The sequence below is a fragment of the Homarus americanus genome, unplaced genomic scaffold (assembly GCF_018991925.1).
Source record: "Homarus americanus isolate GMGI-L3 unplaced genomic scaffold, GMGI_Hamer_2.0 scaffold41027, whole genome shotgun sequence".
NCBI lineage: Eukaryota > Metazoa > Arthropoda > Malacostraca > Decapoda > Nephropidae > Homarus > Homarus americanus.
This window is the reverse complement of record NW_024745073.1, coordinates 7,612,188-7,684,276: the sequence shown is the minus strand read 5'-3', so window position 1 is coordinate 7,684,276 and position 72,089 is coordinate 7,612,188. Positions and strand designations below refer to the sequence as shown.

Sequence of the window (72,089 nt, the reverse complement as noted above, 5' to 3'; positions counted from 1 at the left end):
GAAAAGACCAGATTCGTCCATGTTAAACACCTGGTCGTCGGTGTACTGTCCTTCCTCCATAATCTCACGTAAAAACGGAGGAAATTTCCTAGCCGCAGCACGGTCAGCACTGGCTTCTTCACCACCAATGCTTATATTGGTGATCTTGTTCCGCATCTTAAACCTCTGTAACCACCCAGAGGAAGCATTAAAGGGTTTGGGCTCTGTAATTCCCATCTTTCATGACACTGCAGCATACAGTTCACGTGCGTACTCCTTAATAGAGCGCGTGTCGACCGCCGTGTTCCGTCGCGCCTGACGCACCAGGTAGCTCACAAGTAATTTTTCTGTCTTGAGAAGCACCTGGTTGTGAAAATACTTGATCATAGAAGCACCTGTAGACTTTGTGATCTTCATGTGCTCCTTTATCTTGGCTGCATCCTTCTTTATCGTCCGGATCTTAGATTCGTTCACACCATGCTGGCGCGCCAAATCAACCTGTCTTGTTCCTTTCTCTAACTCTTGGATGATCTTGTACTTCACCTTGTAGCTTAAGGAACGTTGTGTCTTCTTGGGCTTAGGGCGGCTGGGTCCAGGCAAGGAAAGGTTTCTCTCTGGGGGTGGTGGTCCGGCGGAAGCCATTTTACAGAACAATGGATGCACGATTACACGGTGTGGCCTGGAGGGATGAAACTGCCGCGGCTAGGTTAAGCGTCGTCTTCCCTCCCTCCCCCGGGTGGACACGTCATATTACTTAAAACCAATTACAGCTAGCAGCGGAGGGAGGTAAGGATGCATGGCCAATCACAGTCCGATACGTCATATGACGTCAGTGATAACGCAACAGAGACATGCACTGCACAACCTTACCGCGCGGCTTGGCCAGGCGGAGGTAGAGGAGGGAGGAGGCGGGAGCAAGCTGGTGGGGTGAATCTAAAAATAGCGTCGAGCCGGACACTCTCCGCGTAAAGGGGTACACTCACCGCGGAATGTGAGCATCCTGGGTTCCGGCAGGGCACCGCGTAAACGTGGAAACGCGGAATGTGGGACCGCGTAAAGTGAGGGTTGACTGTACATTTAAACCCCCTTGATTTATGAGAAAAGAAGAAATAGAATGACAAAATACAGTAGATGAAAGTAAAAACTACTGTAAATTTCAAGTTCAACCCTGTTTGTCTCAGCGGGCATTGGTAAGTCGGACGTTCGTAAATCGGGGACCCCTGTATATCATTTGTCTAAACATAACATTTCAAATTATTTTGTGAATCATCATATTGTACTGCATTTCTTATTTATCAATCATAACTCTGGACATTATACTGTTGTCTGCCAGTTTCTTAAACTTGCACCTATTAATGAGTTGTATTACAATGCAGGTAACCTATGTTCCTCACGAAGTGGGCATTTTTGATGTCCGTGTCCAGTGGAACAAGCGAGATGTTGCTGGCAGTCCATTCCATCCTAAGATTGTGGACCCAGCTCGTGTGAGGCTTATTGGTGGCTGGTCTAGTCTACAAGACGGTGAGGGTCGTCTGGAATTGATACCTCGTGAAGAGAAGCGGCTGGCCTTTGACGTGAGTGAGGCTGGACCTGGACGACTCCGAGGTGAGGTAACCCACGAAGATCAACTAATAGAATTAGGCATGGATCAGAATGGTTCACGGGCACGCCTACTCTTCACACCACCAGAAGAAGGTTCATATGAACTCCGCCTGTGGTATGCAGATATACCACTGCCAGACATGCCTGTACATGGTTGGGCTGAGCCTATATCTACAGGTGACCACACAAGAGTTACTCTTCGTGGCCATGGTCTCACTACTGCTCGCTGTGGTGACCAATCAGATTTTGTCATTGATGGCTCAGCAGCTGGCCCAGGAGCACCTGATGTGACCATGACTGGCACTAAAACCGATATATCTGTTTCATTGACACACCAAGAGGGTGGTCTCTGGCAAGCAGTCTACACACCCATGGTGCCTGGTGCTTACCTGCTTAATGTGATGTGGTCAGATCGCCAGGTGCGTGGTTGCCCTCTCAAGATCAATGTGGAAAGTGTGGCAGATGCCTCACGGGTAGTGTGCTCGGGTGAGGGCCTAAGGCATGGGATGGTTGGCCACGAAATTAAGTCTTTCATCGACACTCGACGAGCAGGGCCTGGTGAATTGACAGTTACCTGCACAGGACCCCAAAAGGTGGCATTATGTGACCTTGAAGATCATGGTGATGGTACTTTCACTCTCAACATCAGACCACAGGTACAGTATATATTCATGTTTTGTCCCACCAGTACAGTACTGTATATGAAATGAAACAAAATCTGAATTAAAAATTAAATTATCAGCAGCAAAAGAAATAGTCATATTCAGTAAACTTCCTCTAATCCAGACTAATTGGGCGGGGGGGGGGGGGGCTATCCGGGTTGGGCAGGAGTCTGTATTGTCCACGTTGCGAGGTGGGGGATTTCCGACTCAAGCTTCCTAAGAACACCAAACCTATTGTAATTTTTTACCCGACTTAACACCCTTTGGTTGTTTATATGCCACAAGATTTTTTTGCCACTTAAGGTTTTGACACCGGTGGAAAAAAGTTAATTTTTCTTCAGTCTTTCATACGCTCGGCAGCTTGGTGCTGGGTCTCTGTACACAGTGAGTCATCGAGCAGCTAGTGTTACCAGAAGCTCTCATATGTATGGCAGTAGTGTGTGTGCTGTCTCAGCAACATTTAGACCATGTGCTCCCAAAATACCTCTATTAGAGGGCCTTTATCATATACGTAGACTATTTTGTTTTTATATACATTTATTTAGATAAACTATTCAGGATTATTTTGTTATAAAATGGTGTTTCTTACTTATTTAAATTGATTTTATAGACTAATCTAATTTTTTTTACACATGTACAGTATTTTGTTTTAGGATATTTATTGAAACAACCTTGTTGAGAATTTATACAGGATCATTATGGTACCAAATTAGTCTTCGAACACATATAGAACAGATACTGTTGATAAAAGTTTATACACTTTTTCACTAGCCATAAATATTTTTGCTTGTGGCTGCAGCCTAATATAAAAGGAGTGATAGAGAATCGTACAAAGTAAGAGTGTTTCATATAGTATACATTATTACTGCACTATAATATGTCTGTTTATTAAAAAAAGCACTTATTACATATTAATAATAAAGTACTATACTTATTAATTAACTTATCATGAGATGGTTGAGGTAGGAAGTGATTGTACAGTCTCGTTCAAGATTCTTTGAACACTGCTGGAGACAGTTGGCAATTCAAGGCCGTTTTTTTTTTACGATAGTACGTAGTATAATATAATACGAAATAACAAAACCTAACCATTAATTAAGCAACGGGGAACTAAGTCACCAATTACCAATAACCTTTTACATTCATTAATAATTTTTACTACGTACTATAGTAAACAAATGGCCTTGAGTTGCCAGCTGTCTCCAGCAGTGTTTGAAGAATCTCAAACGAGACTGTTCAACACACACAAGGTACATCTCTAAAGGTGGAGAGGAGGTTATGTTTTCTCTGCAGCTGTAATTTCATTGACTATATGGACTGTACACTATTTTTATTTCTTAGACACTTCACTATAGTGCTCCCCATGCTAACCAGATTTTAGTTGCATTTCTCTGGGTTGGGGATATATGTGTCCAGTGCTAGACCCCAGTCTGGTTTGCAAGGGAATCTAGATTAAACGAGTCTGAGTTAGAGGGAATTTACTGTACAGAAAGTACTCTTTTAGAACACCAATGGGGATAAGCCAGTCAATTACCATCTTTTATGCTAGTTCATGTGTTGAATAACCTGTCTTAACAAATAGATCTTATTATTTAGCTCTGATACTTTCGTTTTTGGCTGATACTGAAGCCAAGTTAATTATTACATAATTATGAATTAAAGAAGCCCAATTTATGATCCGATGTTTTTGATCGAATAAATGCTACTGAGAGTAACACTATTATGTGTTGGGTACAGGAACCTGGGCGACACGCACTGAATGTGAAATATGAGGGTGAGCATGTACCAGGGTCGCCCTACACCCTCAAGGTTGCAGGTGCCCCCGATCCCTCCAAGGTAAACCCCACTATCCAATACCAACCCTTTTCTCTTTCTTGTGTGTTCTTGTATCATCTTAATTTGCTTGTCCTCACTATAATTTAGTAACTTTCCTGTGAAATTGAATAAAATACATGTACCAGTAAAGTGTAGTTTGATACTGAAGATTGTGTTTACAGTTAACAGAATATTTAAAACTGACATTTGTTTTGTGGTGTTCAGTGGCTTTTGTTTGCACTTTACCAATGTAACCTGTTTTTTTTATCCCAAACTTTCACTGTAAGTCATCATTTCATTATGAGGTATTTGCAGATGTGTATACTGTGCTACACCAGCAATCACTTATTGTTTCATCAGATGAAATTTCTTTTCTTACCAGACAAGAAATTTATCATAACATTTCAAAAAATTTATTCATCATTGTTTTTCTGTCAATGTTATATTTCTGCATTTAATGTGATCTCCACAAGTTGTTCTCATTTCTGTATTAGCATTAAAATTCTCCCGTTATTTAAAGGTACGTGTTTATGGTCCCGGTATTGAACATGGAGTGTTAGCTGCCTATCAGAGCCGCTTCATCTGTGACACACGTGGTGCGGGTGCAGGACAGCTCACTGTTAGAATCAGAGGACCCAAAGGTATGTTGTACGATAGCAGCAAACATTGACATAATCATGAACTAAAATAATACATTGGCCGTTGTGTCACAGCCTATACAGTATTTTACTGCTCCAATTTCTCATTAACAAGAATATAATCTTCATATAATTTGTGATATGTTTAACAGGTGCCTTCCGTGTGGAAATGCAGAGGGAGTCTCAGAAGGACCGGACTATCTTGTGTAAGTATGACCCAACGGAGCCTGGGGACTACCGCATGGAGGTTAAATGGTCTGGTGAGCACGTACCCGGCAGTCCCTTCATCGTCATGATTTTTGACACTCAGGACGAACTCAACAAATACATGGCGGTCAGTTCAAAGTTTCAAAGTATTATTTTTTTAGTAGGGAGTTTGAATTATTTTTAAAGTAATGCTGTGGCACTTTTGATTATATTGATATATAGTACATTATATGCCCTTTCTTCATAAAGAATGTACAGTATTATTTTAAAGAATAAACTTATCATATAGGGGTTTAAATACAAAATAACTTCCCACAGGGTGGATATTCTCCGTCTGGGCCTGGTGGAGCTCCTAGTGACTACTATGGTAGTATTGGTTATGGCACTTATGGAGCAGTCAGCTTTGGACAAATGTCATGGCGTGGCTCTCAAGCACAACTGTGAGGGGGGCCAGGGTCCCCACCGAGCGTCGCCCCTCCCCCTAATGCCCCATCCAATAATGGCCTCAGTCCTGGCTCCTCGCCCTCACCCCCCCGTGCCACGCTGGTCACCAATGGCAGAGTGCTCACAACCCCTCGACAGGTGAAGGCTCTGGCTAATACCCGTCGCAGGAAAAAACACCCACCCCTTGACCCAGTTGGTCATAGCTCCATGCCACGACCACCTCCTTCTATTTCTCAAAGACCATTGCCTGTGTATATGTCAACATGGGTTTGGTCCCCACACCACAATCACTTTACAACCCTGCCATCCCCATCACAGAAAGGTCGTACGACCCCCCGACGTTCGATGCCCATGAACGACCCTGCATACGCCGGCATCAACCCGCACCAATTCCGCCGGTATCGTCTCCTCACCAGCAACTTGTAGGGTGGTGGACCCTGGTCCCTCCCAGCAGGGCTCTTGTACATATAGAGGTGTGAGCTTGCTCAGGTTCTCAATGTGGACCTTATTTTGGCTCAGTGTCCTTCATCCACAGTTCTCAACCCATTTCTCACAACAAGCTTCATAAAAATGACAATACCTCTGCCTCCTTACACATTGCACCCTCCCATCAATAAACCATATTTCATCCCTTTCCTCTTACTCTTCATTATTGAAATAAATATATGATTGAAAGTACATAAAATCAATCACATTTCATACTCTCATGTCAGCACCAACTTCATGTTGAAGCAGTGAGCGAGGATAGCATGAGAGGCAACTACTGGGATCAGGTGTGCGAGTGAAGCTCCTGCCTGCCGTCATGATGGGTGACGCCAGTCCAGGCCAGGCCAGGCCAGGCATTTGCCTCGCCCCACCCTCTCACCATGTGCCCCAATATCTGGTGCCATCCCAGGAATTTTTTACATGATCATCACCCATGCATTTTACTCATCTAAAAATCATTCTAAAGTGTAGTTGTTATTGTTTCTATTTTCCCTACTCTTAGTTATTACATAAGAATAGAACACATCACAGGTGTCATAACATCATGGTGATCCTTCCATAGGTTAGGAATATACCTTAAGTCATCAGAGAATGTGATGTTATATTATTAATATATTTAATAGTGCTACTTAATTTTTTTAACTATTTGTAAATGTTGAATTAATAAAGAATACTAATGACATACAGTATATGCCTATTCCCTTTCCAAGGGACTTGTTTTGAGTTATCTCAGAAATTGGATCATGATGACTATTGATTTAGGTCAAGTTCTTGCAATGAAATTTGGTAAACGTATTAGATGTCAAACCTTGGAACATTATTTGATGTACAAGGGTTATTGTACAGTGTTTTATTTTACCTTATTTAACTAATGACCACCCAGTAAAGGTGGCCATGCCAAGGGAAGGAGGCCAGTGTAGGATCTCTCCATTGTCACTTTTACTTTTATCCCCTTTGCCACTGATCAGCTTGTTAGCCTCTTGGGCAGTCAGTCACATCTCTGTTTTGCATGGTTGGTAAGTACTGGCTCCAGGATGGTACCTGCACCAGTGTTAGTCAAGTCTGATCTTGGAAGAGATCTCTGGTGCTGCCATAACATTAGCAGAGTGTTCCAAGAGTTTCACAATTCTCACTGAAAAGTTTGACCTAACAATTTTTTGAATTTGTGGCTTCTTCAACCTTGAGCTATGATCCTTAGTGGGGCCTGGCATCTGACAGCTCCAGGTATGAACACTCGGTTGAGTAATGAATACCCTCCGAGATGTTTATTAACTCCAATTTGGTCAACCTTCACATGCCCATCTATAGTATAAATGTCCCTTGGATGTTTTCAATCGACTGACAGTCTTGAAGCTGGCGGAGATTTTTCTGTAGCTCGTCATAGTCCACTTGGTTTTAATTTCCCTGAATAGCTTAGAATTGTCCACAAACACTTTAATGGACAAGTGTACAGTTGTACCCCACTTAACGCGGTCAATTGAACCCAGAGGGTCCCGCGTTAAGTGAAAACCGCGTTAAGTGAATAACAGAACATATGGAATTAATTCCAATAGAACCCAGCCCGACCCCCAAACTCCACTTTTTGACGACAAATAACTATGTTGTAGTAAAAATTCTATCTTAACTTTATGGTGGCATGAAAAACAAGTAATATAGAAGAGGTTAGGTTAGGAAAGATAAAGGTTAACATAGGAAAAATAAAGAATAGGTTAAAAAACGAAAATTTTTGAGGAACACTCACGGTAGTAGAAGAGATGGGTCGGCATACGGGGATGGAGGCTGGTTCCGAGGCAGAGGGCAGATTACTGCCCCTCAGGTGAATCACCATTACTAGGTGAATCAATATCACTGTCACTTACAGTTGTTATGGCTTCCCTGACAAATCCCTCAAAATCAACTTCACTATCACTGGCTTGGGCTGGCTGTGGTGGGTTGCGGGCGAAGAACTCGGTTATGCTTTGCTGACGGCTGGCTTTGATGTTGTCATGATACACCGTGATGTACGGCTCCATAGCCTGCACCAGTCGGGTATGGAAGACGTCATGGCGTTCATCGTCAGTGTCGCGGGAAACGATGGACTTAATTTTTTCTGTTAACTCTATGACACACTTAATATCACTATGACTTAAACTAGGTTCTTCGGAGAATGACGCACCTTCTTCCTCCTCTTCACTGGCGGGTTCTTCTTCCAACATCTCGTCGGCAGTCACTTCAGGATCTCTGATCACCTCCATGATGTCTTCGTTGGTGGTCTCGGAGAAGCCTTCAGCTGTAATACTGAGCGCAGCTTCTCTGGCAAGGTCCACTGCTACTGCAACAGTCTGAACCTGACCAGTCACAGGTTCACTCCTCCTCTCACCTGGTATGCCATGCAACACATGTCTCCATGCGTGACGAATCGTAGCAATAGACAGCAGATTCCATGCCTCCACCAAGAAGTCTACAGCTTGTTTGACGTTAAACTTCTTCCAAAATTGTTTGACGAGAAGTTCTTGAGTCGCCGCCTCTTGTTCCTTGTCCTCGTCGCTTTTACTCTCGCTGTCGGTGTCACCCAGCTTACGCAACTCATCCTTGGTGTTGGTAGAGTCGTTCAGGAGCTTGAATTTCTTTGCCGAGTATGCAGCTTTAACATTGCAGATTAACTCCTGGTCCATGGGCTGGATTAATGACGTAGTGTTGGGAGGAAGGAAGACCACTTTTACGTTGGGGTGACGATCCATAAGTAGGGGCGAGTGTCCAGGTGCGTTGTCAAGGAGCAACAAAATATTGAAAGGAACATTCTGTTGCTCGCAGAATTTCTGCACGTCAGGAACAAAACAGTTGTCAAACCAGAAGAGGGACAGAGAAGAGGACATCCACGCCTTACGTGCGGTTAGCCAGTGGACATTAAGCTTGTTCATGTCCATATTCTTGTAGGCGTGCGGCTTGCGGGCTTTGTGAATCACCGATAACTTTGGTTTACAGGTACCGGAGGCATTGGTGGTAAACAGGACGGTGATGCGTTCCTTCTGCATCTTCCGGCCCCTTACCTTGCTCGCAGACTGGACAACGAAGGTCTTGGAAGGTAACTTTTTCCAGAAAAGACCAGATTCGTCCATGTTAAACACCTGGTCGTCACTGTACTGTCCTTCCTCCATAATCTCACGTAAAAACGGAGGAAAATCTCTAGCCGCCGCACGGTCAGCACTCGCTTCCTCACCAACAATGCTGATGTTGGTGACCTTGTTCCTCCTCTTAAACCTATGCAGCCAACCATGGGAAGCATTGAAGGGTTTGGGCTCTGCAATTCCCAGTTTACGTGTCACTGCTGCGTATAGCTCACGTGCGTACTCCTGCACTGAGCGCGTGTCCACCGCCATGTTGCGTCGCGCCTGACGCACCAAATAACTCACCAGCAAAGTTTCCACTTTTGCCAGCACCCTGTTCTGGCAATACCTGATAGATGAAGCACCTGCAGACTTTGTGATCTTCATGTGCTCCTTTATCTTGGCTGCATCCTTCTTTATTGTACGAATCGTAGATTCGTTGACGCCATGCTGGCGCGCGAGATCAACTTGGCGTCTTCCTTTCTCCAAATCTTGAACAATTTGGTACTTCAGCTCGTAGCTTAATGAACGTCGTGTCTTCTTTGGTTTAGTGCCGCTGGGTCCAGGTAAGGAAAGGTTTCTCTCTGGGGGTGGTGGTCCGGCGGAAGCCATTTTACGGAACAATGGATGCGCGTTAACCCGGCGTGGCCTTGAGGGATGAAACTGCCGCGGCTAGGTCAAGCGTCGTCTCTCCTCCCTCCCTCCCTCCCCGGGGTAGTCACGTCATAATACTTTAAGCCAATTACAGCTAGCAGCAGAGGGGGGTAGGGCTGCATGGCCAATCACAGTCCGAGACGTCATATGACGTCAGTGATAACGCAACAAAGACACACACTGCGCAACCTTACCGCGCCGCTTACCCAAGCGGAGGGAGGAGGAGGGAGAGGCAGGCAGGCAGGAGGGCGGGTGGGTGGCGCGTGGTCAAAATCTAAAAATAGCATCCGAGCCGGACACTCACCGCGTAGCTGTGGAAAAACCCGCGTTAAGTGAAAGTTCAGCTTTGGCAAGGCACCGCGTATATGATAAAACGGGTTAAGTGAAAGCGCGTTAAGCGGGGTAAAACTGTATAGCTTCTGGCATATAATTTATTAAATAAAAAAAAAATGGGCCTCTTACACTGACCTACAGTAAGGTTCCCAGCTTTTCACGGGTACTCATGACGATTTCATCCCATTAATTACCATACACTGCTTGCAGTCATGAAGAAAGTCTTCGATCCATGCTAGGACACTTCTCCAAATCCCATACCTTTCCAGTTTAATTCTCAGCCTTTCATGGGGTATGCTGTCAAAAGCCTCGACAAAGTCCAGATATATATTGTTGATATATGCGTAAAGGTGCCATCTCTTGTACATAACTTTGTGGACTGTACTGTTGCTCATGGTAGCTGCAGTTCACCTGAAGCATGATGAGTAGACTTTCTAGGGCTGCATTGTATTGTCTCTTGGACAATAGCAACGGTTTTCTCAGAAACACCTAGACGTCCACTTAAAGGCAAGTCAAACACACTTCCTGTTCTCCTACACTTGTGAAACCATCTCCTATTATACTGGGCTTGAAAGAGGGATCCTTTCCGTATTGTCAGCATTAATTCTATTGAACAATTGTCACTGATCTTGACACTGCAAACTAGATAACACACAGAGGTTTCTTCTGCATAGTTAACCATCTTCAAGCTTTTATCATAAACAACTGGACACTCGGATTACAAACTGTAAAATCAAGAAAAATAAATATATTAGTTAAGCAACAAGATATACAAAAACTGCTTAATTCTTTTTTCTTTTTTTTAATAAAATTTTAAAACTGGAAGAGGTATTTGTGGACACCCTGTATAATTATACCCAATCAGTCTGATTAGTCAGTCTGACCACCAGGTTTAGGGTTTCCCCAGGACTATACAGTACAGTGACTGAATACGTTGGGCAAGACATTACATGAGCTGTTTGGTAGAAGGAATCCAACTACGTACAGTATAGTAAGTCCTTGCTTAATGTTGTGGTTACGTTCTTGACACAAAATTAATGGAATCAATTTTCCCTGTAAGAAATAGATAAAATACGCTAGTTACGTTTCCCAGCCTCCCTTTGCCCCCATAAAATACATTACATATACATAAATTCAATGGAATTTTTTTTTTAAATATATATTATACATCCAAAAAAGATAAATAAACTAAATCATTTTGTATTGTACTCACTGATGGGCAGAGGTGGAGCGAGTGTGTGGTGGGTAGTGGAGAGGAGGAGGGTGGCGAGTCACCGAGACCCGGAGGTGAGGGGGTTCCCCCTTGGCTGCTGTTTGCTCTTCCTCACTAGCATCGCTAACACTTGATGGGTGCTTGGAAGCCATTTTGAATGGTTACAGTACAGTATTTATAGCAAAAACACTTAAACACGCACGTACGCTGTGGAAGCCTAACAAAGAATGGGGACGCTGTGACGTTCTGCGAGAGCGTAGCGCGTCAAGGATGATGCGCAGTACAAAGTAGTCCGTTATAACGAATCGGTCGGGATGTTGTCGGAATCATGGGTATCTAAATAGTAGTGACGTTATAATGAAACAACATTGTCTGGGACAACATTAAACGAGAATTTACGGTACTGTATTAGGATTAAGTTTTAAATTTCTGAAGTTATTTTTCTTTGTTTTATTGAAAAAAAGTTTGGAACTGAAACGGAATTTATATACAAAATCTCACAAAAAATTACAACAATAAAGACACAACAACAGATTTATTATGTATGCAATATTAATGTTTCAATAACTGAATTTCTCATACAGTAAATAATGAACTCTGTAGAAAGTGGTAAAAAGAGATAAACTTTTATTTGGGATCATCTGTTGCAATCACAATCTAAGAACAAAATTATGTGTGTAGCTGAAGATCTAGTTACACCTTAGTATTGATAACAGCATAACACTGCTACAAGTTAGGAATATCATTTGCCATAAGTACAATGTACAAAACCCCAAGTTCATTAACAATCTCGGCTAAAGTTGTTGTACATTCACAACATTGGTAAGAACAATAGTTCCACCTGATGTCTCCTGGTTATAAGCTGTCTTCTAAACATAAATACAGACAGTCCTACATTTCGCTTTTTGTACCAAAAATCCAAAGTTATTATTATTATTTTTTCTTAATTTTTTCATAGTATGGGAAGATAGTGAGGCATCTCAGGGCTTCCTATACCAGACCTGTCAGTTCAAGTTAATTAAACTAAAGGCAAGAGTGGCTAAGCTAAAAATAAAATACATGTGTTTTAGTTATCATGACTCACAGGATCACTATGTGGGATTGATGATGTGTTTAGTATCCCAGAATTTGATGTTATGGTGATGGAAAAAATAAAATGTTAAATGGTTAAGTTTAGTGTTTCTTCTTCAGATAAACATCATCAATAATCAAATCCAATGAAAACAAAATGTACATATGTACTGCACAGTGCAGTAGACTTACTGTTTGTGCATCACTATAAAATTGAAGCCATGAATGTCCCACTGCATCACAACCAGTGCTGCAGTTTTCAGTAACTTCTCTGTCCTCCACTGCATGTAATTTACTTATTATTTATATTGTTGGTTTACAGTACAATCATTGTGTAGCTACACTAAATCTTTTAATAAAAAACATGTTTTGTATCATTTTAAGACTTTTTTTTAACATATCTCAACTTTTGTAACAGGAGTCTATGGGAAAGTGATCCAATTTACGAGAAGCCAGTTTATTTACCAGTAAGTTTTTTTCCAGGAATGGAACCATTTCATAAATCAGGGATGTCTGTAAGTGTATCTCTGACTTTATTGGTAGTACTGTACAGTAAATGATATTGTTGCTATACATATTATGGGTAATGATGACATTTTGATTGCATTTTTGGGGATACTTAATGAACTCAGTGGTGTAATGTTACTTTTACTTAGCTCAGGAATGGTCGAGTCTTACTACTACAACATGCAAGTGACGGATGTCTGTTCTTTAATATGGATTAGCAATTCTAATTACTGTACTGGGAATATTAAATATATACTAACATTACATATATAAATCTTGGGTATGTTACTAGCATCGGCTGCAACCTAAGGTAGCAAGAATTATGAGTCATGTTAACTATACTCTAGCAGTCCCTGGAACACAGACAGTTGCAGCAACTAGTCCATAGCGTCGTAGCTGCATAGACTGGACACAATGCCACATGTTGGTGCGAGGGTTGTATTTTTCAGCTGTGTTGAGGAGGGACTCCCCACTAAAACCACCTAGACAGAAGATCCTTCCATGACTGACAGTCACACCAAAGCTGCTACGAGTGCTGATCATTGGTGAGACTGCAAACCACCACAAGATCTTCATTAGCCAATAATTTTTTTTAAATTACAGGTACAGTGTACTTTAAAAAGTAATTATATCTTTACATGCACAAAATGATTTTTTTTTCTTTTCAATACTTTAATACAGTATCTATTTCAGTCATATCTTCTTTTTTTCATAGGTATATATTTGGAAGTCTCTATCTGTCTGTTTGCCTTTGTGTGTGTGTGTGTTTGTCCATGCATCATTCCCCTCCCAGACAAACGATCTCTTCATATTTGGTATTGTTGTAATTGTCTTGACCTACAGATGGTTCTTAACTGGGTTTCATTTCAAAACTTTGAGTTTTGGGGTCTTGGGGCTTATTCTCCCATCTCCAAGAATCTGTAATTTTTAATTTTTCCTTTTTTGGCCTTTTGAAATTCATTTGTTAATTTTTGGGCTCCTTTTGCATTGTTTTTTTGTTTTTATTGGGCCCCAATTAGTAAAACACAATACCCAATATTGACCTCATTAGTAAACCTCAATCACACTCGACACTATACTAAAGCTGGCATGAATTGCAAGAATTACACCAGTTTGGGCAAGAGTTGCCATTTGGCTTTTTGGTTTTGGACCATAATATAGTTTTTTAAATTTGTCAAAATTAACCAAAAAATACTTAAAGGTTTCAAATGTTATGAGCTGTTTTGATTGATTTCAGAAATAAACAAATGCTGCCAATAAAGCAGTTATCACTTGGCCGTAAGACCTGCTCTGCCAATCTTCCTGGGCAACACAGGGTAACTCTGCTAGTACAGTAATATAAGGTTTAGTCTCAACAAATTTGTTTCAAAATTTATTGGCGACAGAATTTTTTCATATTTATTGGCTACAGTGTAATAGCAGGGACAATTTCTTAGCCCAATGCAACAAGGGATCCATCTTCTTTTACAGAACACCTTGGACTCAATTTATTTATAATTTTTCATGATGTTTGCTCATAAATGAAGTGACTGATGTTATACACTTTGCTAAATAAAAAAATTAACAATACGTATTAAGTAATGTATCTAAGGAAGTGAGTGAGACTTGAGGAGATATTGTGATAGGTGAATTTTGGTCGCAGGAGACAGGAAAAGTAACGAAATGATATGAAGTGAATTACAATACATGCCCAGTGTTTGCCAACAATGCGTAACAGAGATATGACCGACTGCCCAAGTGGCAAATAGGATAAAATAATAAAGTATGTATCATTGCCTATTGTGAAAAGAGGGTTAATAATATGAAAATAGGTTATCTGTTGCCTATTAAACATTGTCTCTATTAACCCCATAAAAAATTTAATAAAAAATGACAATATCCTACTACATACAGTATCCTCTTTGTATGGGGCTTCATACAACTCTCTCACGTTTCCCAAAATGAACAAGGTTTATCCTGTCAAACATGTGAGTATGGTCCCCATGACAGTATTAAATGGAAAGTGTTTACTCAAGTTTTAGACTTTATGTCACTCACCTGAGGTCCACTGGTCACGCAGAGGATCGTATCTCTCAACACAGCTCAGCCATCTTGAGCCATTATAGCCGCCAATGGCATACAGCTGGTCATGAATCACAGTCACACCCAAATATGCACGAGCTTGGCCTAAGGGTGCTGATATGAGGGAATGATAAAATGTGTTACAATAAGAGAATGAATATTCTTTACTGGTAATATCATGATTATTCTCAATTCTAACGCAATAATCTGAGAGAATAAGGTTACCTCAAAGGATGCACAAAGTAATACAGGTACTGTATTGTAAATGATATGTACAGGACAATACAGTATATTGAAATATTTTACAAAAAAGATTCTCAGTAAATTACTTTATTACCATAAACAGCATTTCCGGTATACTACAGTATACATAAAACACAAAATACAGTACTTAATCTTATTATGACAACTCAATACAGATGATAGATCAAGCACTAACAGAACTATATTGTCTTGCTTACCAATTGGTACCCATGTATCTGACCCTGGATCATACTTTTCACATAATGTTACAGCTTGACTTCTGATTCCATTGTAACACATACCACCAACCACATAGAGTGAACCATGAAGGGCAACCATTCCACCGTGGCCTCGGGCAACAGTGAGAGATTTGCGTGTGACCCAAGTGTCATGGTGCTCATCATAAACCTTAAAAAGTAAATCAAATGTGTTAACTGTCGAGAAAAGATTGGAATAACAATGGGTTGATAAAAATGCTCTTGAGTATTACAGTACAGTATCTACTCAAGTACCCCTGTGTGCTTACCCAGAGTTCATTATGGTATCTCTGTTCAGACTTCCCACCAGTGAAGTATAGAGTGCCATCCAGAAAAGCAGCAGTCGCTCCATGGACAGGCACTGGTAAGTCACAAAGTTGGCGCCAGGTGTTTGTTAGTACACTGTAACACTCGCAGGAAGCAAGAAAATTTTTATTCGTTTGACCACCTGCAATGAAATGGACAGCCAATGAATAAAAGCAGTAAAAAATTGATACCTCAAGGTGAAAATCACACTACAGTATAGTCTGCATTTACGCGGATTTTGTTTACGAGTTTGGTCATTTACGCGGCACCTTGCCAAAATGAAAATTTTAAGTTACGCGGTTCATTTCATCATTTACGCGGGAAGCGGCGTGGGCAGGGTGCGCATTAGATCGCTCTTACGTATCGGACTGTGATTGGGCCACGCATCCTCACCACCCATGCATTCCCTCCGCCGCTAGCTGTGATTGGTCTCATGTAACATGACGTGCCCTGCCACCAGAGGGAAGAAGTCGCTGACCTAGCCGGGCCAGTCTCATTGTTCTCAGTCTCTGCGTTTACAGTTCTCTCTTGTGCCCGCTATTCCCCTCACAATGGCTTCCGCTGGACCCCCACCACCCGAGAAAAACCTTGAATTACCTGGACCAAGCCATGGTTATATGAAGGAAATCATCGTGTTGGGAGAGAAATTTAAGCTCATCCTTGACAAAGACACAGTCAAGCATCGGTATGAAGTGTCTAATAACCTTCTGTCGAAAGTTATGGAGCCGTATGTCCAGATGTATCACAACAACATCAATGCTAGTCTCGCCCGCAACCCACCACAACCACAGCCAGCCCAAGTCAGTGATAGTGACAGTGAGGATATGAACTTTGAGGGGTTTGTCAGGGAGGCCCTACAAACCTCTGCGAGTATTGATAGTGATTCACCGGAGGGCCACTAATCTGCCCTCTGCCTCGGAACCAGCCGCCATCCACGTGTGCCGACCCATCTCTTCTACTAACGTAAGTGTTAAACACCTTTAGATTTGTAGTTTTTTATTTAGATATTATGTGTGTGTCAATACCATCATAAAATTATGATGTTATTTTTACTACAAGGTACATATTGTGTCGGAAAAAGTTTTACGCGGACCTCCACGAGTTCAATTGACCGCCTAAATCCAGACTATACTGTACAAGGAAAAATTTAATTGGCTCAATAATTGTGACACATTACATTTCTTTTCTGATAAATTAATTATACCTACCAAGAACATATACCAAATTGTTGTGAGTAGCAACAGCACAGTAGGCCCTGGGAGACTCCATAACTGGGAGGACTTGGTATTCATTGTGACTGTGTGGGTGAGCAGCCACATCGGGTAGGCTGCACCGCCATGATGAGAAGCCAAGAGCAAAGCACTCAATATTGCCAAGTATACGACCATTTGAATCTCCACCCATCACGAGTAACACCTTGATGCACAGAAATAGTGTATGTACAGTACATGGGTTTATTTTTAACATGTTCATGTCATTGAAAATAATTTTCCTCTAACAGTCTCGGGGCTGCTACCCACTACTTCACTTGACCCAATATACAAGTGAGGCTGTATAAATGGCAGGACAAACACACACAAATCAAAATATTTCTTACATTATTGACAGTGGCTACATGAAAAAATTAATTCAAAAGGCCACACAACAATTCTAGCACCAGAAGGCATGTGGAAAATCTATTCTAATCATCTTCAGTCATTATCCCTGAGATTAAACTGCCTTATCCTTAACATATATGAAAATCAAGGATTCTACTTTCACTTCCTATTAATATTACTTCCAATCTTAACTGTGAGTGGAACCCACCTCCTCCTGAGAATTATGCCGTGTTTTTCTAGTGGATTCCTTTTGGTTGTCAGAACCATCCTCTAATCCATATGAGTTGATCTCCAAAGGAATTAGAATGTGCTTTAGATCTTCTGACAAAAGATGATTTTCCTCAAAGGAAGCTACCCACTTTATTCTTGTCTGGGTGTTGAGAAATCCCAGATCAATTTTCTGAATGAGAGCAGGTAGCCATTTCTGTCTCTCAGCAGGGTCTTGTGATGCCCATCGAGTCACACCCTGTAAAGTTACATCACAGTAAGACATACAGTACTGTAATACAGTATGCTTAGAATGCATTCATAACACAATTAAAAAGAAAATACCTGTACAGTGCAAGAAAACCTACAGTATGGATGCCAATTCTCAACATTAAATCATCCAACTCATTAATGTAGAAAACCGCTAAGCTTTGACTGGCTTATGACATTAGCTTTTATATTAAAAATTAAATAATTTATTGGCTTGAAAGCCATTTTTACATACAGTACTTGATGCCAAAGAAACCAAAACAGTTGTTAAGAAGAACTTGCCATACAGCACATCCTTGTCAAATATGGTATACAGTAAGTCTACTCTTAATGTCGCCCCAATTAACGTTGTTTCGGTACTACATCGCTGAATTTTAAGAGACCAAAAATTCGTTTAACGTCCCGGTGAGTGCCAATACAAACTTAGTACTGTAGTTCTATATACTATTTTCTATAGAAATGGCAATGATTTTCTGTATATGTAACTTTTTTCATGGGGCAAAGGTGAGGCTGGGAACGTAACTCACGTATTTTATCTATTTCTTATGGGGAAAATAGATCCGCTTAACGTTGATTCGCATAACGTCGCATTTTCAGGAATATAACCCCGACGTTAAGCGAGAATGTCCTGTACTATACTGTAGCTAAATCTGCATATGATTCAGAGTCCTACATTTTAAAAAACACATTTTTAAACCTGGTTGCAATACTTTACTTTATTGTAAACTTCTTTGCCAATGATCGGCTCATTCGCAGCTTGGGCAGTCGGTTCACGCACAGTATTGGTTCCAGAATGGGAGAGTAAATAGTTACGGTATTTGAAAGCAAAACCCAGAAAATAATTAACCTCTTGTGTATGAGGTCCTCTTTGAGCTGAATAAAAGTGTCTGGTGTTAGCCAAATAAAATATATAAAATGGCATCCCTATAGCAAAGGGGATAACAGAACCTAAATTAAGACATGTTCATTCTGTTTATTAAAATCATCTTGAAGTTCAAAAGATATCAAAGGGTAAGAGATGGGTGATGGATAATTAACAATAGACAAAAAAATCATCTCATATGTTTATCCTGGCCTTCAATCACAAGATAAATACTGTACATAAGAACATAAGAACACATAAGAGTGAAGGAAACTGCAGCGGGCCTAATGGCCCATACTGAGCAGTCCCATTTACACCCAACCCCTATTGCTAATATATCCATCCTACCTATGTTTGAAGCTATCCAGTTAATGATGATGTTTGGTAACTTGTTCCATTCAACCACTACTCTACGGTATTTCTAAACCAATGTTTACCTATTTCATGCCTAAATCTAAATTTCTCTAATTTAAAGCCATTGTTACGAGTTCGCTCCTGGTTGGATAGTTTGAGTACCTTTGTAATGTCACCTTTGTTTAGCCCTGACTTCCATTTATACACCTCTACCATATTGCCCCTCACTCTACGTCTCTCGAGGGAGTGCAAATTAAGATGCTTTAACCTGTCTGCGTATTCGAGGTTCCAAATGCCCGGAATTAGGCATGGGCAACCTTTCCACAGTCATGGGCCGCATTACGAGCCAACCCACCAAAATTTTTATCCTATCTAATCCAAAAGTAATTTTAATATTGTATTAACACGGACAGTGAAACACTTTATCATCACGTCCAACTTACTTTATTTTCAGTTTGCAGTTACAGTCTTTTTCCCATTTATGAAACGAATCCATCATAATAATTTTTTTAGGTAAAATGTTAATGCTTCTTGGCATTTAACAGAAGATGAGTGAAGCAGTCTGTGAATACATTGATTTTTCCTGCAGTTACAGCATTTTCCTTACTTATGAGAGACACCCACCAAAATAATGTCAAGGTTAATCTTGGTACATGAGGAACTACAATGAAACAGCCTATTTATTTTACAGGCATGAAGGATAAGATGCTATGGAGAGAGACAGTCTGTAACCAGAAAGAGACCTTTACCTTTGACTCATGTCAGGGGTGTATTCAGGAATATAAAATAGGGGGGTTATAAGATTTTTTGAAATCTGACCAATATCATGGGTATTTTGAAGCCATGAGCACTTGATAATAGGAGATAATCTGTGGTCAATAGTAATTACTCTTTACTATACAAAAAATCCTTGAGTACAATACTGCATTAAAGAAAAAGTATTGGAATTTTCACATGAAAATGGGGAGTCTGGACCCTCAAGACCTCCTTTGTGTGTAACCACTGCCCATGACCCCACTTAGACCTACCCAACCTTAGTTAATGCCCAAGTGACCCACTGCCACATAGCAGCTAATCTATCAAACAGACCATGCCAAACTTGGCCCAAACCTCACACAAGTTAAAATATTTATATTGTTGACTATATAGTTATTTCACTTACATTTTTGTAGTTTCTTACTCTTAGGTGATGAAACAGTAATGAAATGTGTGTGAAGATTATTCTTTTAAAGAATATTGCTTTACTCACCATAAACTAGCTACCTCTACCTGAACCGCGAGCCATATTAAAGAATTTCTCAATCACTCTGCGGGCCACATAAAGACATGGTTCGGTTCGGGCCGCGGGTTGCCCATGTGCTGTATTTTACATAATGAAAAAAATAAATAAAGGCAAAACTGGTACAAGTGCAGTAAAACACCCATAACTTGGCATTCAATAAGTCAGAATTTGCGATAAGTGGGTACACTACAGTACAGCATCGGAAAACCATTACATTTTTTTAGTTGCCAGCAAATTGGCACTAAGCCAACAGGAGCCAAGTCACAAGTGAGAACTCAGCAAGCCAGCTTACACAGAGTTTCAGTTGACAGCCCGTGAGCATCAGTTTACGTGTGCTTCTTGTCACAGGCAGATCTGACACTGATTTAGTGCCTGTGAAATGTTACTGCATAGATACAGGTGTTATGTGTTATGTATATATAGTGTAGTATTAAGTTTGTCAGAACATTTATTTACTGTGTTTGTGAAATGTTACTGTTATGTATAAAGTGTAGAGTACATACTATACAGTAGTGTTAAGTTTGTTAGAATAATTTACTGTACTGTACAGTGTGTACAATACAATATACAGTACAGTTCGTCAGAGGCAAGCTCATCAAGAAATTGTCCCTTTCTGTTGGCTAGTACAGGTACCTTATATGCAGTACAGTACATATATATATATTCATTACCAATAAGGTGGCAAATTCATTAGTACTTGGCAAGGCCTCAGCCCCATATATGCCAAGTTATACTGGTTTTATTGTAAATGCAATAAACAAAGCATATTCAGCAAGCCAGATGCACTGAATTAAACAAACCTCTAATATCTCCTCTTCTGACTCAATGCTGAGGTATAGTTGTTTGAGAAGTGCTAATATTGTTTCTGGCTGAAGTGTAGAGAACACTGGCTGCACCAAGACTTCTGAGAACTGGGAGCAAGCCAACGCCAGAGCATCAGCAGCTAGATCATAACATCGATGGAGAGTTGCAACCTCATAGACATTGAGGCACGTTTGCATCACTAAATGGTTCTTTGGGGTATGGAGAGAAAATTTATTTAAACTTCTTTTCAAGACTACCTTAAAACATAAATAAATAAATTCAACTACTGTACTGGTATATGGTTGAAGAAAAAAAAAAAAAATTTGAAGCCTTTATAATTTCATCAGAAACCCAATAGTAATGTTAAGTACACTTATCTCTTGATAAGGTTATAAATATTGGCATATGTGCAGTACCTTTAACACTACGGCATACAGTATAGGTACAATGCTGTACAATATTTAATTTACTTGTCTAGTGACCACCAGAATTAAATTTCTCAATAATGTGAAAGATACAGTATACAGTACTGTATACTGTATTGTTACAGGAAAAGGTGTAACTAGGGATTACGTGAAATCCTCAGTTTATAATTCAAGGGATTATGGGAAATCCTTAATTACAGAGATTTCCTGTAACATATGCAGGTAAAGTACAGTACAGGTACTGTACAATATATACATTACCTTTAAGTAGTAACAGCAAAGTTTTTTAAGAGCGTGTATTTGAAAATAGTCAGCAAGAGTTAGAACATCTTGTACATTGTGCTCTGTCAGTGTGGCCTGGCCAGTGTAGATATAAGTGAGTACTGTATTCAAAATAGCTCCAGTAACATCTTCCAGAACTAGTGTCTGTGTTCTTCCTTCCAGCAGGCCACCAGATAGCATTGCCCTAAAATTCAAAACAAAAGGACTTTGTATTCAAGAGTAAATAAAACTTCTTTCTAAAATATTTTCCTTTACTGAAGACTATTTTTTCTTGGAAAACAGGCTTAAAAGAATTACAGTACCAGTTTCAAAAGCGTTTCAACAAAATGCTCTAATTTATGGGTCTGATTTTCAAGTTTAATCTGCATAATTAACCTAAAATTTTAACCCGTGGTTAAGTCTTTTACTGTACCAGGCTTTGAATAAGATAATTACTGATTTTAAAGTTTATTGATTATTGTTCAGTATTTAAAACATCCTTAAGGCCTGTACCAAATATATCCAAGCATTAAGTACAGTACAGTATGTATGTTATTGTTAAAAAATTGTAGTTTGTTGGTGTGCTACTGACCTGAAGTAAGGAGATGCAGCTGCCAAGATGACCTTATGAGCATGGATGACTTCATCTTGAGTTTTGATAATGAGATCGGTGAATAGCTGTGACTGCCATGTCTCATGTAGCCCTCGGGTTAGTGTGGCGGGCCACCCACCATCTTCCACACCCTCCACCATTCCTGTCAATAATGAGATCTGATTAGTGATAATAATACCACTAGGCCAAGCAGGGCCGGATTCAGGAGTGGGCAAAGTGGGCAGCTGCTCAGGGGCCTCCACAATCTGGGGGCCTCCACATGTGTGGAAGTAGCTATATCAGGGCTGGTAGACTTGAAACCACATGAATGACTCCAGTCATGTCTCACTTTTGTGTGTGTGTGTGTGTGTGTGTGTGTGTGTGTGTGTGTGTGTTGGGAATTTGTACACTATCAATAAATATACAGTTAATTAAAAATTTCTCAATGTTCTAATTTCCTCAATATAACTGCATATGGCTTCAAAATTCTCCAAAGAAGTGTTCAAATTTCAAAATTTTCCCGGGGGGGCTTACAGCGTCCCCCGGAACTCCCAGATGTTTAGGCTCGCTTCACTCGCCACCCCACCCTCTTGGGTAGTTATAATGAGGGGGGCCTCCACAAACAGGCTGCCCATGGGCCTCCACAGGTCTAAATCCGGCACTGAGGCCAAACACGAGTTTCCATTTTGTGCCATTGCCAGTGGCATGTAACTTATCCTCCAGCACTCCAGCGAATAGACTTTTTTTAATATCACTGTCAAAAGTGGATAGGAATCTGCAAGAGATAATGTAGACCTTCTTGACCCTATTTGTGGTAACTTTCTCCAGATTGGAAGCATTTCCTCTGTTCATCATACATTAAATCATGCAAATGAAACAATCAAAATCTTTAACATTCATTATTGAAATCTGGAGTAATCTTTATATACTGCTATAAGACTTATTTCACTGTGTGTGTGTGTGTGTGTGTGCACGTGCATACTGTCCATACCTGTTCCTTGTTTAGTTACCATAATTACATCATGATTTGGTTAAAATTGTAATGTACAATATCACCAACAACCTGTATAAAATTAACAATTGCTAAGACTTTTAGCAAATTAACTAACCCTAACTTTTCTATTAGGTTTCTTGGGCCACTCTTGAACAAGAGAATGTCTACTACAACGTCAGTGGTAAGAGTACGGTATGTGGAAGAGACTATTAATACCTACAGGTAAATGGTAAATGACATTGATAAGATAGTTTCTCTCAGTCAAGGTTACCGGAGATACACGACACTATTAACTCACTGACAGTTTTAGTTAATTGGTTTAACAAATTTATTGACAAAGCTTGGAGTACAGTTTGCCTATTCTGAGTAATTCAGTTAGGTCTTGACACTGAGGGTGGTATCACTGTTCACTACCATGCAGAACAGAGGTTCATACACAAAGAAATACATCATTGGCACTGATTGGCTTAACTGGTGGAGCTGCTGTTGCCTTGAGTGTTATTGCTGCACCTTTTGTCACTCCAGCATTAAGAATATTCATTAACAGTATATATAGGTCAGATTCATGTGGGTAATGTCACTCTTCGCTGCCATGCAGGGCAGAGGTTCGTACACAAAGAAATACATCATATGCATTAGCAGTACTATATATAAGTCAGAGTCATGTGGGTGATGTCACTGTTCGCTGCCATGCAAGACAGTGGTTCATATACATTGGACGTCGTATTCTAATTGAAGACTAATCAGTGTGGGCTAATAAATTTGGGATAAACAGCAAGAATGTCCCCAAGCACCCCCAAATCAATGTAGTAATTACAAAGTTCATGATACAATATGCCAGGTGGCCTGAAGTCTCTGACAGTGTCACATTCAATAATATTGTGTTCAAGTGTATGCTTTAAAGGTTTATTACAAAGTTTACATGCTGAGTGTTCCGGTATGGGTACCTAATTCTGGCCACGACTACATCACATTGTCTGGTTCTGTCCTTATGCTGGCCATACCGGTACCTCTCGTCACAAAAATTTTCATATTTACTAATGCTACAACTGCCAGGTCTCTCTGCATTTCTCAGTTCTTCTAGATCAGAGTTCATGATTCTGACTTGAATGTTTTTAAGTACAGGTACAGCATTGGACAGGCCAAGGTCACGGTCAACATTTTCTTTCTTACATGCCTCATTGGCCAGCCTATCAGCACAGTCATGATACCTAATTTGAACAAGGGACGGAATCCACACAAATTCGATACGAGAGTTGTTCTCATTTGGAAGTTATCACATTTCTTTTAATATCACATACAACTTTAGACATAGAACCTGGCGGGCTGTTCATTGATTTCAAAGCACATTGAGAGTCACAGAATATCACCCCCCTTCCATTTTTTTAAGGTAGTCTGTAGCTAAGTAGATTCCAGTTAGTTCAGTTTGTGTTGTGCTGGCCCAGTTGTTCAGCCTTTGCTTGTTTGACACTATCATCTCTTTTTCTTTATATATTATATATTACAATTGCACAGCCTGTTCTACCTGTGTTTGTCTGCACAGAACCATCAGTAAAAGCATAACATTCACTTGATTTAATACTCTCTATGTGTCTGTTAATAGTTTCTAGTGTGACACATCTCATCACATCGGTGTTTAACATTTGCTTTCTACCAACAGGAGTGTAATTAATAGGAACTGATATATCCAGCCAAGGAGGAATGGCATTAATGGGTTCATCTGGGGTGATTGGGACATTCAGTTTCAAGAGATCTGCAACACTTTTATGAAGCCACGCCCCCAAAGAGAGTCTTTTGTGGAAGGTTAGCGAGATAGTTGGGATTACTTAGATAGAACATCAACTCAGTTTGAGCTGTAGTTTGGGGACCATTGATCATCAAAACTTTGACACAAAACATGGTATTAAGTAGAGCTATCCTCTCAGATAGGGAGGGCAGTCCGAGCTCTTTCCTCATGTTTACAATTCTGGTTGATTTTGGGCATCCTAGAATGATGCGCATGGCTTCATTTTGCACTACCTAAGGGATGTTGAGTTGTTTTGGCAGAATAGTCACAAGATGGAGAGCATGATAGTCAACTACAGAACGAATGAAGTGAAGATAGAAAGTACGAACATAGGTGATGTTAATTCCATAGCCCTTGCCAACAAGGATTCTGAGGGGTTTAATGCGCTGCATTAGTTTGGCACGAAGGTTGCCAACAAAGTTTGCTTCATTCACACTAATTCCAAGATATTTATAAGAGCTACTACATAGTTCCAAGGGCATGCTGTTAATGTTAAAGTCAAGAGGCAGAGGGTGAGCAGGACGAGGATTGAGGACCCTCGTCTTGTCAACAGATATTAGGAGACCACAGTCCTCCGAGCAAATACATCCAGCAAGGCTTGGAGCCTGAGCTTGGTCGGTGTCATAATGCAGATATCATCAGCGTAGCATATTACAGCCTCGTTTGGCTGAACTGGAATGTCAGCAATAAGCTTGTGCATCAGTATATTAAAGAGCATGGACTTAACACTCCTCCCTGAGGGGTGCCAAGCTCAAATGATCTCAATCTGGCACTTTTGACTCCCCTAAACAGAACACTGGCATACCTGTTGGACAGATAACCCTTTATCCATGTCAGGAGGTTACCTTGGATGCCAAAATTAGCTAGTTGCTCAAGTATAATGTCTCTATTAGCTACATCAAAGGCTGATTTAAGGTCTACGAAGGCTGTTTGTGTCTTATCTTTTGAGTGAACAAGATATTCTGCAAAGCATGTCTGTGTGCTGCGCCTGGGCATGAACCCATACAGATTAGGGGCCAGTTTGTCTTTGACTTGAAACATGAGATGGTTGAGAACAACTCTTTCAAGGACTTTACACATACAGGATGTGAGTGAAATGGGCCTGAAGTTTGGAGAGTTGGCTTTAGAGATTGGTACTATGTTTCCATGAGTCCATGTCTTAGGCAGAATACCCTGTGTGAGGCTCATTTGATACAGGTCAAGCAGTGGATGGTTAGGGACCTCATTTAAAAATCTCAGGGTGTTATAGGTTATGCCATCCTCACCATGGGAGGAGGATTCACCTTTTATTAGTGCTGTTGTTAGTTCAGGGTGCGTTATAGGAAACTGGTCTGTAAGGTCTGGTGAGGAACAAGCTATTTCAATATTGAAACCCCAATTAATGTGTGTGGTTTTAAGATATTTCTGTATGTCAGGATGCAGGGAAGTGATTTGTGTCACACTAGACCATTGGTCTAATAGCATGTCAGCATATTCTGCAGGGCTGTGATGAAGTTGGACTGGGGTGGGTGACTTGGTAATGGCTCTAATTTTGTTCCACACTTCTGCTAGAGTGGTTGTTCTATTTATCTCCTGTAAGAATTGTTCCAAATAGGTGTTTCTCACCTGACATTTGAGTTCACTAAATGCTCTGTTAGCTTTGAGGAATGCCAGGAGGTTATCACTAGTTTTATTTTGCTTATAAGTGTTGTCAAGCTGTTCTACCTTCTCTCCTTCTTTGGTGAGGATGGGGTCATGTGTCCACAGAGGTGGTTTAGTGCTGTCCCCCTTCTTCCTTGACTTAACCCAGGTGGTATAATATGTAATAATGACATTTACAAGATCACAGCAAAATTCATCCACTGACCCAGGTGTATATCCAGCATACCATCTGTGGATGTAGGCCTTGAAGTGCAGTTTAAGATAATCTGGGATGTTAATTCTGAGCGTAGGATGGGGTTCACACTTGACATCAGCGACAGTGTATTCAGTAAGTATTGCATAATGATCACTGACTAGATGGTCTGACATGACCTTAGCCTTGACATTACTGTCTACTAGGTTATACCCAATCACATAAACAAGTCTGCCCCCCATCAGATGTGTCACTTTGTCTGTGTCGTATACAGTGATATTATGATTATTGATGTAATTCACGAACACCCACCCATTAGAGTTACACTGGACATCACCGAGGACAGTGTGACGAGAGTTAAAGTTACCCATACACAGCATAGCATTGTTACCTGATGGCTTTGGTAACACGTCCGCTCGCAGCTCATTACACTGAACATAGATGTTATACAGCGAAAATTGACTGTTTGCTGTCTTTACTGAAAATAGTTGATAGTGAGTATTTTCATCATTGTGAGTTTTAATCCATTTACAGACCAGACTATTCTTTACATAAGTGAGCAGGCCACTTCCTGCTCCACTATTATATGCTGTAAACCCAGCTATCCTGGGTGCAGCTTTCTTCAGGGTGCTGGACGTGTAAGGTTCTTGTAAACCAATTACATCAATGTTAAAAACTTTAACAAACCATTGTAGGTCATTAATTCTGCGGTTAACACTCTGAATGTTCTTCTCGAATATCAATGCTACAAGGCTCCTGATAACCGACTTTCTGATACTATCAACTCTTCTGAACAATAAGCTTCACTTGTTTCACAATAATAGCACAAATATTTATGAATGATATCATCCAAACTACTGTACTGTGTTAGGTGTTGTAAATTTTAGCTCCCTATTTATCTGCACCAGTATGTTTATGCCAAAAACATTTCATAACAGCACAAACAATTTGCATTACGGAATACAGAATCAAACACAGAGACCAACTGTACTTGTCTGACCTTCGGGCAAGTGAGTGGACCTGACATCCAAACTGCACGTGACACGAATCAGGTGTCCTTTTATGTTCAAATGTTACTGACCCCTAGAATTGATAGTTCCACTTCTATAAAACTTATCAATGTTACACAGTGACAAAACTTTAACCTTTAATGATCAGTGGTCAGTACTGTAATGATCATTTTAGGGGTAGCTGTTGGTTTCCCATTGTGAAATTTTTTTAGTAGTGACTGCCTCCCCTGAATGTGGCATCGCCAAGCGGCCATAAAGTAAACAAAATAATTAACAAGCAAAGAATAAAGGGAGGTAGACGAGCGAATCAGCGAAATCCCATTTTTCTATTGTCTTGCTCATTTTATTTTTAGCAGCTACAATAGAACCCCAGTAATGTGCAGTAATTAACCCTTTAGAGGGCAGGGGCTCCCCTCAGCTGATTAAAATCGTCTGGCGATAGTTAAAAAAAATATCCAATGGATACTCTAGAAACTCTATAAAGATCAGAAACCTGTCTTTCTACTGATTTCCGAACGATCCAGAGAGGTGAGTAGTACACCTACTGTATATCTATCAGTGTTGACGGTCATTAGTTTTTATCTCTTTATTTAATGCATTTAGTACAAATAACGTTCCACGCTTCAGAATTGCTATTTAACATTAGGGGATCATTAGGATATAAAATGAGCAGGATACTGTTGTATTGTCGAATATATAAGGCCGGAACTTTTAAATTTTGGGTCATTATTCATCTTAGGACTGCCCACGACTTTTTGGAGAAAATTGTTTTTCCTGTATATTTCAGTGTGTTTTGAATGATTACACATTCATTTCTTGGGCAAATTCATGATGACCTTAAGAAGCCAAACCTAACAAAATTTGACCTATACTCTAGTGGGTGGACATTATGTAAATATGGTACCCGGTAATTAATCTGAACTTACTTAGGACCACACTCCCCTTGGTAAATGTCCAACAGATCCACCACTGGGAATTGTGTACCCTATATTCACGCTGAACTGTATACCTATATACAGTACCTGCATAATTCATATACATGACAATTTCACTGAATTATCAATATTATTATTCCAACTTGGAAAAATGTAGCCTAATGTTATGCCTTTTCCGCTGTAAAAGCCTAATCTTAAAACCTACAGTCTTAAATTTCCAGCATTGAAGCAGTGTTATACTTTTTTTAAACGTTTAACTGGCGAGTACAATTAATATAAGAAAAAGTGGTGTCGCTGCCAACTGTTACCAACTGGTAGATACAGTGTTCTTTAAATCAATTAAAATAGTAACATGTTTAAAAAACTACAATTGTGTGCATTGATTAATTGTCTGCGATTTTTTTCACAGTAAATGATATAAAACTGGTGTAAATTTGTAGCTACCACCAGATTGGAGTATCGGATATTCCCCTAAGTAGGCAAATAATATACTTTACTACATAATAATCAATGCGCTGCTTTGAGAAATTATCCATATATATATGAAGTTGAATGTCAATAACCTATTGACTATATATAATTCGTTTTTATTGAATACTCTGATGTTTCGCACCAAACAGGGAGGTACTGTATGGTTTGTGGTAGTGGATACCCTCCCCTACAGTACTACCGCCTGGGAAGATTGGAAGCATAATGTGTTGTCCAATGGTAGACCCTGCTGCCATGTGGCATCACGAAAATTGTGACCGAGTCTCAAGTTGCTGATCTGACTTTCTGCCTCATTTACACACAATTGCAGGGTCTCGGACATATATTTATTGTTTCTTACTCTTGATCTTTTTTTTTTCATTTTTGTATTTTTTTGGTTCTTTATTATTATTATTATTATTATTATTATTATTATTATTATTAAATTTTCGCCCCCAGGCCCCGTTGTGGGTCATTGTGCCCGGGTAGGCCAATCCCCGTGTAAAAAAAAGCGCAATGGGTGTGATGTGGTTCATCCCAGTATCCTTTGGTCATAAGCTTCGACGCTCCAGCTTTATCGCAATTCGCAATCATTTCGGAGGTCATGGTAGAAGTAATTACTGGGAGTACCGGTACTTTCCCAACGCAGGCCCAATAGAACAGAATACGCTTAGGCGGTCACGTATGTTACGTACTGTTAGAAAGTACCGGGCATGCACTGGCTTCTTTATGTATCTGTGCCCGCGTCAGTGTTGGTCAAGTCGGATCTTAAATGGACACTCATACTAATTACATTTCACTACTACATACTTGTTTTGATGATTTTTTCAGTTGTCAATACAAGTCGTCGCGCTAGAAGTATATGCAGTGGCCGTTTATAATAACAGGCCTAAGTTATATCCGTTGCAGGCCAATAGTACCTAATCCGAGTATGAGAGATCGATTGCACGCCCACTCTCACCACAAGTTTGACCCAAACTAAGTGTAAACATCCACACCCACTCGGCACTCGGCACTCGCGCAAAGTTCAACTCGCCAGTCTGGTGAGAAATACAACTTTGGCATCAAGCTTCTGCATGGATAGGCTCTTTGGCTCCTGGAGGTTTCCATAAGCTGAATAAAATCGTCTGGAGCAGCCGAAATAAAATCCTAAAACACGACAAACAGCAGGAAAGGGTTAACCAAGATACTTTAAATTGTTAAGTTCTTCCACAAATTGGCTTAAATTTCAATGTGTTTCTATCAGATATAATGTTCCTTCTCTATAGAAAGCATTTTTCTCTTCTCGATTCTCACCAAAAAACTGATCGCTTATTTCTACATAAAGCGAACATGGAAAACGTGGTACTACGTGGAAAACGCTAACATGAAAGGTATTTCTTTTATGGCTTTCAACTAATCATTTTGAATACCACAAAAATATATTTAATTTCATCTTAAATTCCCCCTTTTAATTTATCAAACAAATCAAATTTCTTTCAAATATTACTCGAGACAGCCTATCTCTAAGTTTATATAACTAAAGTACAACATCCATCAGTTCAGAGTTCATAAACAGTTCCCGTGATAATCACCCACTAAAGCCTCGCACTTCGGCGGCAGGAATCACCCATATGCAGGGTATAGACATTTCTTTAATGCTTAACTTTACTATTTGCATTTAAAAACACTTAAAATAAAATAACAATCATTAACAACAGAATACACAATTGCCCACCTACTTTAAATGTATATTTGGATGATCCGTCCGCTTCTTGTGTATTGATGGTTAGGTTTGGTTTCTACATTTGCCTCTATACTTAAAAGGAATTTTTAATCAATATAAAATTTTAAAGAATAATCGAATAAACATGGTAAGCTTTCCTTGGTTCTGGTTTTGTCATTCATGATAAGAACATACACTCAGAGCATTTGGAGTATATTTATGAACTCTCCGGATGGCAACACTATACCGTAGTCAGGTAGAGGGCAAGGACCGTACCGTCATTAACAGATGATAACAGGGAATACTCGGTCGCCTGGTAGCGGGGAACAATGGGTAGTGTCACAAGTATGGAACACTCACAGATGTATGTAATAAGTCATTTATGTCCAATGTATATTTTCAGCCTTCGGGCTGCAAACTTTTTCAATAAACCGTTTATTATTCTTATTATTATTATTATTATTAGATGATATTCTGGAAGAGGCTCACGCCTGTGACCCCTGCTCAATAGCCTCTTCTCTACTCAGATGGTGGCTGCGTGTGGCGGATATTTGTGCCCTATAATTATATACTTGTTCTTGATTTTTCCAGTATTTATCTAATTTTGCTTCAATCTTTTCCACCGTCTCCACATTCACTACCCACTTTCCAGTTGTTGACAACACAAGGATCATCACGGTTCCGTGACAAAACCCCAACGGACAAAACCCCAACGGGGTTGTCATCACCCATATCTGCAGCTACTGGACTGGAGACGTTAATCCATCCCTTTGTATCGGCGGCAAGTTAATCCTTGTCGTGTCTGACCTAACACCTGACCCACATCATCACGGCCACGTCATGAGCTACACCCTTGCTATGAGGCCCCCCGCCACACACACAACCTGTAACCTGTTGAGGATTAAGGAAACAACTTCAAACAAGTACGCCAGTGAGCTCATGTGGTGTGGGTCAGGTGTTAGGTCAGACACGACGAGGATTAACTTAGCGCCGATACAAAGGGAAGGATTAACGTCTCTAGTGGCTGCAAAACCATGCAGTCTCGGGTCATAACAGTTCATGTACAGCCGACCAATCCACCAGTTACAAGCAATTCACTTCAGTTCTGCACAAGTCTCCATCGTGACAAGACGAGGGGAGGCTAGACGACTTTTAAGTTCTTTTGTGTTTTCGATCCAGTTATTTACTTCGTTGGAAGACATAATACTATAAGGTAAGAAATATTAAAGTATTGGTTAAAAAATATTGATGTGACTTTTGCTGCGGTACTGAGATTAAATATTAAGATTTTGTTTCACAGCATTGCGATTTTATACTAAGACACTATCCTCACTGGGGTACAGACAAAAGCCCCCCGACAAAAGCCACCCAGACAAAAGCCCCCCAGACGAAAGCCACCAGACAAAAGCCCCCCAGACGAAAGCCACCCAGACAAAAGCCCCCTACTTTGATCGGGGTGGCTTTTGTCTGACAACAGTAAGGGCTCTCAAAAGTTACGGACATAATTAAATAGTTGAGGGTAAAATATACTGTTCTTCTCTGTGGTTAATTATTGGTTAGGTTAGGTTAAGTTAGGTTAGGTTGGGTTAGGGTTGTCAGACAAAAGCCACCCCGATCAAAGTAGGGGGCTTTTGTCTGGGTGGCTTTCGTCGGGGGGCTTATGTCAGACATCCATTTTCACTGTACTCTGAGTCTGTAATTTTAGATTAAGTTGCTACTTTTTACATTTCCGTTGTATTACATTGATACTAGTGTCATTATACCGTGATTTTAGATCATACTCAATAAAAGATAACGGTGCAGTACAATTGTTTTATGTAACGGATTCCTAACCTAACCTAAAATTATATATATATATATATATATATATATATATATATATATATATATATATATATATATATATATATATATATATGCACAATAACCGCTGGAGAAAGGAGACAAGCAGCAAGTACTTTCGTTTAATACATCCTCAGGCAGAGGATGTATTAAACGAAAGTGTGTAAATGAGGCAGAAAGACAGATCAGCAACCTGGGACTTGGTCACAATATTCGTGATGCCATATGGCAGCAGGGTCTACCATTAGACAACACATTATGCTTCCAATATCTTCCCAGGCGGTAGTACCTCCCTATTTGATAGCTGCCTACTACCTACTATGATAGAAGTATATAAATGGAAGTCAGGGCTAAACAAAGGTGACATTACAAAGGTACTCAATTCTGGTCACCGTATTACAGAATGGATATAGAATCCCTAGAAAGAATTCCGAGGAGAATGACGAGACTAATCCCGGGCATTAGGAACCTTGAGTACAGGGACAGGTTAAAGCATCTTAATTTGCACTCCCTCGAGAGACGTAGAGTGAGGGGCGATATGATAGAGGTTGTAGTGGCTCCTCTTCCCTACAACTCCCAACTGAGCTCCGGCCGCGCGCCTACCAGCCAATCAGCGTACAGCCAGCTACGCCGAGAGACTAGGTCTATGCAGAGGACGCAGGGGTACGATCGCCGACCTAGTCTCTACCTTCAACCTCTGGTTCAGGATCAGAGCGTTTCACTCCTTACGCTTAAGCCGCTGTGATTGGTCCTCTCGCTACGCTCACCCCAAATCCTGATCCTCGTTAATTGTATAAATACGGCCATGCAGACGATATCACACAAATCATCACATACCCCGGCAAATCAACAGCAATAATGGCACAACATACTGCCAACGCAATAGAGAACATCAACCAGTACGAAAAAAAGTGGAAGATACAAACGAACACCAAGTTCAAAATAATCCCAATCGCTAAAAGGAAAAAAGACCCCATTATAGTAGACAACAAAGTAATTCCATATGCCATGGAAGGCACTGTCCTAGGGTTGAAGATAACTACAAAAGGCTACAAAACATTCATCACCGATAAACTTGCAAAAACCAGAAACATGGTAATTAAATTAAAACGCTTCAGAAGCCTGTCAGCAAAAAACAAGTTAAAGTTATATAGAGCCTTTGTCCAATCCCGACTAGTATATCCACCAATTCCCCTACATGCAATAAAACAAACAAACAAAGAAACTGCAGACAATTCAAAACTTAGCCCTAAGGGATGTATATAACATCAGATATCCTGACATAGTCACCAACCGTCAACTACACCAACGAGCGCAAATAGAACCCCTAAACGTTTACCTACACGAACACTCAAAAAGAATATGGACAAAGTTAGAAGAAATAGAGCCAGGACCAATCAAAGAATGGATGGAAGAGACAGAAGACGGAAGAACAGAACACTCGTGGTTCCCTAGCAGTAAAAGAAGAGCCCTAGAACCCACACCAACTCCACTCTATTGAAAGATGCAACGTTACCCCAGTGACAACCTTGGCAGCCCTACCACTTACAACATTAGATCATAAAAAGACGGGATGTTCTTAGCAGAAACACAAGTACCTGCCCTAGACTCCTCACCATTGGCTAGGACATAAGACCCGAAAATGTACGGCATAAAATTGCAATATTTGCTAAACATACAAACACCTGACATAAATATAATACCTAAGACGAAAATTAGCTGAAACACAAACATGAGAAAACAGAAGCACTTGGGTTGAGCACCAAGACCTAGCATTCTACTACTATTTTCCAATTTCCTCGCTTTTCTTCTGCACTATCCACCAACCCCAAGTCCCTCCAAATTCCACCATTATTCTTCAAGTCCAGTTCCCGCACCACCAATCTACGCACCTGCATCAAGATTTCTTCATACTTTACTTCACCCATCGATCGATCGATTGGGAGAGCATTCTACACTCGGCTACTGGACCAGCAACATCTCTCACAGCTCCTCACCTCGTCACTCCTAAGCACAGCGCTGTACAACAATATATATACAGAAAGCGCATCGTGAGTTTCTATCCTACCTCATTCCTGAGTGAAGATATCTACATGTACGTACGTTTGTGTGCCCATACAAAGAGATAATAGACAACTAAAGAGAATTGACAACTGGCCACATACGGTACGCTACAAGGTGTATAAATGGAAGTCAGAGCTAAACAAAGGTGACATTACAAAGGTGCTCAAACTATCCAACCAGGAGTGAACTCTGAACAATGGTTTTAAATTAGACAAATTTAGATTTAGGCCCGAAATAGGTAAACATTGGTTTGGAAATATAGTGGATGAATGGAAAACTTACCAAACATCATCATTAACTCGAATACGCTGGATAGCTTCAAACATAGGTTGGATGGATATAATAGCAATTGGGGCTGGGTGTAAATGGGACTGCCCTGAATGGGCTAATAGGCCCGCTGCAGTTTCCTCCATTCGTATGTTCTATTTGGGGAGGGGGGTTTATGATACGGTTGGGTAGGGTAGGTTAACTTTAGGGTGGTTAATCTTCAGGTGAAATAAACTGGGGGGGGGGCGAATCTCCTGCCCAGGACAAAAGACTTGATGTGGAATATTTTGAAGTGAAGGAAGACGTCAAATAATTGCATTTTTTTCGACAAACATCTTTGAAAACAAGAACAACTAACCTACCAAGCCTCACCAAAACTATTTTGGAATATATTTTAGACATTAACGTTATAATGTTTTTACTGTTCTTCAACAACAAAAGTTAGAAAATTCCACAATTCCACAAACAATATATAAAACATTTTCAAATACAATTCTCTAAGCTTAATTAAGGTTGAGTTTGGTTGGTTCGTTTACCGCAGCCACAACCGTATCCGTATATTATTGTGTACATGTTTGTTCTACAGGCAAGAATGACTAGATAACAAGAGGCGGGTTAAGATAACTCAGACAAAAATAGTAAAAGAGACTCGCTAGACCGAATGTTTGGTGCTTGGCTTGGTGTTGGATCAGCTGCAAGCCACGTGATTGTGGCATGGGACTGACTTAAGTCACGTGATTGTAGCGTGGGATTGACCTTGACGATGATACCTTGCCATCATCACGGTCCCAATTCCTACACCACAGGCGGAATTTTGACAACCCCCTTAAAGCATATTCTTGAAATGCGCACATTAAAATATCGGATCACCTAAAGCCCCATGCTTATTTCACCTGAAGATTCACGCCAGCTTATTTCATCTGAAGATTCGCCCAAGCTTATTTCACCTGAAGATTCGCCCCAGCTTATTTCACCTGAAGATTAACAAGCCCCATCCCTAAGTTAACCTAACCAAGTAGGCAGCTATCAAGCAGGGAGGTACTACCGCCTGGGAAGATATTTGAAGCATAATGTAGAACCTGCTGCCATATGACATCACAAAAATTGTGACCAAGTCCCAGGTAGCTGATCTGACTTTCTTCTTCATTTACACACAATAACAAACTAAAGCCTAATAAGTCACCTGGCCCCGATGAGATATTTGCCAGAGTATTAAAGGAATGTAAGGAAGAGCTTAGTATGCCCTTAGCAAATTTTTTTAACATGTCCCTAGAAACAGGTGTAGTACCAGAATCCTGGAGGATAGCGAATGTAATACCGATTTTCAAGAAGGGGGATAGATCACTATCCTCTAACTACCGTCCAATCAGTCTAACATCAATTGTAGGCAAATTACTGGAAGCAATCATTTCAAACTCTATTCGAAACCACCAGGAGAAGCACAAATTGATCAAGGATTCCCTGCATGGCTTCACAAGCGGGCGTTCATGTTTATCTACAGTAATCTATTAACATTCTTTTCATCAGTTTTCGAATCGGTGGACGAGGGGCACAATTATGATGTGGTATATCTTGACATTATCAAAGCCTTCGACAGAGTCCCCCACGAAAGACTAATAAGAAAGGTAGAAGCACATGGCATTAAAGGTAATATTCTAAAATGGATTAGGGCGTGATTACAGGACAGGAAACAGCGAGTGAGCATTAACGGCACTAAATCCCATTGGAGCAATGTCACTAGTGGAGTTCCCCAAGGCTCAGTACTTGGACCATTATTATTTATTATATACATAAACGACATAGATATCAGCATAGACAGCAACATAAGTAAATTTGCTGATGACACTAAAATAGGACGAGTAATTAAATCTGACGAGGACTCCGCAAAACTACAGGAAGATCTAAACAAATTTTTCGAATGGTCTGAAAAATGGCAGATGAAATTCAATGTGGACAAATGTAAAGTACTCAGTTTAGGAGACGTAAACAAGGAAACCAGTTACCAGATGAACAACGATGCCATTGAGAAATCCGACTGCGAGAGATTTAGGAGTAATGATAAGTAGGAATCTTAAGCCAAGTAATGTGTTCTTGCTCGTAACAAGGCTAATAAAGTACTTGGGTTCATACAAAGGAATGTCAGTTACAAGACCAGTGAGGTCATCTTAAAATTATATCTTGAGCTTGTGAGACCTCACCTGGATTACTCAATGCAGTTCTGGTCACTGTATTACAGAATGGATATAGAATCCTTGGAGAGAATCTAGAGGAGAATGACAAGACTAATCCCAGGCATTAGGAACCTTGAGTAAAGTGACAGGTTAAAGCATCTTAATTTGCACTCCCTCGAGAGACAAGAGACGTAGAGCGAGGGGCGACATGATAGAGGTGTATAAATGGAAGTCAAGGCTAAACAAAGGGGACATTACCAAGGGACTCAAACTATCCAACCAGGAGCGAACTCATAACAATGGTTTTAAATTAGACAAATTTAGATTTAGGCGCGAAATTAGTAAACTGGTATGGATGAATGGAACACGTTACCAAATATCATTATTAACTCGAATACACTAGGTAGCTTCAAACATAGGTTGGATGTAAATGGGACTGCCCAGTATGGGCCAATAGGCCTGCTGCAGTTTCCTCCATTCTTATCTTATGTTCTTATATATCGTGTCACACTATTGATTTTTTTAATTTTGTATTTATTTATGGACCTTTATTATTATTATTATTATTATTATTATTATTATATTTTCGCCAAAATATTTTCTCGGTTACGCTTCCCAAAAAAAAATACAGTTCGCATATTAGCATAAATTGGAAATATTTACATGCTCAGGGCTCTATAAATGCACCCGGCCCAGCACCCACACCCCATAGCGTTGGGTGTGTAGTGTGGTTATGTAGATAGCTGCACCTGAACCCAAAACACAGTAGCCTCACGTGATCCACCCCCACCAGTCTGCTCAGGTTGCTCTACACTACAGAGAACATGTTGCTCTTCACTACAGGGAACATTATGCTCTACCCTACAAATTAACATGTTTATGTACACTACAGGGAACATCACCATTCATCGCAACATTAACTTGTATCACAAATATTCCAAAATACATAGGGAAGGTTATACTGACTGTGTGTGTGTACTTAAAGCTATATATAGTCTGAGTTATGTATATACCGTTACCTCCCTCACATCAGTATTCAGTGAAGGAGGGAATGACTAATGACTAAGTGTTGATGGGAATGACATTTTCCTGTTATTTCCTTCATTCATGTCTTCTCATCTACCTTCCTCTCCCATCTTCTCACTCCCGTTCCCTCCATTTCTCATATCCCTCCCTTCCTCTCCCATCTTCCTCACTCCAGTTCCCCATCTCATATCCCTCCCGTCTTCTCTCTCCTGTCCCCATCTCATATCTATCCCTTCCTCTCCCCACCGCCCTCCCCAATCCCCTTGCAGCTTCTCTTATACACTGTAACTGGTTATATCTGAAATTATCTGGTTCATTATCGCGCGCCTGGTGACTCTCCCATCACGTGGAGTACTTAAGATACACTTGTTCATCAGGGGAAGACGAGGGAGAATTACTAATGCGATAACATCATTAAATATATCATCTCGCAAAACATAGTAATATATACCTATATCTGTCCTATTTACAATGCGTGACGTATAATTTTTTTTTATCTTTGGGATGTGTTCCACATTAGTATTATTGTAGTAAAGTACAATACTAACAGAAGTGCTTTTAAGTAATTATACCAGTGGAGACTCAAATCCCTAAAAACTGAAGAATACATGTACAGCAGGGTATTAATAACTTGAATCAGTTTGGATTTTTGGCTCTGATTTTCTTTATTTTTTCAACGATCTCAAGATAACTACTGTAGACCCATGGCCTTTTATTTAAGATAAGGGGAAGACAATCGTTTTAAAGGTAAAATTTTACTTGTTGCCACCCAAAGATTTTGAAGTTGAAATTATACAGGTACTGTACCAGCAAAATATCCACTTCAATTTTTTTTCAAGTATGTACAGACGATCAGTGACGAAGAGGAAAAAGTAAACAGTAAAATAGAGTACTGTATCTAAAATCTGCATTAAAGTCTTAGTGAATTATCAAGGTTACTATTGTACCAGTATTTTCTAAATATTGTTACGACCCTCCTCCTTTTACAGCTTACCCAGCTTCCACCACTGGTTACCAGCGGCCAGGGTCGTATGTATAGAAGCAGTAGATATCTCACAAGTGTTGTCAAATTACCACTGGCTGTCCCGCCAGTCTCCGGTAATTCCAGACGATCGGTATCAGTGTACAGACAAACAACAGGCAGGTGGATTTCCACCAGGTCACAGAAACAAACTTATGCACTGTAGACTTCTCACTTTGAATATATACTGTAGCCAGCACATTACCAGTGGACAATTCCTTGGTCTTTTCACTTTATATTAATCACAAAAATTCCACAACACTTGCACAACAATTATCTTCAGTTGTTCTACTAGGGTTATTCTTTACACTCTGAGTGGAAGCAATCGACTGACTCAACTAGGCAGCCCGCTGCCGCTTATATACCTCAACAGACGCATCTTGAAAAGCCTAGCATCACCCAGAGATGCCTGGGTGGTTCTAGAACGTTCTACTCTGATCGAGGCTTACAATAATAAGTAAATCAGAACAAAAATAATGCAATACAGTACGTACACGAAAATTTCACTAAATTTGCCAAAATAACTGCTGCATGGGTCAGAAAACAATCAAAACACCTAGTTTGCAAAATTATAATACAAAATTATGAATCAGCATAACGATATGTATATGTTATACAGTATTTGGTTGGAACTTCTATTGCAGGTAATACTTTGCAAACTGGCGACCAATTGTTCTGCACTCATGTATAAAATATTTTTGCTGAAACTAGCTCAGGTGGTTTATTTCTAAGTAAAACTGAAAATGCAGTACAAAATATGCTATAAAGTACAGTACACTGGACCCTCACTTTATGCGCATTCACTATATGCGAATTCGCGTTTATGCGGCGGCCCTATTTCTACCCATAATTCATTTTGCGGAAGAGATTTCCTATTATGCGTTCTGTAGAAGATATGGCAGACTAGTTTTATATTATATCATAGTATATTATATTGTATATTATCTTTATTTCTAAGCTACATTAGAGTACAGTATTTTAATTATTTTTCTACAACTTTTATAGCATTAATGCTCCAGAAATGGTTGTGAAATGAGGCATAGTGTGTGTGTGTGTTTACTGCACTGTGTGACATTACGAGACGTGGCTGGAGTGGCGAGTCAGCCACTCCGCACACATTCACTTTCCACACAAACACCCATGCTCTTCATACGTCTTAGTTTATAGTTTTATATTATGCAGTATTATCTTTATTTCTAACCCACATTAGAGTATTGTAATGGTTTTTCCACAACTTTTATCAAATTACTGTTGACTTTTAGTAGTTGTGGAACATATCCTAATTTTCCCCATAAAATTAAGAATTCACTATCCAGTACAGTACAGTATGTAGGACTTTTCATGCTAGACACGATTGTATTTTTGAAAACTCAATTTCCACCGAGTTGGAGGTACAGCCAAGGTCACAGGCCTATAACCACACAATCACTGCCACATGACAAAGCTTTTATTTTATTTTATTTTTTAGGGTGTTGTGGTCACGGCTGTGATAAAGGCCAACCAGGGAGTGTAGTACTGTGCCTTCAGTTAAATCAGTTCATAGTTGTCATCAGTGAATGCAGAAGAGACTATAAATAACTTAAAGTGAATACATATTGACAATCGAGCTGGTAAGGACAACTGCCAGCCTATTCGTGTCATAGGTGCCACAGAGACTTTAAATTTTATTTTGTTTGTGTGCTTTCTCAGGGACTGAATCTGTGTTTATAATACACCACTCACAGGGAGATACAGTGTACACAGTGATAGTTCATAGTGTCATCAGTGACCGCTGAAGTTGTAAATAACTTAAAGTGAGCGCTCACTAGCAAGCAAGCTGGAAAGGCACCGTGCCAGCTGAAACCAAGTCGTGTCATAGGTGCCACAGAGACTTTAAATTTTATTTTGATTGTGTGCTTTCTCAAGGACTGAAACTGTGCCTACAATACACCATTCACAGGGAGATACAGTGTACGCAGTCACAGACGACAACTCTATAGGCAACAGAGAGTAGCTAAGTACTTTTTCTCTCTTTATTTTTTTGAAATAGGTGTAGATTTATACACAGTCTGCACCCCCCCCCCCACAACAACAACAACCATGAGTTTGATATGTGATTACTGCAGGGAGACGTCGGATATGGAGGATACAGGCCTAACTAATGCAACGTTTAGGAAGTTACTAACTGCCGTAAAGCTTGATGGCTGTTGCTGGTATTGCCCTGGCTGCATAGTCAAGGTGAATGAAGCGATTGCAATCCATAAGGGAACGAGTTCTCAAGGGGCGAAAATAGATGAAGCAGGAGCCCTGCTGGTTGACAAACTGGAGCAAGTTGAGAAAGAGATCCTTGCTAAGACTGAGGAAGTAGCTAATAGAATGGAGGTGGTTGCTAAGAGGAGTTATGCTGACGTATTAGGAGGGCCACGGGGGGGGGCGGGCGGAGAGTAATGCAGAATCAGTACAGGTTCTACAGCAGATTGGGACTCTGAAAAAGTGTGTCGAAGAAATGAAAATTAACGCACCTACTGTTAGGGGAGAGGAGGAACACCAGGAACGGCTCCAGCGCAGGAACAATGTAATAGTTTTTGGAGTCCCAGAGAGCCAGGCAGAGGGAACTGTGAGTAAGGAAACACACGACAAGGTGCTGTTTCAAAATATTTGCACAGAGGTTCTGAAGATTCCAGCAACCCCTCAGGATGTGAGGAGACTGGGACAAAAGCAGGGGGCTAAGCCTCGCCCCCTCAGGATCACACTAGGGAGTGAGGAGGAGAAATGGCAAGTTATCCGGCAGGCAAAAAACTTAGCAAGGAGCGAGGCATTTCGGGATGTATTTATTCACCCAGACCGCACGGTAATGCAGAGGGAACAGCACAAGAAGCTCCTGCAGGACTTGAAGCAGAAGAGGGAGGAGTCGAGGAGGAACGGGGACAGGTGCACATGGGTTATACTCAGGGGGAGGGTAGTGGAAACAAGTGTGCCGACACAGGGCCAGGGGGCAGCAGTGCACCCTCCACCCACTCAACCCCCCACCCGGGAGGCGGCACCAGCTCAGCCTACCAGACAGGAGGGAACGAGCGCCGTGTAAACAATGACATTTTTAACCACACCCTGCAAAATACAGTGTACTTAGCAAATGCTGCAGCTTCTGAGAATGTGGGTGGAGCGGGTTTATTACTAAGAGCAGAGACGTTACCGAGAACAAATTCTGGCTTGAATGTCATGTACACTAATACTGACACGTTCCTTGATAAGAGGGAGGAGTTTGAAACACTACTAAGAGTACACCAACCAGATATTGTAGGAGTTGTAGAACTGTTGTACAAGAACAGGAGAATCGACCCAGAGGAATGTGAGTTCAGTATTGCTGGATATGACTCATTTACGAACCTAACTCAAGAATCCTGCAGGAGGGGTGTGGTTATCTACGCTAGGCAAGACCTTAGAGCCAGCCAGGCGAGGGTACAGGGAGAGGATGTTTTTGAAGAGTCCAAGTGGTGTAAAATTAAATTAAAGGGAGGGGACTTACTTATCGTCGGGCGTATCTACAGATCCCCGAACTGTGGCCCACTAAATCAAAGGAACTTAAGAACCTTAATAAACAATGCGGCAATGCTCAACCCCAGCCACCTCCTTATCATGGGGGACTTTAACTATGGCGACATCGACTGGAGAAACGAGTCCACCCCGAATGACTTGAATAATCCTGCTACTCTTTTTGTAGAAACTCTGAGAGATAATTTTCTGTTCCAACATGTGAGAGACCCGACACATTACAGAGGGGAGCAAACACCCAAGCCACTTGACCTCATCATAACAAACGAGGAGGGTATGGTGGCCAAACTGGAACACCTTGCCCCAGTTGGCACCAGTCACCATACAGTGTTGTCATTCAGATTTAACTGTTACCTAGTTCAAGATAAGGCCAGGCCAAGGTGCAAATATTACAAGGGAAATTACAATGGGATGAGGGAAGAGATGAGGGGTATCAACTGGCCTGACTTATTAAGGTACAAGAACGCAGACACTACGCTGAATATCATAACTAGTAAAATGACCCATTTGATCGATAAATATATACCCAAGACCAAACCCAGTGCTTCTAGGAATACGAGGGGATCCCTACACATGAACCATGCGGCGGTCGACAAAATTAAGAAGAAAACCCAGAAATTCAAGACGTGGGTTGGGTCAAATGATGAGCAAGACAGGAGGATGTATGCAAGAGCCAGAAACCAAGCAAAGATAGAGTGTAGGAGGGCTGAAAAGGAGTTCCAAAGGCTGGTTGCACGCGAGGTCAAGTCAAACCCAAAGGCGTTTTACCGCTATGCAAAGTCGAAATTGAAAACGCGAGTAGGAGTATCAGACCTGAGGCTTGAAGATGGTAGTTATGCAGATTCTGACCAGGATAAAGCTGAGGCATTGAACAGCTTCTTTTCCTCAGTGTTCACAAGAGAGGATGCAACTAACCTTCCTGCGTTTGAGGACAGACGGTTCGACACAGCACTGACCCACATTGTGTTCACAGAAGAGGGTATTAGAAATAAACTGTCCAGGCTAAAGGTCCATAAGAGTCCTGGGCCTGACATGGTGCATCCTAGAGTGCTAAGGGAGCTGTGCAACGAGCTTGCAGAGCCCCTGAAGATTCTGTTTTGTAAATGCCTGGATGAACAAATGGTCCCCAGTGAATGGAAAGTGGCTTATGTGAGTCCTATCTTCAAGAAGGGCGATAGTCACTCCACGAACAACTATAGACCGGTGAGCCTGACCAGCATAATATGTAAAGTACTTGAGAGTATTATCAGAGATGCAGGGATGGAACATCTACTACGAAACAACCTTGTAAAAGATTGCCAACACGGTTTTATGCCGGGGCGCTCTTGCTTCACACAATTGCTCAAGGTATTGGATATTTGGATCCATATTCTAGAACGGGGTGGTAATATCGACAATATTTACCTAGATTTTGCCAAGGCTTTCGACAGTGTACCCCACGAAAGGCTGAAAATCAAACTGGAAGGGTACGGAATTCGGGGAAATGTCCTAGCGTGGATAGAAGACTTTCTACATGACCGCAAGCAATGTGTGGTGATTAATGGCACGAAATCGTCATCTGTACCTGTAACAAGTGGGGTACCGCAGGGTAGTGTATTGGGCCCGCTGTTGTTTGTTTGTTTCATAAATGATATGCCTGACGTTGTACACTCCTCCATACAAATGTTTGCCGATGATGGCAAGTTATTTCGGGAAATTAAGAACCAAGCGGACTGTGAAGAGCTGCAGAAGGACCTCTGTGGGCTCCAGGAATGGTCGAAGGAATGGCTGCTGAGATTCAATGTCACGAAGTGTAAGAGGATGCACCTGGGGCGTACCAACGGTAAGGAGGCGTACCATATGTCCCAACGGGATGAAGAAAATGTACTAGTTGAGACTGTGTGTGAGAAGGACCTAGGTGTGTATGTTGACAATGAGCTGAAGTTCTCGGGCCATTGTGAGAAGAAGGTAAATCAGGCAAATAAATTATTGGGTCTTATAAGAAGGTCGTTCAGATATCTAGACGGTCCGTCCCTCGTGACGATCTTCAGGAGTGAAGTGCTTCCCCATCTGGAGTACTGTCACCCCATCTGGTCCCCGAGATATGCTAGGGACTGTCAGTTGGTTGAAAATGTTCAAAGGAGGGCCACCAAACTGGTGCCTGCACTTCGGCACCTCAGCTACCCTGAGAGATTGGAGCGCCTGAACTTGCCTAGCTTATACTACAGACGGGCAAGGGGGGACCTAGTTGAGGTTTATAAGCATCTCAGGGGGCACTACTCAGTTGAGTGTCCTTACTTGGAGCTGGCGGACGCTCGCCCCACAAGGGGTCACAGCTCAAGATTGAAGAAGCCGCAAGTCCAGAAAACCGTGAGGGCAAACTTTTTCGGAGTGAGGGTTGTAAACTCTTGGAACAATCTACCAGAGAGTGTTGTGACGGCACCGAGTGTGAGCTCTTTCAAGAGAAGACTTGACCAACACTGGAGCGGGTTCAGGTACATTCAGGAGCCGGTGCATGCCCAGTATTTGCCAACAGTGCGTGACAGAGACGTGACCGATCGCCCGGGCGGCTAGCGAGCCGACCTTTTGGTGAAGAATATAAAGGAAAAGAGACGTGACCGATCGCCCAAGCGGCTAACAAGCCGATCAGTGGCGAAGAGGATAAAAGTAAAAAAATAGTAAAGTAAAAAAGTATGTGGATTCTCATTATGCTGTGTTGTTGCAGAATGCAACCATAGCATAAAGCATAAAGTTGTAGCATCAGCTGCATTAATCTCTTCATATGAGGGAATTGCTGGTTGCTATTGTCAACGTTCTGACTCGCACTCTACCATATACAATAAATGATTTTAAAAAATCCAACGTCACTTGTATGGGCAACTCGCTGCAGTAATATTTACTTTTAATTATTTTAAACCTCAACCCATTATATAATATAATTACCTGAACGCCTGTACTTTATTCGTTGTAAGCCTCACGATAGTTAAATTTGACGGTTCCTATACAGTGCGACAAAATGTGTATATCATCTGTAATTAGGAATACAGTAATATCTCTGTTAGCTGGAATCCCTCAAACACGGAACTCTCTCATAGCAGGAATTGAAATTTTCTCTTAAAATCATTCTCAAAGCCAGAATTGTTGGGAAAATTACGGCTTTGGGAACAATTTTCCATGGGGCACATTTTCTGGAAAATTAAAAGAAATTTTTCCCATTGCCCAGAAAATTCTAGAGAAGAGGGATTTTTTTCTGGGGTTGAGAGTTGAAAATTAGGCATATTTTCCAGAAATTCAGAGAAAATTTTTCTGGTACCCGGAAAATTCCAGGGATGGGGGATACTTTCCAGGTGTGAGAGATGATATAAAACGCAATTTTTGGAATTTCCATGAACATTTTTCCGTTACCTTGGGGATGAGGGATTTTTTACGGCTTTGAGAGATGAAATAATGCATCACTCTCGAATTTCCAAGAACATTTTTCCGTTACCCAGAAAATTCTGGGGATGAGGGATTTTTTTCCGGCCTAGAGATAGTCGTCTCGTTACCCGGAAATCTCTCATTCCTGGAAATGCTCTGCACCAATTGTTCCGGCTAACGGAGATATCACTGTAGTACCTTACATCAGTACAATAACGGCACTGTTCAACAAATAGAAGAAAGGACTTAGAATATGGCCCTGATCAAGAGACATTTTTAACACATTTTTTGTAAATAAGAATAAGAATACACCAACACAATTATCTCAGCCCGGTAAATTTTTGGGGGTATACAGAGAGTGATAGAATAAGGGAGCAGAGATGCACTAACCGTGAGGATCGACAGTGGAGGGATCGGGAACACAGCGTGGGTAGTCAAGTGTTTGAGCGTAGTGGCGACGCACCTCTCCAGTCCTGTGACAGGACCAGCATGGTGCACTTCTGTTATCCCAGTCCATTGTCAGTGTTCCTTCACCAGATACTCTTTGAATTTTTTGTTCCAACACAACACTTTCCTTTCTATTTTAAAATTTATTCTATAAATAGTAGGACTTTTGACTCAAGAATTCTGGCACTGCAAAATTTTTTTTTTAATTTGGTTTGAATATGACTTGTAGCTTGTAAGGATTTTTTACTGAAGGAGTCTCTGAAAAAAATAAAATAAAATAATTTACTCTAAAATGTCTTCATTGCACTTTGGTTAAATTGAATTCATTTGTATGTTGACCTTTTATTCTTGTACTGTATTCAAGCAGATGAATAATATATACTGCATTCGGTACATGGCAAATTAAAGTACATAAGATGGTCCAGCATTGATTGTTTTTGGAGTTGCTGGCACTTTGACTTTCGGCCAGTCCAGTGCTGCTTTGACAGAATGTTTCCTACATAATATGCCAAACCAATGTCAAAGAAAGTGCTTATGGAAATTGTAGATGAAACCACCATAAAAATTATAAGTTTGTTTCACCCATATTACCAGTCATTTGCATTTCTCATCATCACGATGTAAATACTATCAATGCAATGGTATAAAACAATTATAAGAGAGGTATTCATAGTCACCTCCAACAACATCGAATGAGTGAGGTTTACAAGCAGGAGCCAGGCATACGAACATGTAAGTCACATATTTTCCTTTACCAAATGAACGGCTCTCCAAGTATTGCAGCTCCTTCCCAACTTATGACCTACTCGACTTACAACCTGCCTCAGTCGTACCAAAATTTTGTCAAATTACGTATTTTCGAGTCCCAACTTCAGTACACAGACAAAATTTTCATTTGTAATTCACTTTAAAATGGCTGGCAAGCTTAATTGTCAGGGCCGGATTCAGGAGTGGGCAAAGTGGGCAGCTGCCCAGGGGCCTCCACAATCTGGGGGCCTCCACATATTACAATATTTTATTTATTTGTTTATTCATTTGGATTATTTTTATTTTCATTCTTTAAAATTCATGTTTATCTATTCCATTACGTAAAACTATGTTCAGCAAGAAGCGTGATAGATATTAGGCTAGCTACTCCTTGAAATTCATAAATACCTGGTTTTCCTATGAACTGTATATTTTTAATATAACTGCATATGGCTTCAAAATTCTCCAAAGAAGTGTTCAAATTTCAAAATTTTCCCGGGGGGCTTACAGCGCCCCCCAGAACTCCCAGATGTTTAGATTCACTTCACTCGCCACCCCACCCTCTTGGGTAGTTATAATGAGGGGGGCCTCCCCAAAGAGGCTGCCCGTGGGCCTCCACAGGTCTAAATCCGGCACTGTTAATTGTGAGAGTTTTGTGGTGCTGAGAAGAAAAAGAGACACCCATTTTAGATTTTCTATGTATTATTTGAGCATTTTCGACTTACGACCTGGATTTGGGTCCCTAACCCCGTCGTAAGTCGGGGAGGAGCTGTATTTTGTTACCTATAAGGATTAATTTGTTTCATGGCCACTTTAGGGTTTGTTATACTATTCACCTTTTTCTTGTAAATTACCATTTTATTGTTTTTATGAAGTGCAGTCATGTTGACACTCCTGTTAACTGTGAACAGAAATCTCACATCGTCAGCGACAAGTTGACCCCCTCGTAGCCTCAAAGCATAGGGTAATGCTCCTTAACTTAATTAAGAAGCAAATAGACATCTCTAACCCTTTAGAGGGCAGGGGTTCCCCTCAGCTGAATATAATCATCTGGCATCAGCCAAAATAAAATACCTATGGGATACTTTCCCCTCTAAAGGGTTAATTGAGATAGGTTCTAAAGATAGAATGACAGGTTTTGCAGTCAGTAATCGGAAGAGGAAGGATTTGGCTGAAATTACATCCAAGTTCAATGCCATTACCTCTCCCTCCCTTCAAATTAACCTTTTAAAGAGAAATGTTACTCGACTTGGGATTGTGCCCCAAAAGTCTACAAGGCAATGGGCAAATCATACAAATAAATTTAGATTTTTTTTTAATTAAATGATTTCCAGCAGTAAATAAGCATTTTCAGGCTCAAACTTCATGTCAAAGTAAATTTTTGCTACTACATTTTTTCCAAGTAAGATGTGTAGAATTATATTATGATTCAACCAACCCCACCCATAAAAAAAAAATATCTTAAGACAAATCGAATACTGTACAGTATTTACTTACAATAAAACACATACAGTATAGCCACACTTTGATGACAATACAATAATATAATAAAAAAGAGTAACCTTTCTGTACTTGACAGGTTTTCAAAATAAAAATAAATATATGTAGAACAACAAGAAAGAAAATGGTACCTGTACAATTAATTGGTTTAAAATGGTTTTAAGCATGATATATAGGACAAGGGTGAAACTCTTTACAGCATGAATTATATTGACATTGAGTTGGTGTGAGTAGGCCAGATGGCTGAGTTACATTTTCTTTAAATACTGTAGAGCCAAACATTTTTCATGACAAAATAGATCATACAGTATTTTTACTCGCTGCTACAATACCATAAAATATCCACTGCCAATTTTTTTCTGTACAGTATCAAGTAATAAATTATATACCTGCACTCTATACTCCAGAAAAATCCCTCAATTTCGGGTCTGTGAATGAGTTTCCAAAGATGAAAATCAGACACATTTTCTGAGAAAATTCCAGAAAATCTCCCCCAAAAATATTTTTCCGTGTCTGGGAACAAATTCTGAGGCTGAATTTGCTAACAAAGAATTAAAAAAAAAGGTTGTTAATATTCATTTACACAGGAAATGTATAATAGTATATACAGTGACCCCTCGTTTAACGAACACCTCGGTTAACGTAATTTCGATCAACGAACTGCCTTCCATAAGGATCTTCAATTCGGTTAACGAAAAAAAATTCGGTTAACGAAGTTCTTACGAACCGACCTCAACATGTTTTCGCTTGCACTGACCGGGCAACCAGCTTTAGTATCAGTCCGCCAATACATTAATCGGTTCTAGGGCTTAAATTCCTTACTATTTTAGTAAATATCAAGAAGTTTATACTCAATAATTTTAAAAGTTTAATAATCAATTTTTTAGTCATTTTAACAATTATTGAACATAATTGAAGGTAAAGTGTCTAGTTTAATGCGCGGCATCCAGCCTCTTAACACAGCAAACAGGAGTTAGTCTCTCTCTGTTTTCACTGGAGGTAACATCTTGCTTGAGACTCTCTTCAACTAAACGCTTTTTTTCTGTTTCCAAGCAAATTATTGGTCATTTTGAAATATATTTTACATATTGACAATATATAATGCAGTGCAGTGTTGATTTAAAAAAAATAATCTTGAATTACACCAAGAGAGCTAAAATTTTATGGGTGAAATGGCGCCATGGGGTGACTTCTCTTCCAACCTAATGCCTTCTCTTCTTCCTTCTCCTCCACTCCCATTCTAAATCCCATCATCATCATCATCATCCAGGAGCCTTCTACATACACACCTCAAAGTAAGTGAACTTTTCTACCATTTTTGTTGAATTTAGGAAATTTTCGGTGAGCTGGAACCAATTACCCAAAAACCCATTGAAACAATGGTTTCGGTTAACGAACTTTTCGGTTAACGAACGACCTTCTGGAACGGATTGAGTTCGTTAACGGAGGGGTCACTGTACAGCGCTGTATATCTAAAATCAGCATACAAAGTTCAGTGAATTCTTAAAGCAAGTACGTAGGTCCTACCAGCATTTTCTAAGTAAAGTACAGTACGTATGTTATATCAGGCTGCAGACTTCTAATGTAGGTAATACTTCACAAACTGGCTACATATTGTTCTGGACTACAGTGTAATATATTTTTACTGAAACTAGCTTAGTTGCTTTACTCTTAAGTAAAACTAAAAATGTGGTACAAAAAGTGCCACAAAATATCTTTATAATAAAACTGTAGCATTAATCTCTTCAAATAAGTGACAAATGGTCATCATCATCGATGTTCAGACTCTCGCTCTACTGCCATATCTACATTACTGTATAATGACTCTAAAATTCCTAAGTAGCAGCGTGTGTGGGCAAACAGCTGTGGTAACTATTACTCACACAGTGCAGTAATTGCTTTTAAAAACAATGTTGTATACATTATCTCTTGCTTAAACCTAAACTCATCGTATAATACAACATAGTGGATATAGGTATGGCAGCCGTATTGATGGACTGTTTTGTTAATGGTTAGGTTAGGATAGGATATTCAGAAATGCCACCTTAGCAACTATCATTGTATAGTCTGCCAACCACATATGCACATTAGGCCGGTCCGACTAATTACCTAAATGTAGCCGGAATGAAGTCAAATAATGGCCCTAGATGAATAAATCGGACTGCTAATCATTTCTCGACTAGTATTTGGTGTCAGAAAGTCACAAAAAATTGGAAAACTTACTTTAATCTGAGTTAATAGATCGCGTGCATGTACCGACGGAGCGAGGAATTACCCAAATGTACCCAAATGTAGCCGCAATGAAGTCAAATGATGGTCGTACAAGTGTAATTCGGGCTGTGAATCACTTCTCGATTATTATTTGGTGTCATAAAGTAAAAAAAAATTGGTAAACTTAATTTTATCTGAGTTGTGTTGTGTTAGGTTAGGTTAGGTACATGCACTTGATCTATTAACTCAGATTAAATTAAGTTTACCAATTTTTTGAGACTTCATGACACCAAATACTAGTCGAGGTTAGGTTAGGTTAGGTTAGGTACATGCACTCGATCTATTAACTCAGATTAAATTAAGTTTACCAATTTTTTGTGATTTTGTGACACCAAATACTAGTCGAGAAGTAATTGGCAGTCCGATTTATTCATCTAGGACCATTATTTGACTTCATTGCAACTACATTTGGGTACATTTGGGTAATTCCTCGCTCCGTCGGTACATGCACGCGATCTATTAACTCAGATTAAAGTAAGTTTTCCAATTTTCTGTGACTTTCTGACACCATATACTAGTCGAGAAGTGATTGGCAGTCCGATTTATTCATCTAGGACCATTATTTGACTTCATTCTGGCTATATTTGGGTACATTTGGGTACATTTGGGTAATTAGTCAGACCCCATTAGGCTGCTGTACCAATAGACATCGACGTTTCACATACGGCTGTCATACCTGTATTCTGTGTCATAATATAATTAACTGGATTCATCGAAAGCCAGCCATCAACAGTTCCAAAACTTTGGAATGCAATGTGCATATCATCTGTAATTAGGAATACATTACATCAGTACAATGACGAGACTGTTCAACAAGTAGAGGAAAGGCCTAAGAATATGGCCCTTTGGTGGATGATGAGAAAATGTGTTTGAACTCCCCTTAATTTGCACTTGACTGCATGGTCCACTACAATACTAGGATTTGCAGACTCCAGTTTATAAATAGTTAATTATAAAAATCTGTCAGTACTTAAGTGATAATTTTAAACTTCCTTTCTAAGGTGGTAAAAATCGCATAAAACAGACAATCGTCCAAGTAGGATGACACCTCATACTACTGGCAGTTAACAACAATCAAGGTAACTGAGATCTTGCTAACATCCCGGAACGTTAGAACAGCTGCAGTTTCAGTAAGGATTTAGCCAAGTTTCACCAATGACCGTAAATCTCAATGTAACTATGTTTCTCTTGCACTAATATTAGGTCTTTTGGGAGGAGCTATTCAGATGTGATCTAGCTATTGAGTTTAGATATATCAGTTAAATTCGTGTTTCTGCATGGCATATCTTGAACTTGAAGCAGTTAATTCAGTAATGGTGGATATCATATAATCACAGGCGTTACAGAAAGCCAACCAGAGTTTACAATCCATCGACACATTGATCTGGACGAAACTCAATAATATTAACGTCTCTCTCTATTGTAGATTAATTTTCTTTGTGCTTCCAGTTTTTATAAGTCAACTTATAGTCCCATAATGTTATTGGAAAGTAAGTCAAAGTATGTGTACTACATATCGAGTAAACCTTCCTCTGGTTGACAATCTACGGTATCGTTCACGTAAACACTGTACGTCGCTTCAATACTGTTCCTGAATATTATTCTATTCGCTTATAGAAAACGTGACATCCTGTATGACAAACTATGTTGTTCTCTTAATTATTTTCATACAGTAGTATAATTTTACCTTTTTACTTTTATTCTCTTCACCACTGATCGGCTCGCTAGCCGCCCGGGCGGTCGGTCACGTCTCTGTTACGCACTGTTGGCAAGTACTGGGCATGCACCGGCTCCTGAATGTACCTGAACCCGCTCAGTGTTGGTCAAATCTGGTCTTGAAAGAGCTCACACTTGGTGCCGTTACAACACTCTCTGGCAGATTGTTCCATGAGTTCACAACTCTCTCTCCGAAAAAGTTACCCCTCACAGTTTTCTGGGCTTGTGGCTTCTTCAACCTTGAGCTGTGACCTCTTGTGGGGAGAGCGTCCGCCAGCTCCAAGTAAGGACATTCATCTGAGTAGTGCCCCTTGAGATGCTTATGTAACGACCACGGTCATACACGTCAGTTAACGCCAAAATCAAATGTTTCATATTACGCTCAATAGCCCACAAAACACGTACCTCTGCTTTGTTTTGAGTCCTCCATCTGAGGAGTCCGTTTTCTCATCACTTCAAGACGCCTCAGTCCTCCGTTATCCCATTTTCTCTGACTTACTGAAACCAACCTCTCTATAAAATGAATTTGAATGTGAGAGAGAATACCCTTGTTTTGAGTCAACTTAGATATGTCTGTTTACAGTTGGAACATTCAAGATCCATTGTGAGTGGTGTTGAACGCTTCAACTGTCCTTATTGTTAGTAAGACGTGTCAAGTAAGCGAGTGTTGAGTTTGCCAGTTAGAGTGGTGTATTTTATGTCGTCCGTGGGGATACCCATGAGTTCTGATCGCTACTGAAGTTATATTATTTTGTCGCCCCGACATCAGAGAATCTGATGTTTATAGTTTAGTTAGTGTCAGTTGTCTATTTAAGAAAGTCATTAATCTTCTGAACAGTTCCTGTCAAACTCAAAATTCTCCAAGACTTAACGGCCGTTTGACCGGGGATGTGGTTTGCGGTCAGGCCAATAGAGTTGCGAACGCATATATAACTTCAATTCACCTCTTTACTGACAAACTCAATATCTTTTTCGTAACATTTTTGTTGCCATAATAAGGGCTTGAGTGTTTGTATTGGTCTCAGTTTGGAAGAGACGCATCTTTTGTCTTCTTACACATTATAAAGTATTTCTTACCAAAATAGAAGGTTTGTATTGTTCACACTTAGGGTAAAAATATGTTTTATGACTGAGTAAACTTGCAGATAGAACTTATTAATGTTGTATAGCCGTAAATATCCCTCAGTAATGAAAGCCAAATATGAGGTCAAGTGAACATTCCTGCCAAGACTTCGCCTTGTTTTTCTAATATTCAACCAATAGCCTTAGCCTATTTTCTTGTGTATATGGCTTATGATAACATGAAAGGCTATAAATTTCCATAGGCTAGCCAAAATTAAATGATATTAGGTGTAAAATATGGATTGCAATTAACTTGATTAATAGGGGCCTATATAACTGCTTTTTCAGTCTTAGGCAAATAAATGTTTAAACGTAGGGCCTACTTAATTTAGTTAGAACATGTGGATTATTTAAATAAAAAATTATACCAATAGGTTATAGGTTAGATAGGTTTGGTTTGGTTATGTTATGGTATGTTAGAGAATGTGTGCATGGTTTTTTGGTGAGGATCAGGCTGTCAGTGAGACACTTTGTCTAGCAGCTACCTTAGGCCTAGTTCCAGACTTTTCATGAACAGTATTAAATTACGGCTAATCCGATATATTTTCATGTTTTAAATTGTTTTTTGTATGAACTTGAAGACGAATTCAGACCAAATGACCCAAACATTGAAAGGAAAACACCATGTTCTAGGCTAAATGAGTAATTTAAGAGAAGTGATTTGTCATTTAGGTTAGGCAAGACTATACTATCATTAACCAATTAATTTGAAGTTGCCCAGAATAAGGCTATCTTATTATAGCTTATGTGTCTTGTCACAGGCCAACATTAGGCTCGTGGTTATTTACCCAAATTCTATTATGGGTAAAACACCAAATACTGTTAGATTGCAGGGTTACGTGATGTTGTCTCACACTCAGGATGGGTTGGAGATAGGAAACTCTTAATGGTGGTTTCTTATATAAAATATATTATATACAAAACAGTCTGGTGCTGGGAAGTTGCTGCATGGTAGAGTAACCACTACAAGATCTCTGTTAGCCGGAACAATTGGTGAAGAGCACTTCCGTGAATGAGAGTTTTCCCGTTAACGAGACGATTATCTCAAATCAAGAAAATATCCCTCGTCCCCCGAATGTTTATGGTAATGGAAGAATGTTCTCGGTAGTTCCTGAAATTGCCCATTACATCATCTCTCGAACCTAGAAATATATCCCCCATCTCCAGAATTTTCTCGGAACCTTTTCTCATAATTTTCAGGAAAATGCGCCCTTTTGAAAATCATTACGTAAGCTATAAGTTTCCTGCAAAATCATGCTTTGGGAATTAATCACGGTTTTCAGAAAGTTCCGGGTTTCAGGGATTCCGGCTAACGGAGATATTTACTACCTAATAAAATGAACACAGGTCAAAAGACTCTCCGGCTCCTGAGAATGCTGCTGTTCCTACCAGAAAACAGTTTCAAATGCGAGTATGTGACAGACAAGAGGCAAGAGGATATCTTTTAAACGCTTTTAACACTCTTGTTTACTTTCATACTGAACAATTTTATTCATTTTTCAATGAGTACAGAGATTTTAACACGCTGTGCATTTTTAAGTATTTTAACCCTAATGCCAGGCAAAACCTTAAGGCCGTAATTTTTTTTTCTCATGCATAACCCTTCTATTCTAGGCCTAATGATAAAACTTTGAATAAGTTAGTATCAACATAAAAACACTACTGTTTAATAAGTATTTTTTATTGCAGTATAGAGGTAATGCTAATAAAGCATACATTGAATTAACTTTTATTTTCAATATACTGTACCTAATAAAATAAACTTCTTTATAGAAAATACAGAAAATAAATGGCTTTCTTTTACCTTCATAAGATAAACATTTTATATAGGAAAATAAAATATGTACTATATCCTTGAGCAAATTTGATTCCAATACAGTATACTTTTAATACTACTAAATACCAAAGGCACTAAAGTTTGTGAAAACAAAAATCATATAAAACATATTTGAGAAATTGAAACAATAAAAAAATATTGCCACTGTTTGCTTCTTAAACTACACAATTTGACGTGGGTCACCACATCGTTGTGAAAAATTAATACAACTACTGTTAATTGTTGCCATTTTTAAGATTTAAAAATGGAATACAGTATAATTTTCATATGTCTAGAATTACTGAAGGAACTCTCATGACTAGAATGTACCTGCATCAATACCCGTATATTAAAGTAAACTTATAACCAAATACTGTACTACTATAAGTAATAAAGAAAACAAATAGCAAACTTGGCTTGTTAAGCTATACAATTTAGCATGAGACAGCACATCCTTATGAAAGAACCAATGCAACAACTTGCTCTTTGGAGAATAATGTGTGCTAAATAGCAGTGATTACAGTAGGCTGTTAGGTGAATTTGCACCATTATTTCTGTTTCAACCTACTTGAATCATACATTAAAAAAATACAAATTAATCAATAAAACAGGTTGAACTGGAAATTAACTACGTATTACAAAATAAAGGAACCTTTAAAAAATAAAAATAAGTACATGAGTCTGTTTTCAAAGCTATACATTTGATTGTGGTTTGAACTTTTACCCAAAACCTGGGTAAACATTATCCGTAGTAGCACTGCAACACATGTTATTAGTTAACAAGTGTGTATATCCTCAGTCAGCAAGATAGTTAGAGAATCCTCTTTTTCTTTAACGGTCCTAAACATAGATTCCTCGCTGGAATCAATAGCCGTAAACCTAGCTCCTGAGGGTCCTGGGGTTTGTGCTCTTTCTTCTTCTGGAAGGAAATGTATAATAGTTTGATTGATGTCTCTGTTAAGGGTATAATATAAATATATAAAAGTTTTTAGAACAAAAAATGGTCTGAAAAATAGTGTTGACCATCTAAAAATATTTGTATAAAATATTTCTAAATGTAAATATAGACTAATTTAACATGGTTACAATATTATAAATTGATTTAATTATAATATACGGCATTTAGTTCCAGGCGTTAAATTTCTTATATTTGCACTTCTCAATTTTTTCCATTAACATACGAGTTATAACAACATTTAATATCTAACTTAGGGAAGCAATATGCAAGCTATAAATTTAACTAACTTACTAATGTTGCTTTTTTTTAAGAATATACAAAAAATAAGTATACTGTATTTCAAAAGTAAGATAATAGTGAAAAAATAGTACCAAAATTATTTTAGGATTTAAAAACAAGGACAGAAAAGAACAAAATTTATCAGAGGGTTGGAAAAGTATGTTGAGTGAATTACCGTCAATAAGTTCCTCACTTTCCAAAATCGCTGGAATCCCATGTATAAAAGCTGGATCTAAGAGTTGAAGAACTGCTTCGTCAATTGCAGTGTATGTACAGGGTAATTTCAATTTGGGGGCCGCCTCCTTCAAGAGAAAAAACAATAAAAACTTTCTTACTGTGAGCTGTGGTTACATACACTGTACACAACTATGTTATATATACACTACTATGATAGAAAGGAATTTATTGAAATAGTTCCAAACATTATAACCTAACCTATCATTGTAGCTGTAGCCACAAAAATTATCCTTTATCTATGTCAAAAGTTATTTAGATTTAAGGTAACAAACAATAAATGGTAAAATAAGTAAAAAAAAATAGTCGCAGCCAGAAATTTTCAACCTGTATTAGTTGTAAACTCATAAGATAGAACATCCTTGCCTATAAGCCTAACAAGGTAAAATTTACATATTAATGTATACCAAATATGAATATAAATCTATTGATGAATGAAAATTAACTACATAAAAAAAAGGAATTCTATGGTAACTTACACATTATGACCTTTATTACCGTCGGAAATAAAGTAATTATTAATATGTAGTTTATAACAGTAACCAAACCTACCTAACCTAACTTCCTTACCAACGGGAGGCCTCCGCCGCCCTGCCACACAAACTCATATTAACTATCTCTGTTCCACGTCAGTTGCGACACAATGACAAATGTGTCTTAAAATTGTGTAAACTATATGATAGGTATAATAAGAAAATCCAAAAGTTGTGGGGAAATTATTAACAGTAGTACAGACTTCCCTGACTACCGGGTGGGAAGATATTGGAAGCATAATGTGTTGTCTAATGGTAGACCCTGCTGCCATATGGCATCACGAAAATTAGGAGCAAGTCCAAGGTTGCTGATCTGACTAAATGTGTCATTTACACACAATTGCAGGGTGGCAATTGTTTCTCGTAATATCGACAACACAACATACATAATGTATATCGATTCTCACTTTTTATGTGTTTTCATTTCGGTATTTATGGTCATTTATTATTAATATTATTATTAATAAAGAGTTATTATTATTAATAGTACTAAAGAATTATTATTACAGGCCCCGACGTGGGTCAGTGACTGTGCCTGGGTTGGTTAATCCACGTAAAAAAAAAAAAAATTTAGGTTGAACGGTAAAGTTTTTACTATTTACTCACACGGCAAACTTCGAAGAACGATGTTTCTTTTAATGAATGTGCTCATATAAGGAAAATATGTGTATTCATTCACGATGAAGAGCCACCACACTACTTCCTTGAGTTTACAAACACGTAAAATCGTACCAAGCCTCAGAAAAACCATAGTTAAGTTTGTTTCATATTGTCAATCAATAACCACGCTAACAATATTATGACTTACCTGTTCCACCAGCATATTTCTTATCTTGTGCTGCTTTTTTCTTAACGCTAACACGAAGATCAGCTGAAAACCGCCGAATTTCAGTAACATTGCGGGTGACTCTACCAACAGCATTCACCGCATTTAACACTTCACCCCAGGCATGGTTTTTGAGTTGAAGTGTACATCTACTTGAGTCCAACTTCCCTAAAATCATTTCTTTTCTTTTGGCCACCTCAGTCACAATACTGAAATTAGGTCGTCTCATCTTGGCTGGTGGTCCTTCCATGTTTACAAAATAATATTACGTGCGTCGCTCTCAGCTGATTTCTCCTTCTCTTGTGATTGGTTGAAGATTTTGTTAACTGAGCGTTGATTGGCCAACTAGCATCTGCACTGACATCTACCGTCCGACAAAAGAACTTAATTTACAGGGTAAACACTAGAGTTATGAGAACTTACGAAAGGCTTACGGAACCATAATTAAATTTTGAGTATGCTAAATTTACGGTAGTGTAAGGATTCGACAATATATGGTACTGTATCATGCTGAAAACGTAACTTATGAGGTGTTTTGAGTATCCGGCCCTGTTATTTAGGACATAACACCCAATATCCTTCAAATCGAATTAATGACAAAGATACCAAGCAGTTATTTTACTTTCATTTATTTATTTTTTTAATATGGCAACTATTTTTAAAGATGGCCACCATTTTTTAATATGTTGGCTAATTTCAAGATGGCTACCATTATTCAAGATGTTGGCCATTTTCGAAGACGGCTGCTATTTTTCAAGGTGGTGATCATCTTGAAAAATATTTTTCTGTGGACCTACTTATACTTTTATAAAGTTATAAAAACAATAAAAAGTGTTCAACGTCATTTTACTTCATTGTGTCTATTTTTTGTAAGGTTTTTATATGAAATGTTTCAAAGGTAGCTTACATCTTCCTCTACAAACTAAAGATACAGTACAGTAGTAGTTATTGCAGCCTCTTGGTAAAAATCTTTTAAGAAATTCCTCGGTATTTGTTACATTAAGTTAGGTTAGGAGCTTTGGTAATGGTGAATTTGGACACTTATCTGCTTTTACACTTTAGTTAGGGAAAGTGATAGATAAGTGGTTTACAGCCAAAACTTCCACAATTACCATCATAATGGTTCAAGACAAAAAATTTAATACTGAAATCATGGTTAAATAAATTCCTAACCCAATACAAGTTCTTCAAACCTAATAAAAGGGGGTTTGCAAAAAGTGGTATCCCAATTCTTTTTTTAGATTTTTTTTTCATAGGTTTTTTATTTAATACATTGTCGTGATGGCCTTTTCACCGTAAAATTATTGAAATGTGTCTTAACCTAACCTAACCTTACCTTACCTAAACTTAAATTACCTTACTTAAGCTAACATAAGACTATTGTAGTGTAATTATCTAGATAGACGTCCTCCACACATTTAAAATACTTAATTTCAGTTGTTGAACAGCAACGTTTTTAAATCAGACTATTGTTGGAATGTCAGCGCCTCCACTCAACACAAAAAAGTGCAATGCACACGGCAAACAATTAAGTTCTCGAGAGAAATTTCAATGAAATTTTTTTTTAAATACCACTTGTGGAGATAAAAAAAAATTTATTGTACAATAATTTCTCCAACATATCTACAAATCTGTTCATGATATTTTAACGTAACTCGCCATACCACTATTATACCCTTTAACCTTTGAAAATCTCTGCAAATGTTTTATAAAAAGGTAAAGTAAGGTAACATTAGGTAAGGTAAGGTAAGGTAAATTCAGGTAAGGTAAGGTAAGGTAAATTCAGGTTACGTTAGGTAAGGGAACAGGCCCGGATTATCCATTAGGCACAGTAGGCACAGTGCCTAGGGCCTACGAGATATTGGGGGCCTACGAAAAATAAAACGAGAACTATAGTGAAGCTCGCATATCTAAAGTAACTATCAGTCTATTTCCTGTTTCTCAAAAATTGTAACCTAGCATAAAAGGCGTCTATGTCATTAATGAATCAAAGATAAATCCTACTGCACAAAATCTGAAACAGAGCAATTAATCAGAAACTCTACAAGTAGCCTACGGGACAAAGGTGAAGCTAATCATAGCTATTAGCTAGGTAGTCACAAAAACTCACAACTCTGGGTTTAAAGCCAGAAATCAAAGCTATTCGGGTAAATATACTGTCACAGAGGACTGTAATTCACATTCACTCTCTGGTAGATCACTACCGTCTGCCTATACGATAATATGAGTACTATATTAAATTTCTACAAGAAGAACAAAGACAGTTGTCACCAGTCAGTACCATGTCTATAGTGTCTATAGATATTCATCGCAAACAACTAACAACATTTATAAAAATGCACTAAGTATAAGAGAAAAAAGAAGAAACAATTACCGGTCGCCTCCCAGTGTCCACCAGCTAGCTGTGCTTCTTGTAAACAAAACTATTTCTGTACTGTACAAGAACAGCTGATCTAACCCATTTTCTTTTACTCAATTCATGGCAAACATCACTGAATCTTATTCTTTCGACATCACATTTCATAATTAGGTACTAGCTTGTGTTATTAGTGAATATGCTGTCAAATGGGGCCCCATATCTTGGAGGTGCCTAAGGCCTACGAAAGTCTTAACCCGGCACTGTAAGGGAAGCTATGTAAGGTAAAGTAAGGTTAGGTTAGGTAAATTTAGGTTACATTTCACTTATCTTGCAGCAAAAAAAGAACATCACAAATTCCATCTTCACTAACGAGGCTTGAAGTAAGTCTAGCTGCTGTGTTTTGGTTCGGGTTGTATAGTACAGGGTATAGAAAGTGGCCTTATTTCTGCCTTGCAGAAGCTTACTAGACCAGTCACCATAAGTTAGGAAGGAAAGTAGGCCATTTTAAATCGAGTTGTGGACTTCATAAGTCTTAGTGAATCACCACCACAGGAGATTATGAACTCTTAAGCATTTGCGATGTTCATTAGTAACGATAGTTATGCATTTGCATATTTCATATGCAAATGCATATTTTGCGTGATTTCTATGATAAGTGCATATTACCTAGATAACTGCATATAAATGCATATTTTGGTAAAATATTCATCTGGCAGTATCTCTTTGTTGCCACTGAATGAGCACACGTGGTACTGGGAGGTGAGGTGAGGTCACGTCGCTTTAATCTGTCGTTTCCACACCTGGTCATGACTCATTGGACTAGTGAGTTAGTCAGTCAGGAGCAGTGCTGCTGTGTGGAGCTACTCTCTTCTGTTGCTCGTGAAAATGCCGAAAGTACAAAGAAACCAAAATGAAGTGCTGAGATCATATGTAAAGGAATTTGATGCATTTACTACTGATGGAAGTGTACTGTTTTGTAAATATTGTGAAGCACCAGTGACAGCGAGCAAGAAATTTCAAGTCCAACAACACCTTAAAACAAGCAAGCACATCCGATTCGAAGCTAAGTCCAATAGTGCACAAAAGGAGCAACAACTACTTCTTGCATGTTCCAGTAAGTCAGGGCCTGATCGTTCCCAGTTCAACGCAGATTTGTGCAAGGCATTTGTTTCAGCGGATATTCCATTGCATAAACTGAATAACAAGTGCCTAAAGTCATTCCTGGAACAGTATACTGGAAAAAAGGTGCCTGACGAATCAACATTACGTAAGAACTATTTTGTTTCCGTATAACCTGCATTCTTGGCTTTTTAGTGCATATAAATGCATATTTCCCCTGTTTTAGTGCATATTTGCATGCATATTTCATGGTTTTTTAGTGCATAACTATCCTTGAGTGAATCTGGGCCCAGCTATTATTCAACTGCTGTGGAAATAACTCATTAAAATTACATCTTCCCGAACTGGCAAGTGTAGCTGTGTAGAGTTGTGAACTATAGAATGACAGTACAGTACAGTACACTGTACAAGTAATACAATATTGGTAAAATTTCACCTGTTACTATGTCCAGAATTTTGAGAATTTTATGGCTGCAATCAATAGTTTAAACAATTCTAATACACTTTTCTTTTATAATGTTTTCATCACAAATGATCTAACCTAACTTTACTTTTTACATTTACTTTGGGGGGGTCCCCCCCATAGACACCTAGCATATTTTGGGGGGTCCCCCCCCATGGACACCTAGCATATTATAGGTCCTTTACAAGGGAAACTTCATAAAAGAAAAGCGTCTTAGATTTGTCTAAACTATTGATTGCAACCATACTTTTATCCTCTTCGCCACTGATTGGCTCATTACCTGCGTGGGCATTCGGCCACATCTGTTACGCACTATGGGCAAGTACTGGGCATGCACTGGCTCCAGTGTTGGTCAAGTCTGGTCTTGAAAGAGCTCACACTCAGTGCCGTCACAACACTCTCTGGCAGATTGTTCCAAGTGTTCATAATTCTCAAAATTCCTTAGGTGGCAACAAATAATAATAATGGTCTTTCCTTACACAAATCTTCATCATAGGTACCTTTAATGTATTGTATGCCTATGGAATCACCTAAAGATTAGTCCCAGCTTATTTCACCTGAAGATTAACCACCTTAACATTAACTTAACCCAGCACAATTTAATTTAACCTAATCATAACCTCAGTAAATTATAACCTTACCTAACCTAATTAAACACAACCTAACCAAACATAATTAGACCTAACCCAACCTAACTAAACCAAACCTTACATACGTACTTTTCCACAGGTACACAAAGGATGGCCAAAAGACAATTGGAAGTGTGTGTTGATTCTCTAGACTCTGCAATAGCAGCTGTTAATGGGGGAGCTGATCGTCTTGAACTGTGTGCTGCCCTCTCAGAAGGTGGCCTCACACCATCACCTGGTCTTCTATTTGCTGTCAGAAAACATATTAGCAAACTTGTAGATGTGTATGTTATCTTTAAGTTATGATGTAATGTACTGTACATCACTCAGGGGCCACCACCAATGGAATTAAAAACAGCAGATGGGGTTTGTGGGGTGGTTATTAATTAACACCATCAATCTATATAAGCCCTTTATAAAAATCCATATATTGTACATAAAAACCCATTCATCTACTTTATAAATCTAGGACTCATAATACCTGTACACTAATACAATTTACACTAATCAAATTCCAAAGTACTACAGTACATTTTAAAATTACAATATTGAACCCCAATTACTGGTACTACAAATAAAAATAATAATTTCACTGTAGAAAATTATTGTCCTTGCTGGTGTACCCAAACACATCCTTAAGACTTGTGACCTACTGACACTAATTAGTACAGTACAGTAGTGTTTTGAGCTGCTCCTACATCATTGATATGGAGAAGCTTGAGATAGAGGGTCATCAGTGAATTCTTCATATTTAACCCCTTCACAACTGATTGCTACTTTTAATATTTTATTTGGCTAATGCCAAAGCATTTTATTCAGCATTGAGAGATCACTCATACCCAAGGAGTTAACACAAAGAACTCCAACCACTGTGCACCCAGTACAGTAGACTGCAGATTGAATGAGTGCCGTAAGTGTTAATTTACTTTTGGAGATGAGATATAGTGGGTGATAACATTGTTTGGAAGTAAAGGGATGACTAGTAATACTGTATCTCCATTAGCCGGAATCCCTCTTAATCAGAACTCTCCGACAGCCGGAATTGGAATTTTCCGAGGGGCATATTTTCAGAAAAATTCTGATTAAATCTTCCCGGTACCCGGAAAAATCCCGGGGATAGAGGATTTTTATTCCGGGTTTGAGAAATAAAAATCAGGAGCATTTTCCAGAAATTCCGAGAACATTTTTCCGGTAGTACCTGTACTTGGAAAATTCTGGGGATAGCGGATTTTTTTTCTGGCTTTGAGAAATGAAATGCGTAATGCATCATTCTGGGGGATTTCTCTATGGGTTCAAGACGTGATGTAATGCGCAATTTCTGGAGTTTAAGAGAAAATTTTCCAGTTACCCCGTATGCGGAAAATTCCGGGGACGAGGGATTTTTTCCGGCTTTGAGAGAGTCGTCTTGTTACCCTCATTCCCGGAAGTGCTCTGCACCAATTGGTCCGGCTAACAGAGATATCACTATACAGTAAATGACCCATGTGTAGTTAATTTTAATTTACACAATATCTATTTACAAGCTGTTCTCCAGGAACATACCTCAGTCTTAATTGAGGGTTTAATGTAAGTACAAAACTGATGAAATGGGATCACCTAAATAAAGTTATGGATTTTACACGTTTTGGATTAACTTTTGCAATTTATAATCTTGCCTCTGTACGTAAGGTACAATTGCTTTATACCTGTATATGAAAAATTAACATCTTTATCTCAAAACTACATTTCAGGTTTTGCATAGTACGTCCTAGAGCAGGTCCTATGGTATACTCAGAGGGTGAGGCAGAGATTATACTGCATGATGCAGCCACATTAAAGAAAGCTGGAGCAGATGGATTAGTGTTTGGTGCACTGACTGTCAATGGTACAATTGACAGGAAACTTTGTAAAAGTTTTAGAGAGGTAAAAGACATGGATTTCTTATTCACTGTGTTTTGCATTATTATTATTATTATAACAAAGTGTGAACCTTCACTTTTTTGCTCTTTATTCCTATATGTTGAGTACAGTACTACACTATTAGTTTATGTATGTTTATTCAACATATAATTTGTTTTTTAAATATATCTTCTTTCTTCAGGTGGCAAGTGATTTGCCCTGTACATTTCATAGAGCATTTGACCTTCTTCAGGATCCTCTTAGTGAACTTGAGACTGTTATAGAACTGGGGTACCAAAGAATATTAACAAGGTATATACAGTATTAACCTTTTGTTTTCAAATACAGTAATTGTAGTATAAATTAACACCGATGACTACAGGTATTTCAAAGCAAGAACTCTGAACATATTTTACTATTTATGTAAAGAGTATTCCCAGTCACTGGGGACTTTCTGCTCGTCCGTGCATCTGCAGAATTAGAGTTTACTTATCTTTACACAATACTGTACTGTACAAAGCCTAATTATACCTGATACAGTAATTAAAGATGTTGCCAATAAGTATTTGTGTACTGTAATTACAAGTATACAGATTTTATTCTTTCACATTCCAGTAACCAGACATTATTTTAAACTAATACTCATGCACATTAGTTAAGTAGGGACCTTAGAAAAATAAGTTTTCAAACGTTTTTGATATTAAGATAAATAATTTTGTGCCTGTATAATTCTTTTTTTTTCTTAATGCTTCAGTGGAGGAAAAGCAACTGCTTTAGAAGGGTGTGACACATTGGCTCAACTAGTAACAGCAGCAAGAGGACGTATTGTGATCATGGTGGGAGCAGGAGTAAAATCAGATAATGTTGGAAACATCATATCCCTTACAGGGGTTTCTCAGTGCCATGCCTCAGCAAGAGTATGCAGGTAAGGCATATAAATTTGGTTACCAGTATTCATGCTCTACAATATTTTTCAGAGAAATTATCATTGGATTTATCTAATAGGATTCTCTTTAAGAACAGTGAATTAATTCATAAACTGCTCAATGCACATACACCTACATCATATCATCACAACTACTGGTACTCACCTTTCATCATGAGTTATAATTAATACCTCCCCTCTCACCATAATCTATCTCTTTCAGGCCATAGCCACCTTGCATACCTTATAAATCTTTTGCCTTAAATTACAGTACCTCTTTCATCAGTCTTGATATTTTTCAGCTATTTCCTTGTTAACAATACAGGTATCTCCTTTTATCACATTTAACTGCCCTATGTGTTTGAAACTTGATTGGAGAATGACCAGTGTTTATTGTAAATTTTTATTGCACGGTATTTAATTTTTTATAATTTTCTACCTTTTTTTTTCCAATTACTGTACTGTATCTGTGTTCAAAACAATATTTTCAGAGTTTTTGGCTCAGAAGAGACTAATGGCGCCAAAATGGGAAGTGAAAGTGACAACGTTCTTTGGGTAGCGTGTCAAGATGAGGTGCGAGCCTTAAAGAAAGCAATTGGAGAAAACTGACTTCTATGTATAGAGAGATTTTTCAAGATTATTTTCAAGAAAGATGTTAACCTGATTGGTCCATTGAAAATAGAATAGTATAGAAATCTGGTGACAGCAACACACAAAAGGGAACTTCATTGGTCAACTTTGTAAAAACCAACTATTAACTCTTAAGTAACATTTCATTGTAAGTTTTATTGTGCTTACTGATGGAGTAATTTAACAAGATTAAACTTCAGATCACTAGCAAAATTGTTTTTATCTGCAAGCTAACAATTATTCCTAGCTTCAATGAAGTGCAGCGGTTTTAACTATATTAAAGAATGTATTGCAATTGAATCATCTAATGTTCACTTTTCTTTCACAAAGATATGGCTTCTTAGGCTTTGTACAGTATTTCTAATATGTCCCCCCCACTGCCTTTATCAGGGTCAAATGCCTGGAAGATCATTTGGCTCATAACAAAACAGTTAAATCACACTTTATGGTGTGGGCTTTTTGTAGTGTAAACACTCACTTTGGCCTGAGTCATATGGGCTAAACTGGCTTTCTGGGTAAAAATAACAATGATTTGAATGCAAAAAAGTGTTAAAACTTCAAAATTGTTTATGAGTATTCTTACTACACTTTGGTATGAATATTATTTTTCAGTAAATAAAATTAAAGTACTGTACTTTTATATTAAACCCATGAACTGTATGGTTTTACTTGATTGTAATAATAAAGAAATGCTAAATATGCTATAAGAAATTTGAAAACAATAGTTTTTTCAGATACGACCAGATAAGATAAGATAAGAACGATTAAGATAAGAACAATAAGATAAGAAAGATAAGATAAAAAAGATAAGAACCATAAGATTACACAAGAAAGATAAGAAAGATAAGAACGATACGATAAGAAAGATAAGACTTTTTTTTTAATTTTTTTTAATAAAAAAAAATAGAAATTATTTTTTTTTAATTTTGTTTTTTACATTTTTATATATATATATATTTTTTTAATTTATTTTTTTATTTTTTTTATTTTTATTTTTTTATTGATTTTTTTATGTATTATTTTTATATTTTTTTTTAATTTGTTTTATATTTTTTATCTATTTTTTTATAAATTTTTTTTTTTATTTGATTTTTTAATTTTTTTTATATATATACTGTATATATTTTTTTTTTTTTTTTAATTATATATTTTTTTTAATTTTTTTTTTTAAATTTTTTTATTTATTTTTTAATTGTTTTTTATTTTTTATTTTATGTATTTATTTATTTATTATTTTTTTTATTTTTTTTTTTTTATTTTTTTTTATTTTTTTTTTTACCGTATCTTAGCAACGAAACTATTCACCGGCGACTTCTCGGGTTTTCCCAACATGACTCATGGCGGCTGCTGCTGGGTATATAAGCTCTGTCTCTCCATTGAGATTCATTCTGACCATTCTTCTTGAACTAGCAACACCACCTCCTCTGCCGCTGCCTGGCGACCCTCGCCTCTTCTCCGCCTGCCTGGCGGATCTCGCTCCCGCCGGCGAGCATGGCGACCCACCAGCTGTCCTCTGAGCTTCCTCACCAACCAACTCTCATTCTGCCCATTTTCCTGAACAAGCAACACCTCCTCCCAGCAAGCTCCTAGCTGTCCAGCACTCATTCAACCAGGAGGCCAGCAACAGGCAACATCTTCCCTAACGAAGCTCCTGCACATCTACCTCCTTCAACAAGCTACTCACCGAACGTCTCTATTGACCAGCTCCTCACCACACGGCACCTCCAGCACCAGACTGTCTATCATATAACTTATATTATACAAGAAAACCACATTAGAGTTTCCTTCCATCCTGAGTGCTAGACAACATTTATATCTCGATATACCTACAATGGTGACTCTCGGAGATTAGCACTCACACAGGATGAAGGAGACACTGATCACGCTCCCAGTCTTCAAGCAGACACCGGCTCCTCTTCCTGCCCCACGCACCACATTCTGACGATCCCAGCACGACCCTTACAGCTGGACTGATGCGCTTCCCTTAGTGCTCCTCGGCATCCGTGCGTCACACAAGGAGGATATGGACTGTACCCCAGCAGGCGCATCTGACGACTCAGTACCTGCCGTGAGGGAAGCACACAACATCCATCGCCTCCACACCCCCTCTTTTCTCCCTCAGGTACTCCCTGCTAATGTCCTGCACCCTGCTGCTGTCGTGGACCCAGCTGCTGTCACGAGCCCTAATCCGCTTCTGCTGACGCAGCCCCTGCTCCTGACCCAGGCCCACACACACCCCAGCAGGCGCATCTGACGACCCTGTACCTGTCGTGAGGGAAGCACAACATTCATCGCCTCCACACACCCTTTTTCTCCCTTCTCCCACAGATAGTGTGTATCTAGACAGTTGTATTTCAGCGATCGGCTCATCACGCCATCGCCGTTGTCTCACATGAGGCATGCACCGCCCGGTCTGCCTCACATGTGCTAAGCAACTCTACAAACAACAAGTCTCCTACACCGCCTGGAGGGAAGGGGGAGTATTGTAGTGGACGTCTCCCCTACAAACTGCGTATCGCATTCCAATGTGCCGCCTTCCCTAGCAACCAACCAGATGTTACCGTATCTTAGCAACGAAACTATTCACCGGCGACTTCTCGGGTTTTCCCAACATGACTCATGGCGGCTGCTGCGGGGTATGTAAGCTCTGTCTCCATTGAGATTCATTCTGACCATTCTTCTTGAACTAGCAACACCTCCTCCTCCGCCGCTGCCTGGCTGCCTTAGCTCCTCCTCGCCTGCCTGGCGGTCCTCGCTCCCGCAGGCGAGCATAGCGACCCACCAGCTGTCCTTCCCTGAGCTTCCTCACCAACCAACTCTCATTCTGCCCATTTTCCTGAACAAGCAACATCTCCTCCAGCAAGCTCCACGCTGTTAACATTTCATTCAACCAGGAGGCCAGCAACAGGCAACACCTTCTCTAACGAAGCTCCTGCACATCTACCTCCTTCAACACGCTACTCACCGAACGTCTTCTACTGAGCTGCTCCCCACCACACGGCATCTCCAGCACCAGACTGTCTATCATATAACTTATATATATTATATAAGAAAACCACATTAGAGTTTCCTTCCATCCTGAGTGCTAGACAACATTAATATCTCGATACCCCTACAGTAGGCAGCTATCAAATAGGGAGGTACTACCGCCTGGGAAGATATTGGAAGCATAATGTGTTGTCTAATGGTAGACCCTGCTGCCATATGGCATCACGAATATTGTGACCAAGTCCCAGGTTGCTGATCTGTCTTTCTGCCTCATTTACACACAATTGCAGGATCTCAATTGTTTCTCTTACTATTGACAAGACAACATACTGTACATATAGCGTTTCTAACTATTGATTATTATTATTTTTTCTTTATTATCATTATTACAGTATTGTTATTATTATTATTATTGTTGTTATTATTTTATTTTACTTTTAATTATAAATTTTATTTACTATGAATTACTATTATTATTATTAAATTTTTGCCCCCCAGGCCCCGATGTGGGTCATTGACCTGTGCCCAGGTGGGCTAATCCCCTTAAAAAAAAAAAAAAGCCAAGTGAGCTCACTCTATCTTGAGTTAGCAAGGAAAATATCACAGTTTTTGGCCCAGTAATATAGTTTAGTATAAACGTTAATATTTATTTTCAACAAGATATAAGCTAAGGTTTACGATCTACAATGTCTTGTGTGTGTCAGGCAGAAATATGACGACATAAGTAAGCATTAGATTTCATTATCTTTATTCTTTAACTTAAATATTTACTGCCACTAATAAAATAAAGAATAAGTACAGCTTACTATCAATGCAAATAATTTGCTCTAAAATTCTGCAATACTCGGCTACATCACAGTTTTAATGATACACACAACACCACTCTTTGGTTAAAAAAATCTATTTACTTTTAATTTTTACAATTGATATTTTCAGGCCTTTCTTTTCCTATCATGTATGGTGTTGCTTGTAGACCTGTCCTCAATGATTGGCCTTTGCTCAATATGGCGCAAAAGTGCCATGTGTTGGGTTTCAGACAGAGCTGCAGAACGTTTTCTTACTACCTCCATGTTTGATAACACGCGCGCAAACATTGTTGCCAAGTACTCAGATGAAAAAATTATCTATTTTGTTTCGAACAGATAATAAAGTTCAATTTTATAAAAAAATATATTTTACAATATATTATTGTGCCGGTATAAAATAACTAAATATCTCTCTCAATCGTCTTTCTAATTATGTGAAATAATACATTTGGCACTCGCGCATGGCTAAAAAAATTTTGCCATCCGACACGAGCTGCCGTGTTTACACGCTCATGTAAGTGCCTGGGAATATGGCACTCAGCGTTGGGTGGTTGCATCCCGACACACGATCATCGAGATGATGATCGTGATCGTCATTATCGTCGTAATGACTATCAATACGGCCCATAATCATTATCACTGACTTGGGCCGGCGGTGGTGGGTGAAGAACTCGGTAATGTTTTGATGACTGGGCAACCTTGTGCGCACCCTGCTCGCGCCACTCTCCGCGTAAAAGGGTACACACACCTCGGAAAGTGAGCATTCCGGTTTCGGCAGGGTACCGCGTAAACGTGGAAACGCGTAAAGTGGGACGCGTAACGCGAGGGTTGACTGTACTGTAATGTAGTATTTGATAAGTGTTAAAACAGATGCTCCACAGTGTACCCATGCTACCTGCCTTCACTGCCTCTACAGTACCTTCAGGAGCCCTTTGGAATTGAAGGTAAGCACTTATTTAAATAATTAATCACCTTAATCTGTATTTTATAGGTTATTATTGTTCTTCCATTACATCTGCTAATCTGCCAATTATTTCTGTGATTGGGCTTTGTGCTTTGAAATTTGCAATAATCCGGATATTTTGCTATTCCAGATCACCTTTCCCCCAATTAATCAAAATTAACAGGGTTTCACTGTACAGTATTTCAACACCAGACATGACAGCAATGGTGTACTTTAAAAATTCTTAAAACACAAACTACCACAGGATACAAGCTATATTAAGTCAAACAAAAAAGAAACAAACATTTACTGTTGTGAATACACTTAAAATTACTTTTTAATTTTACTTTTATCTGAGGTGGAAATAATACCATTCAATTATTTGTAACTCCAACCCCCAGCCTTAACTGGTCATGGTAGGTTTCGAGGAAGCCATGAAAAATAAACAGTAAACACTAACATATGATCATTAGGTTAGGTTAGGTTAGGTTAATATAGTTAGCCTTTTTTCCTAAATGGTCTAAGGCCAATGTCTCCGAGGCTGCTGTGTTAACCACCTCCTCTGCCAGTGACATCCATATGAATATTAAACATTATCCTATTATAGATGTGAACTTATCCAACAGTTTTA

The 72,089-nt window shown here is 39.2% G+C and overlaps 3 protein-coding genes and 1 long non-coding RNA gene across 11 annotated transcripts in view; 2 read left to right on the top strand and 2 right to left on the bottom strand.

The window, feature by feature from the left end:
- LOC121878477 (filamin-A-like) overlaps positions 1-6,515 on the top strand; it is a 123,030-nt gene extending 116,515 nt beyond the window's left edge. For all 4 annotated transcript variants that reach the window (XM_042384723.1, XM_042384721.1, XM_042384722.1 and 1 more), the window contains 5 exons: positions 1,356-2,237; positions 3,981-4,079; positions 4,579-4,699; positions 4,849-5,030; positions 5,222-6,515. In XM_042384723.1, coding sequence (XP_042240657.1) covers positions 1,356-2,237; positions 3,981-4,079; positions 4,579-4,699; positions 4,849-5,030; positions 5,222-5,347 — 1,410 coding nt within the window. In that variant the 3' untranslated portion in view covers positions 5,348-6,515. The remainder of the gene's footprint in view (positions 1-1,355; positions 2,238-3,980; positions 4,080-4,578; positions 4,700-4,848; positions 5,031-5,221) is intronic.
- A 5,217-nt stretch (positions 6,516-11,732) lies between these two features.
- LOC121878524 (kelch-like protein 12) lies at positions 11,733-52,840 on the bottom strand. 4 transcript variants are annotated; one of them, XM_042384786.1, is made up of 11 exons: positions 52,761-52,840; positions 46,660-46,974; positions 22,220-22,382; positions 21,628-21,832; positions 20,938-21,150; positions 17,371-17,628; positions 16,773-16,980; positions 15,528-15,706; positions 15,220-15,409; positions 14,735-14,872; positions 11,733-13,248 (listed from the first exon to the last, which is right to left on the bottom strand). In XM_042384786.1, the coding sequence occupies exons 2-11, from the start codon at positions 46,784-46,786 to the stop codon at positions 13,034-13,036; spliced, it is 1,896 nt and encodes a 631-aa protein (XP_042240720.1). In that variant the 5' UTR covers positions 46,787-46,974; positions 52,761-52,840; the 3' UTR covers positions 11,733-13,033. The 4 variants fall into 4 exon arrangements, with proteins under 4 accessions (XP_042240720.1, XP_042240721.1, XP_042240722.1 ...); XM_042384787.1 differs by having other exon boundaries at positions 52,748-52,803; XM_042384788.1 differs by lacking the exons at positions 46,660-46,974; positions 52,761-52,840 and adding an exon at positions 30,057-30,235.
- Positions 52,841-55,538: 2,698 nt separating this feature from the next.
- LOC121878526 lies at positions 55,539-61,192 on the bottom strand. Its single transcript, XR_006091172.1, has 3 exons — positions 61,093-61,192; positions 57,301-57,427; positions 55,539-56,807 (listed from the first exon to the last, which is right to left on the bottom strand). It is a non-coding gene; the product is annotated as an uncharacterized LOC121878526 (long non-coding RNA).
- Positions 61,193-62,156: 964 nt separating this feature from the next.
- Positions 62,157-67,352, top strand: LOC121878525 (copper homeostasis protein cutC homolog). 2 transcript variants are annotated; one of them, XM_042384792.1, is made up of 6 exons: positions 62,157-62,191; positions 63,389-63,572; positions 65,019-65,190; positions 65,369-65,478; positions 65,921-66,091; positions 66,583-67,352. In XM_042384792.1, exons 2-6 carry the CDS (start codon positions 63,400-63,402, stop codon positions 66,698-66,700), a joined length of 744 nt encoding a protein of 247 aa, XP_042240726.1. In that variant the 5' UTR covers positions 62,157-62,191; positions 63,389-63,399; the 3' UTR covers positions 66,701-67,352. The 2 variants fall into 2 exon arrangements, with proteins under 2 accessions (XP_042240726.1, XP_042240725.1); XM_042384791.1 differs by lacking the exon at positions 62,157-62,191 and adding an exon at positions 62,292-62,344.
- Positions 67,353-72,089: the final 4,737 nt, after the last annotated feature.

What these genes read in the sequence shown, in the direction of transcription:
- LOC121878524 (XM_042384786.1), bottom strand. Translation starts at nt 46,786, where the DNA reads ATGGACTGGGATAACAGAAGTGCACCATGCTGGTCCTGTCACAGGACT. An exon ending in GGCATAATTCTCAGGAGGAG is followed by an intron (nt 16,981 to 17,370) that starts GTGGGTTCCACT and finishes CTGTGCATCAAG; the next exon opens with GTGTTACTCGTGATGGGTGG. An exon ending in AGATACATGGGTACCAATTG is followed by an intron (nt 14,873 to 15,219) that starts GTAAGCAAGACA and finishes CCCTCATATCAG; the next exon opens with CACCCTTAGGCCAAGCTCGT.
- LOC121878525 (XM_042384792.1), top strand. Translation starts at nt 63,400, where the DNA reads ATGGCCAAAAGACAATTGGAAGTGTGTGTTGATTCTCTAGACTCTGCA. An exon ending in TTTGTAAAAGTTTTAGAGAG is followed by an intron (nt 65,191 to 65,368) that starts GTAAAAGACATG and finishes TTCTTTCTTCAG; the next exon opens with GTGGCAAGTGATTTGCCCTG. An exon ending in TACCAAAGAATATTAACAAG is followed by an intron (nt 65,479 to 65,920) that starts GTATATACAGTA and finishes TTAATGCTTCAG; the next exon opens with TGGAGGAAAAGCAACTGCTT.